The 72,089-nt window shown below is 48.2% G+C and overlaps 1 protein-coding gene and 1 pseudogene across 2 annotated transcripts; both read left to right on the forward strand.

The window, feature by feature from the left end:
• The first annotated feature begins 8,885 nt into the window (after nt 1-8,885).
• Nucleotides 8,886-11,842, forward strand: LOC125519174 (annotated as a pseudogene).
• A 12,096-nt stretch (nt 11,843-23,938) lies between these two features.
• On the forward strand, nt 23,939-25,321 carry LOC125520725 (probable xyloglucan endotransglucosylase/hydrolase protein 23). 2 transcript variants are annotated; one of them, XM_048685715.1, is made up of 3 exons: nt 23,939-24,300; nt 24,394-24,587; nt 24,698-25,321. In XM_048685715.1, exons 1-3 carry the CDS (start codon nt 24,040-24,042, stop codon nt 25,110-25,112), a joined length of 870 nt encoding a protein of 289 aa, XP_048541672.1. In that variant the 5' UTR covers nt 23,939-24,039; the 3' UTR covers nt 25,113-25,321. The 2 variants fall into 2 exon arrangements, with proteins under 2 accessions (XP_048541672.1, XP_048541673.1); XM_048685716.1 differs by having other exon boundaries at nt 24,725-25,321.
• The last annotated feature ends 46,768 nt before the right edge of the window (nt 25,322-72,089 follow it).

Genomic DNA, 72,089 nt, shown 5'->3' on the forward strand with positions numbered 1-72,089 from the left:
TAAGTCGATTCATCTCTCGTCTCGGTGAAAAGACATTGCCTCTTTACCGATTGATGAAGAAGTCCCACAAGTTCGAGTGGACTCCTGAAGCTGATGCAGCATTTGCAGAGCTCAAAACTCTGCTCTCCACCCAGCCGGTGCTTGCTGCCCCAATCAGCAAAGAGCCTTTGCTGCTTTACATCGCAGCCACGGGACAAGTCGTCAGTATGGTACTTACGGTCGAGCGGGAAGAAGAAGGAAAATCCTTCAAAGTTCAGTGCCTAGTATATTATATTTCTGAAGTTTTGACCCCGTCGAAGCAAAGATATCCTCATTATCAGAAGCTTGTATATGGGATTTATATGACCACAAAGAAGGTTGCTCACTACTTCTCTGATCATTCCATTACAGTCGTCAGCGACGCTCCATTGTCAGAGATCCTGCATAACAGAGATGCAACTGGTCGAGTGGCAAAATGGGCGATTGAACTCCTTCCTCTAGATATCAAGTTTGAGTCAAAGAAAGCTATCAAGTCCCAGGCAATAGCAGACTTCGTCGCCGAGTGGATTGAACAGCAACTGCCGACTTAGGTTCACTCGGAGCATTGAACCATGTTCTTCGATGGTTCCAAAATGCTGAATGGTTCCGGTGCTGGGATGGTATTGGTCTCCCCCCAAGGAGATAAGCTCAGATATGTTCTTCAAATCCACTTTGATTCCTCCAATAACGAGGCAGAATATGAAGCACTTTTATATGGGTTGCACATGGCCATTTCACTCGGCGTCCGTCGCCTCATGGTCTATGGCGACTTAGATTTGGTGGTTAATCAGGTGATGAAGGAGTGGGACGTCAGAAGTCCAGCCATGACTGGTTATTGCAATGCGGTGAGAAAGCTGGAGAAGAAATTCGAGGGATTAGAACTTCATCACATACCCCGACTGAAAAATCAAGCAGCTGATGATTTGGCAAAAATAGGTTCCAAAAGAGAAGCCATTCCCAGCAATGTGTTTTTGGAACACATCTACACACCATCAGTTCAGGAGGATCCCTTCACCGAAGAGGCCCCGCAGCCAAAAAGTGCCACGGATCCGACTGAAGTTGAAGTTCCAGCTATGGTCGACCTGATCATGGAAGTCTTGGTCATCACTCCCGACTGGACAATACCGTACATTGCGTACATCCTAAGGAAAGAACTCCCAGAGGACGAAGAAGAGGCTCGACAGATCGTCCGTCGATCCAAAGCCTTTACAGTCATAAAGGGACAGTTGTATAAAGAAAGCGCGACTGGAGTCAGTCAGAAGTGTATAACGCCAGAAGAAGGTCAGATGATCCTTGATGATATCCACTCGGGAACCTGTGGTCATCATGCGTCCTCTCGGACCATTGTGGCTAAAGCATACCGAGCGGGATTCTACAGGCCAAGAGCTAATGAAATGGCGAAAGAGATAGTCGACAAGTGTGAAAGATGTCAATTTTACTCCAATGTGTCGCACAAGCCTGCGTCAGCCCTAAAAACCATTCCACTCGTCTGGCCCTTCGCTGTTTGGGGGCTGGACATGGTTGGACCACTGAGAATGGGCAGGAGCGGCTTCACTCATGTGCTAGTAGCAGTCGACAAGTTCACCAAATGGATTGAAGCTAAGCCTATCAAGAATCTTGATGCTTGCACTGCTATCAGTTTCATCAGAGAGTTGATATTCAGATATGGAGTTCCGCACACCATCATCACTGACAATGGGTCAAACTTCGATTCCGACAAATTCAGGGCCTTTTGCGCCTCTCAGGGCACACGATTCGACTACGCTTCGGTCGCTCACCCCCAGTCAAATGGACAAGCAGAAAGAGCAAACGGCTTAATTCTCAAAGGACTGAAACCTCGATTGATGCGCGATCTCAAGCACGCAGCAGGTGCATGGGTCGACGAGCTTCCATCAGTTCTTTGGGGATTGAGGACAACCCCGAACCGATCGACCGGAAGAACCCCATTCTTTCTGGTCTACGGGGCCGAAGCAGTTTTGCTGAGTGACCTGCTTCACAACGCACCCCGAGTCGAGCTCTACTTTGAAGATGAAGCAGAACAAGCCCGGCAGGACGCAGTCGACCTCCTGGAAGAAGAAAGAGAAATGGCCATGATCCGATCGACCATCTATCAGCAAGACTTGCGTCGATTCCATGCCAGAAATGTGAAAAGTCGAGCCTTCCAAGAAGGAGACTTGGTCCTCCGAGTGGATCAACAGAAACCACACAAACTCGCTCCTACTTGGGAAGGTCCCTTCATAGTCACCAGAGTCCTCCACAATGGAGCGTACCATCTTTATAATGTCGATCGCCAGATTGATGAGCCACGAGCCTGGAATGCGGAGCTGCTCCGCCCCTTTTATACTTGAATTCTCACTCGGATGAAATGTAATAAGAAAAACTTCTGTAGTTTATTTATCAAAGACAAGAGCGTTATAATTTTCCCAGTGATTGTTATTGTTTTTGTTTACATGGGAAATCCCCCAGCGGGTGGCTTAGCTGCGAATCCGTTTCGCCTAAGTTTGTAAAAATAATCTCCTACCGAGTGGTGAGCCAGCCTTCCACTCGGGGGCTTAGGTGCGAACCCGTTTCGCCTAAGTATTCGAAAATCCTACCGAGTGGTGAGCCAGCCTCCCACTCGGGGGCTTAGCTGCAGTCCAGTACTCGCCTAAGTATTTGAAAAATCCTACCGAGTGGTGAGCGACCCTCCCACTCGGCGGCTTAGCTACAGTCCAGTACTCGCCTAAGTATTTGAAAATACTACCGAGTGGTGAGCGACCCTCCCACTCGGGGGCTTAGCTGCAGTCCAGTGCTCGCCTAAGTATTCGAAAATCCTACCGAGTGGTGAGCGACCCTCCCACTCGGGGGCTTAGCTGCAGTCCAGTACTCGCCTAAGTATTCGAAAATCCTACCGAGTGGTGAGCGACCCTCCCACTCGGGGGCTTAGCTGCAGTCCAGTACTCGCCTAAGTATTTGAAAATCCTACCGAGTGGTGAGCGACCCTCCCACTCGGGGGCTTAGCTGCAGTCCAGTACTCGCCTAAGTATTTGAAAATCCTACCGAGTGGTGAGCGACCCTCCCACTCGGGGGCTTAGTTGCAGTCCAGTACTCGCCTAAGTATTCGAAAATCCTACCGAGTGGTGAGCCAACCTCCCACTCGGGGGCTTAGCTGCAGTCCAGTACTCGCCTAAGTATTTGAAAAATCCTACCGAGTGGTGAGCGACCCTCCCACTCGGGGGCTTAGCTGCAGTCCAGTACTCGCCTAAGTATTTGAAAATCCTACCGAGTGGTGAGCGACCCTCCCACTCGGGGGCTTAGCTGCAGTCCAGTACTCGCCTAAGTATTCGAAAATCCTACCGAGTGGTGAGCGACCCTCCCACTCGGGGGCTTAGCTACAGTCCAATACTCGCCTAAGTATTTGAAAATCCTACCGAGTGGTGAGCGACCCTCCCACTCGGGGGCTTAGCTGCAGTACAGTACTCGCCTAAGTATTTGAAAATCCTACCAAGTGGTGAGCCAGCCTCCCACTCGGGGGCTTAGCTGCAGTCCAGTACTCGCCTAAGTACGAAACACATCTCAATCCACAAGGGCGACGAGGTGCAGGTCGACTGCCACCTTCTCCTTGGGAGCTTCGCCACAAATACAATGTGCGCTCTATCCCACTCCATAAGGACGACGAGGTGCAGGTCTACTGCCACCTTCTCCTTGGGAGCTTCGCCACAAATACAATGTGCGCTCCATCGCCGACCCGCAAGGACGACGAGGTGTAGGTCGACTGCTACCTTCTCCTTCGGAGCTGCGCCACAAAGACAAAAGTTGTCTCGAGTGAAGAACGAGTTCCACTCGACGGAGGATTCATGAAGATATTCAACGATAAACCAAGTTCAGATAAATCCTAAAGGTTCCGGACCACAGATCGAAGTGCTTGGGCATTCATCCCGAAAGAGTTTAACGATTACAAAAACTACTCGGCATTCCGAGGCAAATTTAAGGTGGGGCATAAAAGTTTGTTCACTCCGCAGGAGGAGGACTGGCAGGCTCGACGAACTCGTCCAGGTCGACGCCGTCGGCGATCCGAGTGGCTGTAGCGATGAAAGTCTCCATAAAAGTTCGGAAGTCATGCTTCTGGGTGTTGGCGACCTTGATTGCTGCCAACTTATCTTGTGGCACCTCCTTGCAGTGGACACGAACCAAAGACAGAGCCACATCAGCACACACCGGGCAGAAGATTTCTTCCACTCCTGCACTCGATCAGGGATCTCGTTGAGTCGAGTCATTAGGGACTCAAGATCATTCTGGAGCGTGGCCTCTGGCCAAAGTGCCATGTCGATCCGTGACATGGCGACCTTCAGTCGAGCCAAGTAGTCCACAACACCGTCGGTGCGGGATTCTAGTCGGAGCAGATTCATGGCCGTTTCATCTTTCACGGGAGAATTGATTGGGTCCAAACCTGGCTCAATCTGCCCAGTCTCCTCCTCGAAGTTCTGGCAAAACTCTGCATTCACGATCCAAGGATAAGTCAATTTTCGTACGCTGAGTCGACAAAAAACATCAGTCGGAACAAAATGTGTACCTTCAAGCTTGATGAACAACTTCTTGGCAAGGCTCCTCAGATAGCTCTCCAGATCGTCCCTCCTGCGAGCGATGCCTTCCATCTTCTCGTACAGGTTGAGATTGTCCTTCTTCAAGCGCGTGCACTCCTTGTTGGCTTCATTCAGAGCAGATTTCATCTTGGTGTTCTCTTCTTCCAACTGGCCGACCGAAGCCAGTTTCTGTTCAGCCAGAGCGGTTCTGTCGTCAGCTTCCTTTTGAGCATCAGCCAAATCCTGATCCTTCTTCGCCAGAGCTTCTCTCAGTTTTTCTGCAAAGAAATGGTGCTTGATTCAGAAAGAGTAGAAGGGTACTCAAGCCTAAGACAAACCAGTCGACAAGCTCGTCTTACCATTGGCGTCGTCCTTGGCCTTTTGCAGCTCTGTCTTGGCCAATTCCAAGTCAAGGTTCAGCTGGATCCGCTGTTTCTCCAAGTCAGCAAAGCGAGCTCCAAGATCACAAGATTTCTGCAATCAGGGAGGAGAAGTTATTTTACAGCGAAAAACGACAAAGACAACAAATACTAAGACTACGGTCGACTTCCCGCAGTCCACCATAGTCTCGGGGACTACACCCAGTGGGTGCACTTTGCGTGCCCCCACCGGTTATGATCCCACTCGACCGGCTCGCCGGAGTCGAGTGCAGGGAGTTAAAAAAAGGGAGAGAAAGAAGAACTCAGACCATAGAACTCAGACCACAGTCGACTGCCAGCAGACGACCGCGGTCTCGGGGACTACACCCAGTGGGTGCACTTGGCGTGCCCCCACCGGTTCTGATCCCACTCGCCCAGACCGAGCAGAAGAGACAAACTACCAGTTCGGTTTACACTCGACGCGGCAGACCACATCGAGCGAAAGAATCAAAATACAAAGACTACAGTCGACTGCCAGCAGTCCACCGTAGTCTCGGGGACTACACCCACTGGGTGCACTCAGCGTGCCCCCACTGGTTCAAAAATTCAATCGACGCACCCAGTGGGTGTACAGATGCAAAGATTTTCAGAAAGAGAGTCTTCAGATAGCATATCCTAACAGAACAAGCGGTGACCAACTAACCTGAACGTTGCTTTGGAGAGCCGAGCTGGCGTCGTAGGCGGCCTGACTGGCGTCCCACACCGTCTTCATCTTCTCCATCATAATGCCCGCCTGGCGTATGGCTTCCTTGGCTGCATTCACTTTGTCCTCTGGGACATGATGGGTCACAAAAACTGAAGGTGGGTTGACAGGGGCCTGAGCAGTTGACGAAGAAGGCAAGGCACTCGACAATGGCACGGCGAACGTAACAGAACCCCGATTGGCATCACCAGCGTCCTGAACGACTGGTTCCGCCCTCGGCATCGACTGTGGCACCTTGCTTGCAGGAGCTTGCCTATTTTTCCTCGTCAAAGGCCTCTCGGGCTCTTCATCATCATCATCGGGGAGGTCAATAATGTTAGGAGCTGTTCAAAGTTCAATCGCCAAAATCACATCACCCAATGGTACACATTGCAGTTGAGTCGACCAAATAAAGACAGAATGGCAGAAATCATACCCAGATTGGAAGTGACCGCATCCTCCATTACCTCATCATCGTCCCTGTAAGCTGAGGTCCCGGAAGTAGCAGCGCTGCCAGTTCCAAAGTTCGTCCGGTTAAAACAAGAAAAACAAACAGCACGGGGCGTCGAGTGAATACAAAGGGAGACACTCACGCAGAAGCGACGGGGATGTCAATCTTAATCTTCGGCAACGCCTTCCAAAGCTTCGGCTCTGCAACTTTGGGATGCTTTGACGCTTTTTCAGTCGGAGTTGGCGAAGAGGTCCGAGGACGCTTTGAAGGCTGACCAGCCTGAGCAATCGCCTTTTCACGGGCGCTCAGTCGTTCTTGGTCAAGCATGGACCGTCTCTCCCTGCGAGGAGGCGACTCGACTTCTTCTTCGTCACTTGGGTCATCGCTTTCTTCGTCCCCTTCACCGTCAGAATCCCATTCGCCACTGTCGCCGCCGCTCGCCTCTCCTTCCGGGTCCTGCTCTTGCTCTCCGTTGGGCATTGAATACATTTCGATAAGGGCCTGAAAGAAAGCAGGGAGAACAAAGTCAGTCGACGCAGTATAGGCAGCTGCGCGAGTGAATTCAGATTACAATCAAAAGCTCAGAATCGGACCTTCTCTGGTACATGGGACTGGTCGAATGGAGGAACTCTCCTGGCTCCCCTGGGGTTGTCCTTGTTGCCGGTCATGCCCGACAGCCACTTCTCTAGTGTGTCATCATCGACCTCCTCCGGGTGAATCCGAGTGGTGTCGTCAAGACCCGAATACATCCACATCGGATGGTCTCGAGCTTGAAGAGGCTGGATGTGCCGCTGAAGGAAAACCTCCAAGAGATCCATACCGGTGACCCCGTCACGGATAAGCTGGACCACTCGTTCGACCAGCACCCTAACCTGCGCCTTCTCCTCCGGGAGCACCTTCAAAGAGGAGGGTTTCCTCACTCGGTCCATGGTAAAAGGAGGGAGGCCAGTCGACTGGCCTGGCGTCGACTGGTCTTTGCAGTAAAACCAGGTCGTCTGCCATCCGCGAACCGAGTCGGGAAGAATCATGGCTGGAAAGGAACTTTTTCCTCTCATCTGAACACCAAGACCCCCACACATCTGAATCACTTGTGTTCTCTCGTCACTCGGATTGGCCTTTTTCACCGTCTAGGAACGACAGGTGAAAATGTGCTTGAAAAGACCCCAGTGAGGCCGACAACCCAAGAAATTCTCGCACAAAGACACGAAAGCAGCGAGATACACGATTGTGTTGGGAGTGAAGTGGTGGAGTTGTGCCCCAAAGAAATTCAGAAACCCCCGAAAGAAAGGGTGAGGAGGCAAGGAAAATCCACGGTCGACGTGGGTGGCAAGGAGAATGCGCTCACCCTCCCGAGGTTGCGGCTCGGACTCCTTCCCCGGAAGCCGCGCCGATCCATGGGGGATCAGCCCTCCTTCGGCTAGGTCATCGAGGTCTTCTTGGCGGATCGCCGAGCGGATCCAGTCGCCCTGGATTCAGCCCTTTGGCAGGCCAGCTCGCGAGGAAGATCCACCCCGACTGGTCGCCTTCCTCTTTGCCTTTGTCGTCGCCTTCTTCGCCCATCATCGCCGGCGAGACGCGTACGGAGCGGCGGTGCTGGGGCGAGAGCGAGCGCGACGAATAAGCTTGAAGAGGAGAAGAGGGAATGTGAACGCACTGTTCAAGAAACCCCCGTCCAACGCCTTATATGAGGTCGCTTCCGAGTGGCTGACTGGTAGGCCTGGGCGGTCCTGTCAAATCCCGTAACAATCGCGCGCGCGATACGTGGTGAAAAAGGTGGCATGGAGATCGAGGCGGCTCCGCCCTATCCCATCCGATTACTGCGGCCTCCCCCGTCCCGCGCGCTTCCCAAAATCCGAATCCCGCGAAATCTGCGGGCAGCAGAACAACTTGTCAGACGGAGGATCTCCTCCATGCCGTCACTCGGAGCCTTTCAAGTAAAGAAACTCACTCGACAAAAAACTAAGAATGGATCAAGGCGACTGAAAAGGAAGTTGCTGTCATCACTCAGGTTCGTTGATCCGAAACAAGATATGCTCATGGCATGGAAAATGAGTCGAAGAAATTCTCAACTCCTTCCCCACTCAAACCTCGATCCATTCCGGGGCTAATGATGAAGCTATGTACCTAGGGTAGGGTCATGGACCTATCCCAACTGCCCTACCCAAGGACATCTCTAGAATAAATCACCTTTCAATCGACTTGGAGGTGTTCCACTCGACAGACTCGAAGACACTCGACCAAGAAGCAATCACTCGACCATGACCCAACCACTCGACGGCCAGGAGACCTAAAGGCACTCCGCACGCTAATGGTCGGTTATTAAGTAGCTTTTATGGTCATCATAGCACTTTATTAGGGGCGTTACCAGTAACGCCCCACCTTAATGCATTTAAAACCCTACACAACTGAGGGCCGGAGGGGTCCGGCGAACTCTATATAAGCCACCCCTCCTCAGTGTAAAGGGTTCGCACCCCTGTAATTCATACACAGATAATCCAGTCGACCGCCTCCGGGCTCCGAGACGTAGGGCTATTACTTCCTCCGAGAAGGGCCTGAACTCGTAAACCTCGTGTGCTTACAACTACTCCATAGCTAAGATCTTGCCTCTTCATACCTACCCTCCTACATTACTGTCAGGCTTAGAACCACGACACCACCGACGGTGCAGATCCGAGCGGCTAGAGGAGGAGCCACTGCCTGCATGTGGCCTTGCGGCCCTGCTAGGGCCTTCCGGCGAGGTGCCCGGCCAGTCCATGGCGCGACCCGGCCTCCCACAGCCGGCCGAGCTCAAGACCGACCGGATCCGCCCCAAAACTGGTCGGCGGATGCGCAAACCAGGTGGCCGTGGTTGGGTAGCTCGGCGGCGCCGAGGGGAAGGGGTTGGGCGAGCTCGCGTCCGAACTGCACGGCTGCAATGGCAGCGGCGGCGGCGGCGACGACGAGGGGAAGAGTGGGGAAGAATGGAGGGGGTGCGGCCGGAGGGAGGGAGGGGGCAGATAGAAAAAGGCCCGCGTTGTGCCACCGACGGGCGGGCCAGGGGAGAACACGCGCAGACGACCCGCGCATCCGCGTGGTGTCTGTTTCACCCCAAAAGCGGCGCAAACTTGGGCTGCGGATGGGTCGAAAGCGGACAAAAGTCCATTTGCGGCCGCGCGCTGGTCCGTCTCGTTTGTGCCTTTTACCCCAAACGGACGGGGACGGACAGGATAGGATCGCGCGGTGGAGTTGGCCTCAGAGAGGAGAGAACGGATGGATGCAGCGACTCCGCACGGCAGGATGCTGCTGCCGACAGATTCTCGTGGAACATATATCTCTGTCGTGTGATTCTCTCGGTTTCAGCTTCGGGAGAAGGTCACTTTATGGCTCTACAGTTCAGGGCATCTTCATCAAGATGATAAGAAAATGACCTATGTTTTCTTAGATGCAGACGGCTTCTTTTTGTATTGTGTTGAACGAAAGACACTCACTATTGTCGATTCCTTGTGGAGGACATGGGATTGGATGATTTGCCCCACTTTATAATGGATTTGATGATTTGCCTCAGCGTTGTTTCAATGACCTGTGGCCCCGGCCCCATCCGGCAGCCTTTCAGGGGGCAAATTATCAAATGAAAAAGTAAAGTGGGGCAAAAGATTCAATTTTGATCAAATGTTTTTTATTGGCTTATTTTATTATGGCTTAAGTTTCAGTGATGTATTACGGTCCAGAACAAAAAGAGGAAGAAGCCGGTGGAATACGCGCAAGCTATGTTTTAGTTTTGAGCATCGCATGAGCTATGTTTAGCACGTACTATTTCCTATTAGGTGCTATTGAGCTCGTGAGCTACGTTTTTTTCTTCATTTTTTTGGGTTTTCCAATGTTTTACCATCGTTCTCTTTGGCTTTTCTCTGTTTTTTTTTTTTTCGACAGTTTTCCTTTTCATATTTATTTTTCTCCTTCAGTTTCCTTGTTTTCTTTTCCCTTTTCTCCTTTTTTCAACACACATCTAATATTTTCTTACACATTTTATATTTTCAATTACAGCAGAACATTTTCAAATACACGAGTAATATTTTCCAATATATCTTTTTGAGGTCTATTTTTCATACACACTGTACATTTTTCTACACATGTAAAACATTTCTATATGCGTTTAACATATTTAAAATACATGATTGAAAACTTTTACTAATAAAAGTTTCGAACATTTATCAAATATCTCTTAAATGTTTTCCAAATTCATTCTTTCCTCTGCTTCTCGGTCTGATCAAATGACACGGTTGCCTAACTCTGTTCGGTTTGGTGTGCATGAATGTGCAGCTGTCGTCGCAGGGGCCGATGCACGATGAGATCGGCTTTGAGTTCCTGGGAAACGTCACCGGCGAGCCCTACACTCTGCACACCAACGTGTTCACGCAGGGGCAGGGCCAGCGGGAGCAGCAGTTCCGCCTCTGGTTCGATCCCACCAACGACTTCCACACCTACTCCATCCTCTGGAACCCAAAGCACATCATGTAAGTTTGTTGATCGCCATTGCCAAACCTTCGTTTCTCATCGCCTTGCGCAGCGTTGACCAATCATGGTGTACTTAGGACGTGTTCTGAAACTCTCTAGCTTCTCAAAACTTCACAAATCCAGCTTCTTGAGCTAGCTTCTCACTTCACCTGGCTATTTCGATGTGTTCTGCTCTCTTGATGGCTTCTCCCAGCACATGTTACAGTAGCATCACCATGACTGCCAATCTGCCATAGGGATGGAGCAAAGGCAAACTCACCTTGGATTGGGGAGAGGGGGCGAGGGCGAGGAGGCTGGCTCAGAGGAGGACATGGTGACACTGGCATCAATGGCGTCAAGGTGGTCGTCTCCTGCCGGTGGGGTTGCTGCTCCTGGCTGGCGGCGGGGAAGTGATCCTTCGGGACGGGATCCGATAGGAACGGGGCTGGACTAGTCGAAACTACCAGCAGATAGGCTCGCCGGCCGGCGAGGGGTTGGAATCAGGCGCGGCGGCGGCCACTGGCGGTGCTGGTTAGGTTACGAGGGGATGAGATGTCGAGGGAAGAGGGAAGAGGCGTCAAATACAAGTGGTGCGAAACATTTTTTTTCGACTTGGCGGTGGCATCCTCTTGTAATTACGTCGAACTCCTCGCTTCTGCGTTTTCTGAAGCTGGGCTTGAGCTGCTCCACCTTTTTGCACTAGAGAAACGCAGTGCTTCGAGAAGCCCACTCCGCGGAGGTAATCCGTTCGGTCCAGCTCCGCGCGTGGACTTGGAGAAGCCCGGAGCAGGAGAAGTTCTGAACGGGCCCTTAAATGCAGCTTCATGGTGGACGACATGCCGATCAGGGACTTCAGGAACCTGGAGGGAAAGGGGATCGCGTTCCCCAAGAACCAACCGAGATGCGCCTCTACTCCAGCCTTTGGAACGCTGACGACTGGGCCATGCAGGACGGCCGCGTCAAGACAGACTGATCCCACGCGCCGTTCTCTGCCTCATACCGCGGTTTGAAGGCCGACACGTGCGTCGTGACCGCGGGCGGCCGGACGCGCTGCGGTGCCAGCGTGGACACGGAGGTCGCCCCCGGCACCGGTGCGGCCGGAGAGTGGTACAACCAGGAGTTGGACCCGAGTCGGCAGCAGCGGATGCGGTGGGTGCAGAGCAATTACATGATCTACAACTACTGCATCGACCCCAAGCGCTTCGCCCAGGGCGTCCCTGCCAAGTGCTCCATGTAGTCCATGTTTGTCGATCGCCGGTGGAAGACGGCCGGACATAGGGAAGATGGGGTGTCACTAGTAGAAAAAGGCCCATCTGTCCCGGTTCGTAAGGGCCTTCTGTCCCGATTTTGGAACCGAGACTAAAAGGTCGTTACTAATGTCCTTGGCCTTTAGTCTCGATTCTTACACAAACCGAGGCAGATGGGTCTCCACGTGGCCGCTGCGGCCAGCCCAGGCAGGGGGGCCTTTGGCCCCGGTTGGTGACACCAACCGGGACCAAAAGGCATCCACGCGTCAGCAGCTGGCTGGAGCTGAGGTTTTTGTTTTTTTAAGGGGCTGGTTTAGGGGTTTTGGGGGTTAATTTAGGTTGTTATTAGCTAGCTAATAGAGAGAAGTGTCCTCTCTTATATCTCCGTGCTTGGTTTACCAACGCTACTGCTATGCCTAAACATGGCTTAGATTGAAGTGAAGGCAACATGTGGTGCATGTCGAAAGTAATACTAATCCTAACTTTCAAGTTTGGATTGTACTACTTTCGACATGCACCTCATGCATGTTTCCTTCACTTCAATCCAATCTATATTCATTTCACCCGCTGATGTATAATAACTCTTCATGCTCGCATCATGCATCATCATATATAATAACAAGTCTACTAATCATCATCATACAACTTCTACTTGTTATTAATAACAAGTCATACGATCATCATCCTCATAGTCATCGAACTAACCCTACTTAATTGTTCTTAGCACATGATGATCAGTATTAGGTAGGACCTAAATACCCTCTTTAAGGTAAAATAGCATAAAACAATATAGACCCTGACTCTCCATTATGGAGAACGGAGATCATCCTGTCTCCAATTCTTGCGCTTCACTTCCTTTTTCTTCCAAGAACCTCCTTACGACTGTCCATACATTTTTTCCATCCTTTGATTTGCATGTCTCCATTCCTTTTAGAAATTTGATATGGACAGTTGAGATTCGTAGGATGACCTGGCTGTTTGTTCAAAACATTAAGGCTACCTTTCTAATACATCAAATGAGGCACACAATTCTCTGGGATTATCTGTTGAAAAACATAGTAATAACTTCATAGTTAGCAATGATGTACTAGTTTTAGAAGTATGCAAAAGATGCACGGATGTCGTAATAGTAAAAAATCTTACCAGGGTATCTCCATGGTAGTTACCGTAGTTGAACACGTGCACTAGTGGCACGTATTGGCCATAATGTTGAGGAATTTGATTGTAGATATTGTAATTCTCAATAACAGTACAAAATCCGACCAGATGATTTTTTCTCCTGATAAGTTAATTCGGAGCCATCGGTGTAGTGGGTTTTGTCTACGATCTCCTGCACATTCTTTGAAGAATGAAAATAAGCTGTCAATGGAAATAAGCTGTCAACTATTTTGAAATAAACAATATAAATTAGCTAATAACTATGTTTGAGAAACTCACATAGTGGTAGAATTGGAGGCGTATCAACAAGGACCCAAATGTCCATATTGTCTTGCTCGATTTCAGGATCACCAAGATCCATGGTGACAAGCATACCCTCATCAAAACCATACATCTTGCAAAGTGCTTCCCATTTTTTGCAACCAAAATGGGTTACGCTCTCAGAATTGTACAACTTTACTTCAAAATCCACATCATGATGAGTCCTTAGGTGATTTTTCTTTGTTTCAAAACTTTCATGGTCTTCAAAATCCTTCCTCTCCAAGACATAGCGTCTTGCATGGCATGGATAAGCTACTCGAATTGTAAAAGATGAAAATTACACGTTGAAATAGTTGTAGTCATGCTTAATTACGAAAAAACACTTATCGTCGTTGCGTACCGTTTCAACATCGAAGGTCTCCTCGAGCTTAATGCTGAAGCGCCGAATATCATCCAGGTGAGGTCTGTCGCACAGACCTCGATCGTCGTGGCACCAGTTGCACTCCCCCGGGAGACTTTCGTCGTCTGATGACGACATTTCCTATGTTCATAATTCAAAGATTAAACTTGTACAATTAAATATATGTACTACAAAAATTAAATTAGATCATTATTATTCATCTCGGGTTGACTATTGGTCTGTCGAGTCTTTTCTTGAAAACTCTCAGCTCACGTGGTGTATATATTCGACTCTCAGTGATGGTCGCTCCTCACTTCGTCCCCGAGTGCATTACACAAAAAATGTCCAACACACGGGAACAAAGGAGAAGTGACCCCCACGACAACAGTCAGGATTCTTCGTCCTCTCATATATATATGGTGGAACTCTCCCTCACTGATTCCTCTCTGACATTTGCGACCATCGGTGATGGTCGTTACTCCTTCTTCCCCTAGTGCATAACAAAGGTCTAGCACCCGGAGAAGAAGGAGAAACGACCCCCACGACAACAGTCGGGCTTCTTCGTCCTCTCATATATAGTGGAGACTCGACAGACTTAAAGTCAACCCGAAATATCATTTAATTATCTTTCTAAAAAGGATTTGGTTGGTCTCACCTCGAGGTCGGAGGGGTCGGTGACGGGGACGACGGCGGGGATGATGGAGGGGGGCTCCTAAATTTCTGCGAAAACAAAAACCCTATAAGCTATCAACTAATCATATGCATACATCTTGCATAGTGCTCTCCAATTTTAGCATTCAAAGTAGGAGTAGTTTTCCAATTTGAGCATTCAATAAGCAAAATCAAATCGCAAAATAAAGTAGTATTCAAATTAGGATGCATTCAATTATAAGCAAAACTACATCATCTCTTGCGTCCGTACATCGTCGAATATTATCACTAATACACCTCAAATACTATCATACATATAACATCGCTAGTACAGCTAGAACCGTAGCGCCCGACGGGTATCGGCACGGGCGGTGCACACCCAAAGAGAAGGAATCACCACAGGATCGCTCCAGTGAGATCCCTGAAGAACCTGCCAGGTATTGTCGAACGTGGCCTCCAACGCAACCATGTAGTGACGGACGTGCTCGTCCTCCTCGCTGACACGGTGACGTACCACCTACGCGGTGTCCGGAAGCCTCGGCACCGTCACTGGCCCATGCGACCGCCACCAAACAAGGATAGGGTCAACGACGGGCTGGCTCCTCACCAACCTACGCCCCCGGAAGGTAGCACCTCCCAAAACCAGCCCGGCGGAGCCCAGTCCCGGACATGGCCCTCTGATCAAGCCGGCCTCCTCCGCCGAGTCGACGACGAGGATGCGGGATAGGCATCGTCGATGTCGATGCGGGAATAATTGCTTTAACTAAAAAAATAAACTAGTTCTATTAATTTTCTTGCTAAAAATAAACTACTTCTATAGTAAAATAAACTAGTTTTATTAAATCAAGTAGTTCAACTACTAAGCACTTACTATAAATAGAATAAAGTAGTACTTACTAAAAATAAACTACTTCCATATATAGTAAAATAAAGTAGTTTTATTAAATCAACTAGTTCAACTACTAATTAATTAAGCACTTACTATAAATAAAATAGTTTTTTTAAATCAACTAGTTCAACTACTAATTAAGCATTTACTATAAATAAACTAGTCTAACTAGTTCAACTACTAATTAACCACCTCCACGGTGTCCGGAAGAAGAAGAAAAAGAGGAGAAGAAGAAAGGATTAACAGAGGAGAACATCGAAGAAAAAAAAGAAGAAAAAAAGAGAAGAAGAAGAAAGGAATAGAGGAGAAGAAGAAAAAAAATACTATTTTTCTTCTTCTCCTATTTCTTCCTCTTCTTCTCCTTCTTCTTCTCCTTCTTCCTCTCCTACTTCTTTTTCTTCTTCTTCTTCCTTCTTTCCTTCTTCATCTTTTCTTCCTTTTCCTTATTTTACTTTTTCCTCTACACTAACCTAAAATGCACTAAACTAAAATCGACATCTACTAACAATCTAAATAAAAAATTAATACATATATGAAAAAAAACGGGGGCTCACATCGGGGGCGGCCGGCGAGGGCGATGGCAGGGGCGGCGGAGGGCGACGACGACGGCGACGGGGGCGGAGGGCGACGGCGGGGGCAGCGGAGGGCGGCGGCGGGGGGCGGAGGGCGACGACGACGGCGACGGGGGCGGCTCGGGGGGCGGCGGAGGGCGACGGCGACGGGGGACGGCTCGGGGGCGGCGGAGGGCGGGGGGCAACTGACGATGAAATTGTGAAATTTTCACAAGTCCAGCTTATATACCCAAAGCATTGGTTCCGGTTCATGGCAAAAACCGGGACCAATGCCCCCCTTTAGTACCGGTTGGTGCCACAAACCGGGACCAAAGGTCAGTTTTCGGCAGACCAAAGGGCGGGAAACAACGACCTTTGGTTCTGGTTGGTGACACCAACCGGTACCAAAGGGGGGCATTCGTACCGGTTGGTGCCACGAAGCGGTTCCAATGCCCCCCTTTAGTCCCGGTTGGTGGCATCAACAGGGACCAAAGGCCTCGTGCTGCCCGTGCCCAAATGTTTTGTTCCACCTCGCTAGCTGAGAGGGGCGCGCATTGGTTTATAAGCCCCACTGCTGCACCCCTCTCGAGCTCCTCTCCATTGTAGGCTTTCGGGCCTAATTGTCACTGGTATGCCTGATGGGCCTACTGGGCCTTCTGTGAGCTTGAATCCTGGCCCATGAATGAGTTTCTAGTCGTATTCAGGTCGTGGAGGCCTAGTAGGTGGCATATTTTTTATTTTTCCCTGTTTTTTTCTTTTTTGCTTTATTTATTTTGTTTTGTTTCTACTTACAATAAAAAACTTATTTATTTTATTTTATTTTGTTTCTAATTACTTACTTATTTTACTTCATGATAATTCTTTTTGCTATTAAAGTTTCTAACAAAAAAAGTTCTTTATGAAAATTATTTTTACTTTTAATGATTTTGAACAGAAAATACTTTGATAATTTTAGTTGCATCAATTTTATATGTAATTTTAGTTTCAATAATACTAGAGGTTGCTTATAATGTTTTGAACAGAAAATACTCTGATAATTTTAGTTTCATAAATTTTATTTATGTTATTAAAGTTTATTTTATTTTATTTTGTTTCTACATATATATTTTATTAAAGTTTATATTATTTTGTTTCTAATTACTTATTTAATTTATTTTATGATAATTCTTTTTGCTATTAAAGTTTGTAACAAAAAAGTTCTTTATGAAAATTTTGTGAACTCCCGACTTTTTGTGTGTTCAAAATGCACCATTCAAAGCCACATTATCAATTTTCAACCCTTTCTGACTTCATTTGTTATCTTTCATGTTTACTGATTATTTTGAGCTATAAGACCCTAAAATTGAAAAGCATTTCAAATGAACACTGAAAAGGTGGAAATTTGGCATGGTATCATCATTTCATCCACATAGCATGTGCAAGAAAGTTGAGAGGGTTACGGCAAAAACTGGATGCACTTCGTGTACAAAACGGACAATCTCTTTCGAAGTATCAGGATTTCATACGGAAACTTGTCTGTTACAACAGACATTTTAAATGAACTACGAAAATGTTGAAAGTTGACATGGTATCATCATAATAGTTGTGGAGAGAAAGTCTTCACTTTTTCTTCGCTTGTCCGCCGGGACCCTTTCCAAAGATTACGTGTAAATCATTGACCATAGCAAGTACGTGATCACCGGTATGCATGGCGGGCTTCTTCCGGTGATCTGCCTCGCCTTTGAAATGCTTGCCTTTCTTTCGACATTGATGGTTGGTCGGAAGAAATCGACGATGTCCCAGGTACACATTCTTCCTACATTTGTCCAGGTATATACTTTCGGTGTCAGCTAAACAGTGCGTGCATGCGTGATATCCCTTGTTTGTCTGTCCTGAAAGGTTACTGAGAGCGGGCCAATCGTTGATGGTTACAAACAACAACGCGTGCAGGCTAAATTCCTGTTGTTTGTGCTCATCCCACGCACGTACACCGTTTTCATTCCACAGCTGTAGAAGTTCTTCAACTAATGGCCTTAGGTACACATCAATGTCGTTGCCGGGTTGCTTAGGGCCTTGGATGAGAACTGGCATCATAATGAACTTCCGCTTCATGCACATCCAAGGAGGAAGGTTATACATACATAGAGTCACGGGTCAGGTGTTGTGCTTGCTGCTCTGCTCCCCGAAAGGATTAATGCCATCCGCGCTTAAAGCAAACCATACGTTCCTTGGGTCACCTGCAAACTCAGCCCGGTATTTTCTCTCGATTTTTCTCCACTATGACCCGTCAGCGGGTGCTCTCAACTTCCCGTCGTTCTTACGGTCCTCACTGTGCCATCGCATCAACTTGGCATGCTCTTTGTTTCTGAACAGTCGTTTCAACCGTGGTATTATAGGAGCATACCACATCACCATCGTAGGAACCCTCTTCCTGCGGGGCTCACCGTCAACATCACCATTGTCATTTCGTCTGATCTTATACCGCAATGCACCGCATATCGGGCATGCGTTCAAATCCTTGTACGCACCACGGTAGAGGATGCAGTCATTAGGGCATGCATGTATCTTCTGCACCTCCAATCCTAGAGGGCATACGACCTTCTTTGCTACGTACATACTATTGGGCAATTCATTATCCTTTGGAAACTTCTTCAATATTTTCAGTAGCTTCTCAAATTCTTTGTCAGGCACAGCATTCTCTGCCTTCCACTCCAGCAATTCCAGTATGGTACCGAGCTTTGTATTGCCATCTTCGCAATTCGGGTATAACCCTTTTTTGTGATCCTCTAACATGCGATCGAACTTCAGTTTATCCTTTTGACTTTCGCATTGCGTCTTTGCATCGACAATGATCCAGGGGAGATCATCATCATCGGACACATCGTCTGGTTCCTCTTAATCTTCAGCAGCTTCCCCCGTTGCAGCATCATCGGGCACATCGTCTGGTTCATCTTGATTTTCAGCAGTTCCCCCCGTTGCAGCATCACCGTATTCAGGGGCACATAGTTGTCATCGCCCTCTTCTACTTCGACGTCTTCTGTCATAACCCCTATTTCTTCGTGCCTCGTCCAAACATTATAATGTGGCATGAAACCGTTGTAAAGCAGGTGGGTGTGCAGGATTTTCCGGTTAGAGTAAGACATCGTATTCCCACATTTAGGTCATGGACAACACATAAAATCATTCTGCTTGTTTGCCTCAGCCACTTCGAGAAATTAATGCACGCTCATAATGTACTCGGAGGTGTGTCTGTCACAGTACATCCATTGTCGGTTCATCCACGTGCATTATATATAATTATGTGTGTCAAAAGTAAGAAAATCAGACACGTATCTATCTAAAGTAAGATTATTTTTTCTTTCAGAAAGAAGATAAGAACAAGAGGCTCACCATGGTGGTGCCGGCGACGAGATCGGCATGGGCGATCGACGGCGGTGAAGACGGGGACGGGGCGTGACGGACCGCTAAACCTAGACAAATCTCGGGAATATGGAGTTCGGATGTCGAGCTTCGAGAGGACAAAACTTAACTAGCGTGGCTCGGGCATTTGATCGAACACCTCATGTGCATAGGAGGTGAGCTAAAGCACCCAAATGCGCTCCCCTCGCCGGCCAAAAAAACAGAGCAGTGTGGACTGCTCTGCTCGCCGGCGAGAGGGTATATATAGGCAACTCATTTGTCCCGGTTTGTGGCAGAAACCGGGACTAAAGGCCCCCCTTTTGTACCGGTTCTAGGCACGAATCGGGACCAATGGTTGTGGGCCAGGAGCGATACTTATTGGTCCCGGTTCGTGCCTAGAACCGAGATAAATGGGTCCGCATAAACCGGAATGAATGCCTCCCGAGGCCCGGCCGGGCCCCTGGACGCACGAACCGGGATGTATGCCCCCATGGGTCCCGGGTCGTGACTGAACCAAGACTAATGGATTTGGCAGGCTCGAATCAAAGCCCTATTTTCTACTAGTGTGTCTGTATAAACCGATATCAGTAATGATTGGTAATGAGGAGATGTGTAAAGTAGTCGGTGGTAGATTCTTCTATGTCATTTACGCCCAGTTCTTCTAGTCGTGATCACGATCATTTCGTGTGTAATCTATTGCCTCCTCGTACGTACGTTCATCACCTGTATGCTGCTCTCTGCTCTAATTTGGAACAACGTCATATGAATCTGTGCTTCCTTTACATCTTGACATAAGCTGCCTGTAATGGAAGTATCATAAGTAATATTATACATACTAAATAAGCAATTTGATGAGATGGCATAGAATTAAATGAAGCAAAAGATGGTTGAATATCATATCATGATACCGTATCATATTAAATGATGTGTTACTCCGTGTCATGTATGGTATTCCCTCCGTTCCAAAATATAAGTCTTTTTAGATATTTTAACAAATGACTACATACGAAGCAAAATAAGTGAATTTATACTCTAAAATATGTCTACATATATTCGTGTGTTGTAGTCCATTTAAAATTCTAAAAAGACTTATATTTAAAAATGGATGGAGTAATAAATATAATCATTTATGATATCAATATATAAAACTAAGCATTACGGATGTAGTATCATACACTAATATCATATATATAATATCAGTACATGATACTCTCTATTACAACCAGCCTAATACGTGTGAAATAATACAGATCTAGTTTCGCTCACCATCGGGGTGATTGTCCGATGAAAAAAGACCTATCCATGAATGAATGGAGTACGGTGCATGCATAGCCACACCTATACGGCACGTGTAAGATGAAGGGAGGTCGGTCAGTGCAGGGCATGGGCGCACGGCCACTGACCGCAAGGCGACACGAAGCGCGACAGAGGAAAGGACAATGGCCTCCCTTCGTAATGATTCGTCAGGCCAACTTCATCGCACGACCCTAAACAAACGTTCATTTTGTCCAAATTCTGTCCATTTAGATACGATTTGGGGTTGTATCCGGACGTGTCCTGAGATACGGTGGCCGTGCGTCCAACATGTGACCGCATCCATTTGCCCCATCCTGTCCGCGTCTATTTAAAAAACCAGTAGCAACGTTTCAAATGCCAAACCCTAGTTCGGGCCAATGGCCCCGGTTCATCACGCCGGCAACAGAGCCAGCGGTCTACATGTCCATCGCCGGCATCAGCCAGCGGCCGGCAACACAGCCAGCCTCCAAAATGATTAGTTGTCCTCGCCGGCAACACAGCCAGCGGCCGGCAACACAGCCGGCCACCAAAATGAATGTTTTCTCGTCGGCACCAGCCAGCGGCCCAGCGGGCGGGCGGCACCCATGCCAGCCTCAAAAAAGAACGGCCACGGCCGATCGGACGACCTAGTTCAGGCCTTCGGCTTTGAGCATCTCCTTCTGCTTGGCCTCGAACCAGGCCCTCGTCTTGTCGCTCATATTCGACAAGTCCACGCTCATGATCGCAAGGGCCACCTCCTTCGCTTTGGTGGCGGCGTTCGTGGCCTCGATGTCGAGCTGCCTGTGCCTGGCCTTGACGTTGTCGGCCTCGATGTCGAGCTGCCTTTGCCGCGCGGCCTCCAGCTCCTTGCGTTGGGCAGCGAACTTGGCCGCGGCGGCATTGACCTTGACGGCCGCTCTCCGTTCCCTCCTCTTCGCCGATTCCACGTCCAACTTGGCGATCTCCTCCGGCGTGCACTCCGACCACGGCTTCCTTAGCGCCTTCTTCTTCACCTTTGTGGGCGGGTCGACGGCCAGGCTGCCGGAACTCGGCGGGGCGTCGGCCATTGCCGGGGGAGAGAGGGGCGGCGGGAGGGACGTGGAAGGGTTTGGGGAAAATGGCGGCAAATGGGCGTGGGTGGGTTTTGGTTTCTTCCACCGACAGGCGGCCAGGGAAGGACAAGCGCGCGCGTCCTGCCCGTCCGCGCGCTGTCCGTTTCACCCCAAAACCGGCGCAAACTTGGACCGGGGATGGGTCGAAAGCGGACACAAAGCAGACAAAAGGCGCACTGAGCCGTCTCGTTTGTCCGTTTTACCTCAAACAGACGGAGGCGAACAGGATAGGGTCGCGCGGTGGAGTTGGCCTCAGGTCCCAGCTGAACCCTACGTACAAAACAAATACCAAAACTCTACTTGCAGAAGCTCCTGTGTTTTCTTCTCCTGTTCTAACCGGACGCCATTCATCCGCCTCCGGCGTAGGTAGTGGATCGACCCTTGCCGGGCGGTACTTTTGGCACCGAGGAAATCACCGTATACAAAGCTAGCCAAGCTACCTTCCTTTGTTGATTGATCATGCCCAGATGCACCAGTACGAGTACGTGATCGGCCGATCGTTTTCGTGGATCAAACCGGCAGCTGCAGCCGCTGCACAAAAGCAGGGCAGGGACGCCGATCAAATTTCGGCCGAACACGTCAGATGATCCCGTTGTCACAACCGTTGAGCTCTCAGTGATGCTTAGTTGCCGATACAGGAAGCAGAACTCCTTGCAAACGTGAACTATCGTCTCACGATATACTTGCCTAGGCGGAAGACCTGACGTACAACGTACCCCGGCAAAGAAGCGGAATGTAGGTGCTGCAGTGTCGTCTTCGTCGCCGGTAGCGGCGACAATGGTGTCCAGAATGACTGCAGCTCCAGCGTCAACGCCATTAGGGCCAACGGATGGCGTGAGCTCTGAAGTGTGATTGATTGTTGGACAGTCGCCGCAGATGACCGACGACGGCAACGATGAGGCCTGAGTGCCTCACGAGGGTGGTCCCAGACGAGAGATTTTACATATAATGAAACAAACAAATGACCAAACTACCCAGCTAATCAGTGGTCAAGATAGTTCAAGACTACCTGGTCCCAACAGTAGTACGATGTACTATAAAAATCCTTTTTTTTACTTGCATGCAGTTTCCTCTGAAAAATCTATGTCATGCGATTAGGTTTGGAACCGACTAATAAGGAATCCCCTGAAGTTCCAATTGGGCCAGTCACTGTTTTTGCCGTGTCCAACAGAATCTCAGCTGCACGGAGCACGGTGAGAAACAAAGGCAGAAAGGACGCATTTGTGGAGGTGCAGCTCGATTGGATGTGCACAGACGGTGAATTGGTTCACGTACCTTGCTTGTGCGTGGTGACCGGTGAATGTGTGTGTTTCTCTAGACTAATGATTCTTCGCATTAGTGGAGCAAAATGTTTTGTAAGGCAAAATGAATCATGAGAGTGGATTAACGCTAAATGAAGAAAACACAAATTTGGAAAGGGAAATAATATTACCCAACTATGTGTAACATAACATAACATAAAATCTTGTATAGTAATATACTAAAATAAAAATAAAAAATGAAGCTTTTTAAGGAATAATGAATTGGTGGCATTGGTATTACCAAAAAAAAGAAAAATAGAAAATAAGACAAAATTTGCACACAATTTACCCATAAACAACAACTTTTATAACAGAGATAGAGAAGAAAAGGATGATGCACCTTGGTGGGCTAGAGAGAGGAGGGCACATGAATAAATGGGTAATGAGGATCAGCCCGTTTAAGGAATCGACTGACCCAAAAAAGCGACCAGTGAAAAAACACAAAATTTGAAGAAAAAAAGGAGCACGAATCTTGAAGCAGCAATCAATAGACACAAAACTCAACTAACCCAAATTTAAAAAATACAAGCACTTATATATATTTAAAGTGAATTAAGTTTCTACACTTGATAGTTTCTCATGAAAGAGGCACTTGCCAATAAATGCAAAAAATGTGGAAGCGCATGAGGAATGAAACCACCATGTGTTGGTACCTAGAAAATAACAAAATACCGCCAGACTGAAAAATAGTCACGGTTTGTGAAGCCGGCACACAGAGTGACAGAACCAACACGTCCTCCACGGTTCTAGAAACTTCACATACCGGAGGGAAGAAGAAAAGGCTGATCATCCACCCCCTGCTTAAGTGCTTGGAAGTGCCATGCAATTTGCCTGCAAAACACAGGGCCAGCTCAAACGCCGTTGCATCCAGAAATCTGCTGCACGTCTCGATCGATTTTAATGTGTTACTGTACGTACGCGAGGCTGTCTGCCTGTGGCATCTCCGCGCCAACCTTCTCATTGTCCATCACGCGCTACGTACAGGGCCGTCCTGCCCGCCCTATCTCCTCTCCTCTGGCGCCAACTCACCGGGCTGGCAAAGTTCGGAGAACCATCCAGCAGGCACGCCACGCTCGTCTCCTGGCCACTATATAAACCCCTCATGCCCTGCTCGTTCCACTCACACAAACACAAGCTTCCATCCAGCTCTCCTCCTCGTTAACCTTCTTCTAGTAACTGGGAGTGAGCTTAGTTTTGGGAGCACGAAACGCATGGCTCGCATGGCGGTTTCGGTGCTGGCCATCCTGCTCGCCTCGTGTGCCCTGGCGGCGGCGAGCTTCGACGACGAGTTCGACATCACCTGGGGCGACGGGCGAGGGAAGATCACGAACAATGGCCAGCTCCTCACGCTGGGGCTGGACAAGGTCTCCGGCTCCGGGTTCCAATCCAAGCACGAGTACCTCTTCGGCAAGATCGATATGCAGCTCAAGCTCGTCCCCGGCAACTCCGCCGGCACCGTCACCGCCTACTACGTAAGCGGCCCAACATCCATTCATTCCTCTGCTTCTTCTCGATCGGATGACACGCTTGCCTAACTGGGTTTGGTTTGGCGTATGAATGTGCAGCTGTCGTCGCAGGGGCCGACGCACGACGAGATCGACTTCGAGTTCCTGGGCAACGTCACCGGCGAGCCCTACACGCTGCACACCAACGTGTTCACGCAGGGGCAGGGCCAACGGGAGCAGCAGTTCCGCCTTTGGTTCGATCCCACCAATGACTTCCACACCTACTCCATCCTCTGGAACCCAAAGCACATCATGTAAGTTGGTCCATCGCCATTGCTCAACCTTCTTTTTTGCTTCAAGAACGCCGGCCATCTAGGTACTGCAGCACATGGACTGACCGATCAAATTGGTGTGAATAATGCAGCTTCATGGTGGATGATATGCCGATCAGGGACTTCAAGAACCTTGAGGGAAAGGGGATCGCCTTCCCCAAGAACCAGCCTATGCGCCTCTACTCCAGCCTCTGGAACGCCGACGACTGGGCCACGCAGGGCGGCCGCATCAAGACGGACTGGTCCCACGCGCCATTCTCCGCTTCCTACCGCGGCTTCAAGGCCGACGCGTGCGTGGTGACCGTGGGCGGCCGGCCGCGCTGCGGCGCCAGCGTGGGCACGGAGGTCGCCCCCGGCACCGGCGCGGCCGGCGAGTGGTACAACCAGGAGCTGGACCTGACTCGGCAGCAGCGGATGCGGTGGGTGCAGAGCAACTACATGATCTACAACTATTGCACCGACCCCAAACGCGTCGCCAAGGGCGTCCCCGCCGAGTGCTCCATGTAGTCCACATGTCCATCCAGCAAGCTAGCATTGGACCGTCGTCCGTGTATACGTCGATCGCCAGCGTAAGATGACCGGAGATAGGGAAGATGGGGGCGTCTGGAATGTATGATAAATAAGGACCGGTGTGGTAGATTATTTCTTGGGTTTGCTCCTTGTCACGTTCAATTCGTGTGTAATATATATGCCTCGTCTTGTGGATTGTCCTCTTATTCATGTGTTTATTGCTCCCTCTTCTACTTCGCCACGGATTATTCGTTGGTGGTACGTTTACTGTGTGGTCAACTCATCTTGAGCCCTTGACCAGCAGCTTCTTGGATAATTCACCCAGGTCACTCGAAACGTATGTCGGATCTGATAGAGCGTGTCTGGTTGTCTGCGTGAGGCCCAACCAGACATATGCGGGAAGAAAACAGATTGTTTGATTGGCTGCATACAGGTATGCATGGCACGTTGTTTAAAGCATTCCTGGGCCTAGCTCTCTGGGAACGCTCGAATCGGCAGCTTCTCCAGAGCCAGGCCCGAGCGGTGCACGTGGGCAGCGGCGGCTGCACGCGCGCGGCCACGCTCGAGAAGCCGCGTTGCTTCCCGAAGCGTCGACAGTTATTAGCCTCACCGCTCCCTCTCCCCACTCTCCCAACTCACACCGGCGGCGGCGGATCAAAGGAGAGCAAGAAGACCACCGGACTCCATCACTGGCGAGCGGATCATCACCTGGCCCGCGGCAATGGCGGTAAGCACTTTTCTGTTCGTCATGCACTACTTTTTCGTGTTCGATCCGGCGGTAGATTCGATCCACGGCGGAGAGGGGAATGGGGAATAGAGGTAGATAAGCATGGCAGTTCATACTAGTTCATACGAGTTCATACTAGTTCATGCAAGATCGGAATAGAGATAGATGCGGATGGAGTTGAAGGGGAATTGGGGGATTGGGGGTACACAACATACACTGGCTAACCGCGATGGCCGTTGAGATATGCGGAGCGGCGGCCGTTGAGGCGTGCGGAGCGGCGGGTCGAGTGGCTGGCCTTCATCTTCTTGTCCATCGCCGTGCAGGGCGGCGGGTCATCGTCGTTCTCAGCGGAGTTGAGGTCGATCTGCCAGGTACGACGACCTGGCTCCGGCGCCGTCACTGGCATCTGCGCCGGTTCTTCCTCCTCCTTAGGCTCCCCACCGATGACCGTCGGCGGCACGATTGCCGCCTCCCAGCTGTACATTGGAGCACGGCGGTCATTAGGAGCCCAGTAGTTCTTGTACTTGGATCACTTCTTCCTCTGTTTAACGTCGTCGGAGACGGCCTAATTCTTGGCCCAGCGAATGATGTCGACTGCCATCGCACCTTTCGCTGGCTTAGGAATCAGCGTCTTCAACTCTTGTGAAGTGGCCCTCATGAGCACTGCATCAGATTTCTTCTGCATGTCAAGCATGGAGCCGAAGTTCGAGCACACCTCCATGGTTTTCTCGAACTTGGTGCGGTCACCAGCCGACCACCCGAGGAAGAAGGCCCTCCAGCCAATACCCCAAGGGAAGGGGTTGGCGTTGGAGCTGGAGCTGGAGCTCATGGCGATGGAGAAGAGGAAGGTTGATAGTGAGAGAAGAGGGGGGTGGGTAAGTAGTGGTGGTCAGGGTGAGTACATATAGGCGCGATGGAGAGGACGAAGAGTGACAATCATGTCGTTTAACTACGTGCTCTTCAATAAGCCATGAGCTCCGTGTTGTGCCTGACTCCATGAATTGGGTGCATTTCGAGGAGAGCAATGAGATGGGCCCGGAGGTGCTCCCGGCCGTTGACAAGAAGGGCAAGGAGGTGGTTCATCTAATGCCCGAGGTGGTGCTGCCGCCCACCGCCGAGGAAGAACCGAAGACGCCAATGGTTGGCGACGACGAGCGCATGGAGGAGCCCCCCAGCAGCAAGCACCGCAACTACGACCACTACCACGAGGAGGGTGGCCCAACTCACTTCTGCAAGGTCATCCTGACACCGAAGCTTGAGTGCATCCTCATGCCCCTAGACTTCACCAAGCACTTCGCCGCGGTGCCGACGGAGTTCAAGCTGAGGGACAAAATCGGCTGCTCCTAGAGGATGACGGTGAAGATGTTGGACGGCAGGATGATCCTGGATCAAGGTTGGGCCACCTTCGCCGCCGTTCATTAGATCAAGATCGGCTACATGGTGACGTTCAAGCTCCTGACTGTCGACACGCTCAAAGTCATCGTCTTCGACGACGATGACATTGAGGTGGTCAACAAGTGCGAGAAGCACGACGAAGCTTTCGCCACCAGGGACTAGGGCCGGGGCACGTCCTTCCTAAGTACTATTGAGTCTGCTTTATGGTTTACGCGTTGAATTGTTTGATCTATCGTTATGATGTGTGGTACTATGTTATCTAAACTATGTTGTTAAGTAGTTGATACTTTGTTATGCTCTGCTCTGCTTATGATGTGTGGTACATGGTTGTGCCGAAGTATGTTGGTAACCTCACCAACTAGCCAAAGAGGTTACCACACACCAGACGTTGCATACAACCAAACACCATGCCTTGGATTTGTCCACCAACATGCAGGCAACCAAACACCAGACAGTGTGGTTCAGCCTTGCAGACAACCAAACACCAAGCAGTGTGGTTCAGCCATGCAAACAAAGAGAACATGCAGACAACCAAACAAGTTGCAGATAATGCATTTGAGACTGCATTTGCATAGCGAAGCTGAGTTGAAAAGGCTATTGAGTGCAGCTACTATAGACTATGGCAACCAAATACGCCCATAGTGATACTGCCGACAATAAGCAGCTGGACGTGCATACATGCAAGGACAAGAAGCTCGGTCATAGGACACGGCCACTGCCTACAAGATCACTAGGAGTGAATGTTGGGGAACGTAGTAATTTCAAAAAATTTCCTACGCACACGCAAGATCATGGTGATGCATAGCAACGAGAGGGGAGAGTGTTGTCTATGTACCCTCGTAGACCAGAAGCGGAAGCGTTAGCACAACGCGGTTGATGTAGTCGTACGTCTTCACGGCCCGACCGATCAAGCACCGAAACTACGGCACCTCCGAGTTCTAGCACACGTTCAGCTCGATGACGATCCCCGGACTCCGATCCAGCAAAGTGTCGGGGAAGAGTTCCGTCAGCACGACGGCGTGGTGACGATCTTGATGTTCTACCGTCGCAGGGCTTCGCCTAAGCACCGCTACAATATTATCGAGGATTATGGTGGAGGGGGGCACCGCACACGGCTAAGAGAACGATCACGAAGATCAACTTGTGTGTCTAGAGGTGCCCCCTGCCCCTGTATATAAAGGAGCAAGGGGGGGGAGGCCGGCCGGCCCTTGAGGCGCGCCAAGGAGGGGGGAGTCCTCCTCCTAGCAGGAGTAGGACTCCCCTTTCCTAGTCCAACTAGGAAGAGGGAAGGGGGAAGGAAAGAGAGGGAGAGGGAGAGGGAAAGAGGGGCCGCGCCCCCCTCCCCTAGTCCAATTCAGACTCCCCATGGGAGGGGGCGTGCCACCTCCTGGGCTGCTGCCCTCTCTCTCCCCTCAGGCCCACTAAGGCCCAATACTTCCCCGGGGGGTTCCGGTAACCCTTCCGGCACTCCGGTTTTCTCCGAAATCACCCGAAACACTTTCGGTGTCCGAATATAGCCGTCCAATATATCGATCTTTATGTCTCGACCATTTCGAGACTCCTCGTCATGTCCGTGATCATATCCGGGACTCCGAACAACCTTCGGTACATAAAAATATATAAACTTATAATGAAACTGTCATCGTAACGTTAAGCGTGCGGACCCTACGGGTTCAAGAACAATGTAGACATGACCAAGACACGTCTCCGGTCAATAACCAATAGCGGAACCTGGATGCTCATATTGGTTCCCACATATTCTACGAAGATCTTTTATCGGTCAGACCGCATAACAACATACGTTGTTCCCTTTGTTATCGGTATGTTACTTGCCCGAGATTTGATCGTCGGTATCTCAATACCTAGTTCAATCTCGTTACCGGCAAGTCTCTTTACTCGTTCCGTAATACATCATCCCGCAACTAACTTATTAGTTGCAGTGCTTGCAAGGCTTATGTGATGTGCATTACCGAGAGGGCCCAGAGATACCTCTCCGACAATTGGAGTGACAAATCCTAATCTCGAAATACGCCAACCCAACAAGTACCTTCGGAGACACCTGTAGAGCACCTTTATAATCACCCAGTTACGTTGTGACGTTTGGTGGCACACAAAGTGTTCCTCCGGTAAACGGGAGTTGCATAATCTCATAGTCATAGGAACATGTATAAGTCATGAAGAAAGCAATAGCAACAAACTAAACGATCAAGTGCTATGCTAACGGAATGGGTCAAGTCAATCACATCATTCTCCTAATGATGTGATCCCATTAATCAAACGACAACTCATGTCTATGGTTAGGAAACATAACCATCTTTGATCAACGAGCTAGTCAAGTAGAGGCATACTAGTGACACTATGTTTGTCTATGTATTCACACATGTATTATGTTTCCGGTTAACATGAATAATAAACATTTACCATGATATAAGGAAATAAATAATAACTTTATTATTGCCTCAAGGGCATATTTCCTTCAGTCTCCCACTTGCACTAGAGTCAATAATCTAGATTACACAGTAATGATTCTGACACCCATGGAGCCTTGGTGCTGATCATGTTTTGCTCGTGGTAGAGGCTTAGTCAGCGGGTCTGCAACATTCAGATCCGCATGTATCTTGCAAATTTCTATTTCTCCCACTTGGACTAAATCCCGAATGGAATTGAAGCGTCTCTTGATGTGCTTGGTTCTCTTGTGAAATCTGGATTCCTTTGCCAAGGCAATTGCAACAGTATTGTCACAAAATATTTTTATTGGACCCCATGCACTAGGTATGACACCTAGATCGGATATGAACTCCTTCATCCAGACTCCTTCATTTGCTGCTTCCGAAGCAGCTATGTACTCGGCTTCACATGTAGATCCCGCCACGACGCTTTGTTTAGAACTGCACCAACTGACAGCTCCACCGTTTAGTAAAAACACGTATCTGGTTTGCGATTTAGAATCGTCCGGATCAGTGTCAAAACTTGCATCAACGTAACCATTTACGATGAGCTCTTTGTCACCTCCATATATGAGAAACATATCCTTAGTCCTTTTCAGGTATTTCAGGATGTTCTTGACCGCTGTCCAGTGATCCACTCCTGGATTACTTTGGTACCTCCCTGCTAGACTTATAGCAAGGCACACATCAGGTCTGGTACACAACATTGCATACATGATAGAGCCTATGGCTGAAGCATAGGGAACATCTTTCATTTTCTCTCTATCTTCTGCGGTGGTCGAACATTGAGTCTTACTCAATTTCACACCTTGTAACACAGGCAAGAACCCTTTATTTGCTTGATCCATTTTGAACTTCTTCAAAACTTTGTCAAGGTATGTGCTTTGTGAAAGTCCAATTAAGCGTCTTGATCTATCTCTACAGATCTTAATGCCCAATATGTAAGCAGCTTCACCGAGGTCTTTCATTGAAAAACTCTTATTCAAGTATCCCTTTATGCTATTCAGAAATTCTATATCATTTCCAATCAATAATATGTCATCCACATATAATATCAGAAATGCTACAAAGCTCCCACTCACTTTCTTGTAAATACAGACTTCTCCAAAAGTCTGTACAAAACCAAATGCTTTGATCACACTATGAAAGCGTTTATTCCAACTCCGAGAGGCTTGCACCAGTCCATAAATGGATCGCTGGAGCTTGCACACTTTGTTAGCTCCCTTTGGAACGACAAAACCTTCTGGTTGCATCATATACAACTCTTCTTCCATAAATCCATTCAGGAATGCAGTTTTGACATCCATTTGCCTAATTTCATAATCATAAAATGCGGCAATTGCTAACATGATTCGGACAGACTTAAGCATCGCTACGGGTGAGAAGGTCTCATCGTAGTCAATCCCTTGAACTTGTCAAAAACCTTTTGCAACAAGTCGAGCTTTATAGACAGTAACATTACTGTCAACGTCAGTCTTCTTCTTGAAGATCCATTTATTCTCAATTGCTTGCCGATCAACGGGCAAGTCAACCAAAGTCCACACTTTGTTCTCATACATGGATCCCATCTCAGATTTCATGGCTTCTAGCCATTTTGCGGAATCTGGGCTCACCATCGCTTCTTCATAGTTCGTAGGTTCATCATGATCTAGTAGCATGACTTCTAGAACAGGATTACCGTACCACTCTGGTGCGGATCTTACTCTGGTTGATCTACGAGGTTCGGTAGTAACTTGATCTGAAGTTTCATGATCATTATCATTAGCTTCCTCACTAATTGGTGTAGGTGTCACAGAAACCGGTTTCTGTGATGTACTGCTTTCCAATAAGGGATTAGGTACAGTTACCTCATCAAATTCTACTTTTCTCCCACTCACTTCTTTCGAGAGAAACTCCTTCTCTAGAAAAACACCGTCTCTAGAAAAACTCCGAATTTAGCAACAAAAGTCTTGCCTTCGAATCTGTGATAGAAGGTGTACCCAACAGTCTCCTTTGGGTATCCTATGAAGACACATTTCTCCGATTTGGGTTCGAGCTTATCAGGTTGAAGCTTTTTCACATAAGCATCGCAGTCCCAAACTTTCAGAAACGACAACTTTGGTTTCTTGCCAAACCACAGTTCATAAGGCGTCATCTCAACAGATTTCGATGGTGTCCTATTTAACGTGAATGCAGCCGTCTCTAAAGCATAACCCCAAAATGATAATGGTAAATCAGTAAGAGACATCATAGATCGCACCATATCTAATAAGGTACGATTACGACGTTCGGTCACACCATTACGCTGTGGTGTTCCGGGTGGCGTGAGTTGCGAAACTATTCCGCATTGTTTCAAATGTAGACCAAACTCGTAACTCAAATATTCTCCTCCACGATCAGATCGTAGAAACTTTATTTTCTTGTTACGATGATTTTCAACTTCACTCTGAAATTCTTTGAACCTTTCAAATGTTTCAGACTTATGTTTCATTAAGTAGATATACCCATATCTTCTTAAATCATCTGTGAAGGTGAGAAAATAACGATATCCGCCATGAGCCTCAACATTCATTGGACCACATACATCTGTATGCATGATTTCCAACAAATCTGTTGCTCTCTCCATAGTACCGGAGAACGACGTTTTAGTCATCTTACCCATGAGGCACGGTTTGCAAGTACCAAGTGATTCATAATCAAGTGGTTCTAAAAGTCCATCAGTGTGGAGTTTCTTCATGCGCTTTATACCGATATGACCTAAACGACAGTGCCACAAATAAGTTGCACTATCATTATCAACTCCGCATCTTTTGATTTCAACATTATGAATATGTGTATCACTGAAGGAAATATGCCCTAGAGGCAATAATAAAGTTATTATTTATTTCCTTATAATCATGATAAATGTTTATTATTCATGCTAGAATTGTATTAACCGGAAACATAATACATGTGTGAATACATAGACAAACAAAGTGTCACTAGTATGCCTCTACTTGACTAGCTCGTTAGTCAAAGATGGTTATGTTTCCTGACCATGAACAATGAGTTGTTATTTGATTAACGAGGTCACATCATTAGTTGAATGATCTGATTGACATGACCCATTCCATTAGCTTAGCACCCGATCGTTTAGTATGTTGCTATTGCTTTCTTCATGACTTATACATGTTCCTATGACTATGAGATTATGCAACTCCCGTTTGCCGGAGGAACACTTTGGGTGCTACCAAACGTCACAACGTAACTGGGTGATTATAAAGGAGCATTACAGGTGTCTCCAAAGGTAGATGTTGGGTTGGCGTATTTCGAGATTAGGATTTGTCACTCCGATTGTCGGAGAGGTATCTCTGGGCCCTCTCGGTAATACACATCACATAAGCCTTGCAAGCATTACAACTAATATGTTAGTTGTGAGATGATGTATTACGGAACGAGTAAAGAGACTTGACCGGTAACGAGATTGAACTAGGTATTGGATATCGACGATCGAATCTCAGGCAAGTAACATACCGATGACAAAGGGAACAACGTATGTTGTTATGCGGTCTGACCGATAAAGATCTTCGTAGAATATGTAGGAGCCAATATGGGCATCCAGGTCCCGCTATTGGTTATTGACCGGAGACGTGTCTCGGTCATGTCTACATTGTTCTCGAACCCGTAGGGTCCGCACGCTTAAGGTTACGATGACAGTTATATTACGAGTTTATGCATTTTGATGTACCGAAGGTTGTTCGGAGTCCCGGATGTGATCACGGACATGACGAGGAGTCTCTAAATGGTCGAGACGTAAAGATTGATATATTGGAAGCCTATGTTTGGATATTGGAAGTGTTCCGGGTGAAATCGGGATTTTACCGGAGTACTGGGAGGTTACCGGAACCCCCCGGGAGACATATGGGCCTTAATGGGCCTTAGTGGAAAGGTGAAAGGGCTGCCCATAAGGGCTGCGCGCCTCCCCCCTCCCCTAGTCCTATTAGGACTAGGAGAGGTGGCCGGCCACCCCTCTCCCTCTTTCCCCCTTGGGAATCCTAGTTGGAATAGGATTGGGGGGGAGTCCTACTCCTGGAAGGAGTAGGACTCCTCCTGCGCCCTCCTCCTAGGCCGGCGCCCCCCTCCCCCTTGGCTCCTTTATATACTGAGGCAGAGGCACCCCAGAAACACACAAGTTGATCCACGTGATCTATTCCTTAGCCGTGTGCGGTGCCCCCTGCCACCATATTCCTCGATAATATTGTAGCGGAGTTTAGGCGAAGCCCTGCTGCTGTAGTTCATCAAAATCGTCACCACGCCGTCGTGCTGACGGAACTCTTCCCCGACACTTTGCTGGATCGGAGTCCGGGGATCGTCATCGGGCTGAACGTGTGCTCGAACTCGGAGGTGCCGTAGTTTCGGTGCTTGATCGGTTGGATCGTGAAGACGTACGACTACTTCCTCTACGTCGTGTCAGCGCTGCCGCAGTCGGTCTGCGTTGGGTACGTAGACAACATTACTATGCATCACATGATCTTGCGTGTGCGTAGGAAATTTTTTGAAATTACTACGAAACCCAACAATCATTAATATCGAGATTCATTAAAAATAGACCACTCTTCAAGGGTGCATGACCATAAAAAATATTACTCATATAAATAGAACAACCATTATTCTCTGATTTAAATAAATAACCGTCTCACATCAAACAAGATCCAGATATAATGTTCATGCTCAACGCTGGCACCAAATAACAATTATTTAGGTCTAATACTAATCCCGAAGGTAGATGTAGAGGTAGCGTGCCGACCGCGATCACATCGACTTTGGAACCATTTCCCACGCGCATCGTCACCTCGTCCTTAGTCAATCTTCGCTTGATCCGTAGCCCCTATTTCGAGTTAAAAATGTTAGCAATAGAACCAGTATCAAATACCCAGGTGCTACTGCGAGCTCTGGTAAGGTACACATCAATAACATGTATATCACATACGTTTGTTCACCTTGCCATCCTTCTTATCCACCAAATACTTGGGGCAGTTCCGTTTCCAGTGACCAGTCTGTTTGCAGTAGAAGCACTCAGTCTCAGGCTTTGGTCCGAACTTGGGTTTCTTCGCCTGAGCAGCAACTTGTTTGTCGTTCTTCTTGAAGTTCCCCTTCTTCTTCCCTTTACCCTTTTTCTTAAAACTGGTGGTTTTGTTAACCATCAACACTTGATGCTCCTTTTGATTTCTACCTCCGCAGCCTTTAGCATCGCGAAGAGCTCGGGAATTGTCTTATTCTTCCCTTGCATATTATAGTTCATCACGAAGCTTTTGTAGCTTGGTGGCAGTGATTGAAGAACTCTATCAATGACACTATCAACAGGAAGATTAACTCCCGGTTGAGTCAAGTGATTATGAGACCCAGGCATTTTGAGTATATGCTCACTAACAGAACTATTCTCCTCCATCTTGCAGCTATAGAATTTATTGGAGACTTCATATCTCTCAATCCGGGAATTTGCTTGAAATATTAACTTCAACTCCTGGAACATCTCATATGCTCCATGACGTTCAAAACGTCGTTGAAGACCCGGTTCTAAGCCGTAAAGCATGGCACACTGAACTATCGAGTAGTCATCAGCTTTGCTCTGCCAGACGTTCATAGCATCTGGTGTTGCTCCTGTAGCAGGCTTGGCACTTAGCGGTGCTTCCAGGACGTAATTCTTCTGTGCAGCAATGAGGATAATCCTCAAGTTACGGACCCAGTCCGTGTAATTGCTACCATCATCTTTCAACTTTGATTTCTCAAGGAACGCATTAAAATTCAACGGAACAACAGCACGAGCCATCTATCTACAATCAAACATAGACAAGCAAGATACTATCAGGTACTAAGTTCATGATAAATTTAAGTTCAGTTAATCATATTACTTAAGAACTCCCACTTAGAAAGATATCCCTCTAATCTTCTAAGTGATCACGTGATCCAAATCAACTAAACCATGTCTGATCATCACGTGAGATGGAGTAGTATCAATGGTGAACATCAATATGTTGATCATATCTACTATATGAATCACGCTCGACCTTTCGGTCTCCGTGTACGGAGGCCATATCTGTTATATGCTAGGCTCGTCAAGTTAAACCTGAGTATTCCGCGTGTGCAACTGTTTTGCACCCGTTGTATTTGAACGTAGATCCTATCACACCCGATCATCACGTGGTGTCTCGGCACGAAGAACTTTCGCAACGGTGCATACTCAGGGAGAACACTTATACTTTGATAATTTAGTGAGGGATCATCTTATAATGCTACCGTCAATCAAAGCAAGATAAGATGCATAAAAGATAAACATCACATGCAATCAATATAAGTGATATGATATGGCCATCATCATCTTGTGCTTGTGATCTCCATCTTCAAAACACCGTCATGATCACCATCGTCACCGGCGCAACACCTTGATCACCATCGTAGCATCGTTGTCGTCTCGCCAATCTTATGCTTCCACGACTATCGCTACCGCTTAGTGATAAAGTAAAGCATTACAGCGCAATTGCATTGCATACAATAAAGCGACAACCATATGGCTCCTGCCAGTTGCCGATAACTCGGTTACAAAACATGATCATCTCATACAATAAAATTTAGCATCATTTCTTGACCATATCACATCAAAACATGCCCTGCAAAAACAAGTTAGACGTCCTCTACTTTGTTGTTGCAAGTTTTACGTGGCTGCTACGGGCTTAGCAAGAACCGTTCTTACCTACGCATCAAAACCACAACGATAGTTTGTCAAGTTGGTGCTTTTTTAACCTTCGCAAGGACCGGGCGTAGCCACACTTGGTTCAACTAAAGTTGGAGAAACTGACACCCGCCAGCCACCTGTGTGCAAAGCACGTCGGTAGAACCAGTCTCGCGTAAGCGTACGTGTAATGTCGGTCCGGGCCGCTTCATCCAACAATACCGCCAAACCAAAGTATGACATGCCGGTAAGCAGTATGACTTATATCGCCCACAACTCACTTGTGTTCTACTCGTGCACAACATCAACGCATAAAACTTAGGCTCGGATGCCACTGTTGGGGAACGTAGTAATTTCAAAAAAATTCCTATGCACATGCAACAAGAGGGGAGAGTGTTGTCTACGTACCCTCGTAGACCGGAAGTGGAAGCGTTAGCACAACGCGGTTGATATAGTCGTACGTCTTCACGGCCCGACCGATCAAGCACCGAAACTACGACACCTCCGAGTTCTAGCACACGTTCAGCTCGATGACGATCCCCGGACTCCGATCCAGCAAAGTGTCGGGGAAGAGTTCCGTCAGCACGACGGCGTGGTGACGATCTTGATGTTCTACCGTCGCAGGGCTTCGCCTAAGCACCGCTACAATATTATCGAGGATTATGGTGGAGGGGGGCACCGCACACGGCTAAGAGAACGATCATGAAGATCAACTTGTGTGTCTAGAGGTGCCCCCCTGCCCCTGTATATAAAGGAGCAAGGGGGGAGGCTGGCCGGCCCTTGAGGCGCGCCAAGGAGGGGGAGTCCTCCTCCTAGTAGGAGTAGGACTCCCCTTTCCTAGTCTAACTAGGAAGAGGGAAGGGGGAAGGAAAGAGAGGGAGAGGGAAAGAGGGGCCGTGCCCCCCTCCCCTAGTCCAATTCGGACTCCCCATGGGAGGGGGCGCGCCACCTCCTGGGCTGCTGCCCTCTCTCTCCCCTCAGGCCCACTAAGGCCCAATACTTTCCCGGGGGGTTCCGGTAACCCTTCCGGCACTCCGGTTTTCTCCGAAATCACCCGAAACACTTCCGGTGTCCGAATATAGCCGTCCAATATATCGATCTTTATGTCTCGACCACTTCGAGACTCCTCGTCATGTCCGTGATCATATCCGAGACTCCGAACAACCTTCGGTACATCAAAATATATAAACTCATAATGAAACTGTTATCGTAACGTTAAGCGTGCGGACCCTACGGGTTCGAGAACAATGTAGACATGACCGAGACACGTCTCCGGTCAATAACCAATAGCGGAACCTAGATGCTCATATTGGCTCCCACATATTCTACGAAGATCTTTTATCGTTCAGACCGCATAACAACATACGTTGTTCCTTTTGTCATCGGTATGTTACTTGCCTGAGATTTGATCGTCGGTATCTCAATACCTAATTCAATCTCGTTACCGGCAAGTCTCTTTACTCGTTCCGTAATACATCATCCCGCAACTAACTTATTAGTTGCAGTGCTTGCAAGGCTTATGTGATGTGCATTACCGAGAGGGCCCAGAGATACCTCTCCGACAATCGGAGTGACAAATCCTAATCTTGAAATACGCCAACCCAACAAGTACCTTCGGAGACACCTGTAGAGCACCTTTATAATCACCCAGTTACGTTGCGACGTTTGGTGGCACACAAAGTGTTCCTCCGATAAACGGGAGTTGCATAATCTCATAGTCATAGGAACATGTATAAGTCATGAAGAAAGCAATAGCAACAAACTAAACGATCAAGTGCTATGCTAACGGAATGGGTCAAGTCAATCACATCATTCTCCTAATGATGTGATCCCATTAATCAAACGACAACTCATGTCTATGGTTAGGAAACATAACCATCTTTGATCAACGAGCTAGTCAAGTAGAGGCATACTAGTGACACTATGTTTGTCTATGTATTCACACATGTATTATGTTTCCGGTTAATACAATTCTAGCATTAATAATAAACATTTATCATGATATAAGAAAATAAATAATAACTTTATTATTGCCTCTAGGATATATTTCTTTCAGTGAAGGCGCGACAAAGGATAGGGGCTCGTAACGATTCATCAGGTACTCGGGTCCCAAGCTCCCAGGATGCCCTCGTCCCCTTCACTGCTGCAGTGCTGCCCTGGCCAAAGGTGAAAGGCGTGTTCAATCCGGGTTCGGGCAGGTGGTCTGGCCGTGCCGACGAATCATCCACGGCCGGCGTTCGGATCAGCACAAGACCGATCAAGTTGCAGACCGCCCTCCTGTTTGGCTCGTGTTGCACTGGACGCTACGCTGATGGCCGGCACTTGACAGGCCTTCTCTTTCCGATCTTCCAGTAGCAGTGTCATTACGATGCGTTCTAAATTTTGTTCTGTACACCATGTTGATACCAACCGGAAATGAGATGTAGGCAACAGTTGCCATGACGCTCTTCTGTACAGATCCAAAGTGCATTTTTTACACTATAGCCCCCCCCCCCCCTCCCCCCATCCTCCCATGTGTGTACTTTCTCAGTTTCTTTTTAGTCTGCATATAAGATTTGATCAAAGTCAAATTTTGTAAAGTTTGACCAATTTTATAAAAAAAATATCAACATCTACAATACTAAATCTATATGGTATGGAAATTAATTTCATGATGCATCTAACAATATTGATTTCATATTTTGAATCTTAATATATTTTTCTATAAACTTAGTCAAAGTTAACAAACTTTGACTTTAACCAAATTTTATATGTAGACTAAAAAAATGAAAGGAGTGTCATTGTATGGTTCTTCTGGGCAAAATGATAATGTCTGACTCTGCCTACCCTGTCGCCGATCTACCAATCCATGACGGAGCTTAATTGGTGTACGTGGCGCAATGATAGACTCAGGAAGAGGAGACCTACAATCTTGTCAGATGCATGAACTCGGACGAGGGAGACGAATAATTGGGTGTACCCGGCGTTTAGTTAGGTGGGGTATATGTGTACGCAGTATGCTCCATCACGCTGTCTGCTTGCTCACTACCTTCGTCCTACCCTGTAGTATTTCAGACCTGCAAACCAGAGGAAAACCAATTCGTCTGTTGATGGAGCATCGTTGATAGGGCATCTTCAAAACTGACACACAAATGGCTCTTGTATATGTCTGTTTTTATGTCTGGACATGGCCCATGGACATGATATGAGAAAGAGTCGTCCAATCCTTTTCACAAGTTAATCTTTATTTGTCTTGTTGAGAGGAGAGAGAGGAGAGAAGACTTTGCATGTGTGGAGAGAGAAAAAAACCACATGATGACTTGTTGTTGGTCAAGTAGATATCCGGACACTCGTGTAGTTCCCACATGTTTGTCTTCGATTTACCAGACATCCAGACCATCTTGCTGATCAATGGATGTCTCCATTGAATGACAAAAGTTGATACATATTATTCAAATGCTACAATCTAGACATATACCGAAGCTTTGAGGGTCTCCTTAGATGCCCTTACAACTACGTTTTAACATGGAAACCGTATTACAGAATGTTCTCGAATAAGATCGATGGATATAAAGGAGCCCCTTTATTATTGTTTCCAACGCTGGCACACTTGCATGGCATGGCATAATTGTTGGCCAGCCTCCTGGCCCCAAGAGGTCCAAAGATCGCTGGTCCTCTACTTCGTGCAACACAAGTTTTTTTGCGCAAACCATGAAGAGAAAAAACACCATGATTGATGTTACAATGCGATCGATCCAAGATCTTTTCTTAGATGTAGGCAACTTGCAAGTGGTACTACATTCACTCAGACGAAACTAATTCTAGAACTGGGCCTAACTTTGCCTCTTGTCAATAGAAAACAAAGCTAAATTAGCTTGAGGAAGAAGCGAAAATATACCATGTGAATTAAAGACATCTTCGATTCAAAAAGAAATAATAAGGAAATCTTCAACGGAACCAGTAAAACAGCACAGTATATTTGCCTGTGGACGCATCCAGGCGTGTCCGCGGACAATGATGTGGCACCCGACCATTCAATGATGTCCGCATATATTTCAAAGTAAGTTTAAATGTACCAAATAGATTTCATGCAAACATGACGGAATTCATTAAAGTTCAGAAATAGTTGACATAAAGCGAACGATATTTAATCCGTTCAACTAAAACCTAAAAAAATACACCGTCTTGTAGCAGACGGTGACCTCATACGCGTGGTCGGCCTGGCCAGTGGGACCTCCATCGCCGTTCGTGCATTGTCGTCGTCGCCGGAGTGGTTCTTCTAGCGGCTGAAGGGCGCGGGCCCGTGGCACCCCTGCTTGGCCACTGGCTGGCACTCGCGAAGAAGCCGCTCTGCTTCCTCCTGCGCCGTGTGGAGGCCCGCTGCGGCCAACGCCGATGATGGTCGGACAACCTTGTCCTTGCCCTTACCAGCAGCGTTGGTGGCGGCGACGACGACGGCAACGTTAGTCTCACCGAGAGTCCACTTTTCACCGATCTTGGCAAGCTTCCCTTTGAGGCGGCGCAGCCGCTGCGCCGCCGTCTCTGTGGTGGCCACTGACGACTACATGTACCTAAGATGGGGTCATAGGCCTGACCTAGACACCCTCCCCAAGGACATTGACCTAAAGTCAGAAGCATTCGAGGGATATCATCATTCACTCGACCATAAACATTCCACTCGAAAGATTCAAGTTCACTCGACCAGGGAGTACTAACTCGACGGATAGACGATCTAAAGTCACTCTGTATGGCAACGATCAGGCGTTACCCTATAGACTTAATAGTCATTTATGTATCTTTATTGCTGGCGTTATCAGTAACGCCCATCTTTATGTACCTTAAACCCTGTGTAACTGAGGGCTGAAGGGGTCCGGCGCACTCTATATAAGCCACCCTCCTGCTCTGGCACAAGGGTTCGCACCCCCTATAACTTCACGCATATTCCAGTCGACCGAGCCTCCGGGCACCGAAACGTAGGGCTGTTACTTCCTCCGCGAAGGGCCTGAACTCGTACATCTTGCGTGCACAATCTCACCGAAGCTAGGATCTTGCCTCTACATTCCCATCCCCCTACTTTACTGTCAGATTTAGAACTACGACAGTTGGCGCCCACCATGGGGCAGGTGTCTTAGCGAATTTCCGGTGAGGTTGCAATTTTCTCCGACTCTTTTATCATGGTTTCCAGCGGAGGTTTGGCTGAGGGCCGTGAGATCCGTCTCGGCGCGCTCGTCTTCATCGCCGACGACTCCGCTTGGCTTCAGGAAGCTCCTCTCGACGTCGAGGTGCTCTCTGTCCGTGGAGCGATGCACTTTTGTGCGTGCGTTCGCGGTGTCCTACTGCGGCAGCCGTCGACCCAGTATCGGTCGGCTCACACAATACCTTCGCTCCCCGCTGCTCGCCGTTGCAAGCGATCCGGTCAGTCGCGGCTTCAACGGTGGGTGAAGCACGCAGTGGCACGTCAGTCGGGCACCCCTCAAGTCGCGGCAATTGAGCCTGACGAATCTATCTATGGCCTGTTCGACCCGTCGACTGGCTCCATCGAGACCTTGTCCTAGTGCGACAGCAGCGACCCCGCGACAGAAGTCCTGATGATCGACACGCCCCACAGCCCGCCTGGCATGCGTCGCAACGGCAGCAATGATGGCGGCGGCGAGCCGTCGTGTATTCATGAAGAGTATCGTCCCGAAACTCTCTCTTCTCAGTAGAGGGAGGAACTTCACCACCGCAATATGGAGGCCCTACACACGCCCGTTGTTGGAGAGACCTCCGAGGCTCGGGCCTTGGAGGCAGTGCGTTTAGCCACTTTGGCTGAGCGCACTCGACTGGAGAATCTTCAGCGTTCACTCAATGAACGTGCTCAGCGGCAGATCCCCGAGTCCAGTCGACGATAGCGGCAATTATTTCCACCGGAACCATAGGTATACCGCACTCCGATTCAGAATCTCACTGCTGCGGCCTGTATAGCAGAATCTATTCAGCCGTCCCAGTCAGAAGCTGGTAGAGGTTTAATGCAGATCAGAGCGCTACTCTGAGCAGCAGGAGAGCGAAATACGGCAGTTTCTCAGTCGCGCAACAGGATCCATAGCAGATCTATGGTGGCTGATACCGTCCAGTCGGCTCACAGCCCAAGATCGCCTCCGCGGCGTGAGGGATGTGGGCATCGTCAAGGGCAGTATTTGGGTCAGAATCATGAGCAACAAGATCGTCGGCTCGACCGCGATGGCCGCTGTCGAGTGCCTACACCCCCTTCGAGGGGCGAATCATACGTGCCCCGGCATTATGATGATAGGCGCCCGTACAGCGAAGAGCGGATAAGGCCGGTCGACCCAAGAGAGCCAGGGTTTGACGCAAGGTCAATTTTGATGCAAGGTCTAGTGGACATGAATCGAGCACAAAGGGAAGGGCAAGATAGAGATCGCCCGACTGGAAACAGGGTTCATGTTTCTGGTCCCGAGTGTTTTAGCAGAGCCATCAGAGCTGCAGAGATCCCTCCCAACTTCAGGTTGGCGACTAGGGTCAGTAAGTTTACTGGTGAATCAAAGCCTGACACCTGGCTTGAAGATTATCGAGTGGATGTGCAGATCAATGGAGGAAATGATGAAGTTGCCATGAAGCATCTTCCCCTGATGCTTGAAGGATCAGCTAGAGCTTGGTTGAATCAGTTGGCTACAGGCAGTATTTTCAGCTGGGAAGAGTTGGCCCGAGTGTTTGTCAGAATGTTTGAGGGCACGTGCAAACGGCCGGCAGGATTGACAGAATTGCAGCACTGCGTGCAAAAGCCGAATGAAACTTTGAGGGATTACACCCAGAGATGGACCACTTTACACCACACTGTAGAGAATGTGTCTCATCATCAAGCAGTTTGCGCCTTTAAGGAGGGTGTTCGGTATCGGGAGCTTAACCTGAAATTCGGTCGGACAGGAGACATGTCTTTGACTCGAATGATGGAGATAGCCACTCGGTGCGCCAATGGCGAAGAAGAAGACCGACTCCGCAGTGGCAAGAGTAAACCGGTCGGCCAGGACACCGGAGGAGGAAATTCCAATCGGAAGCAGAAGCGCAAAGCAGAGCCTGCAGCACCTAGAGAGGTTGCAGTCGCAACCCAAGGAAAAGCTAAAGGAAAATCCAAAGGGCCCTGGACCCCTAAGAAGGTGAAAGATGCAGCCGGTAACGATGTGTTGGATTTACCATGTCACATTCACATCAAGAAGGATGAAGAGGGAAATCTCATCTATCCTAAGCATACCACTCGGCATTGCCGAGTCCTTATACAACAGTTCAGAGAAAAGCAACCAGTGAGAAGGAAAAAGAGTTTGATAAAGATGAGGACAATGAAGAGGATGATGACGGTTTTCCCAATATCAATTCCACTTTGGTGGTTTTTGCTGATGTTGAAAGCAAAAGTCGACTGAAAGTCATCAACAGGGAAGTGAACATGGTTGCTCCGGCAACTCCGATGTATCTGAAATGGTCAAAGACTCCTATTACATTCGACCAGTCAGATCACCCACCGCATGTTGCCACCCCTGGGAGGCAAGCGTTGGTAGTCGACCCGGTCGTTGGAGGCACCCGACTGACCAAAGTTTTGATGGATGGTGGCAGCGGATTGAACATCTTGTATGCTGAGACCCTCCGTGGGATGGGCATTCCGATGTCGAAGCTCAGTGAGAGTAACATCCGGTTTCACGGAGTTATACCAGGGAAGAAGGCAGATTCACTCGGCCAGATCACCCTTGACATGGCTTTCGGTGATTCAAAGAATTACCGGAAGGAAAAGTTGACATTTGAAGTCGTGGATTTTCACAGTGCCTATCATGCTATCCTGGGCAGAACTGCGTATGCCCATTTCATGGCTCGACCATGTTATGTGTATCTCAAGATCAAGATGCCTGGCCCTAGGGGCGTGATTACAGTCACTGGTAATCGGCAGCGAGCAGAAGAGTGCTTTCAGAACGGCTCAAAGATTGCCGATGAACAGATGGCAGCAATTGAAATGGAAGAATATAAGAAGACAGCAGATCCGAGTGATTTGTTGAGAGCTAAGAAGCCTGCTTCAGAGACTGCATTTAAGTCGACTGGTGAAACAAAGTCAGTTCATATTCACCCGACTGATCCCAATGCTGCTCCGACTCATATATCAACAACACTCGACAGCAAATAGGAAGAAGCGCTCATCCAGTTCCTCCGTGAGAACTGGGACATCTTTGCATGGAAACCTTCTGACAGGCCAGGTGTACCCAGAGAGCTGGCTGAGCACCGTTTGCGAGTCGACCCAAAAGTTAAACCTGTGAAAGAGTATCTCCGATGGTCCGTCGTGGAGAAGCGAAAGGCGATTGGCGAAGAAGTGGCTCGACTTCTGGCAGCCGAGTTCAGCCAAGAGATCTACCACTCCGAGTGGCTCGCCAATGTCGTCATGGTTCCCAAAAAGGATGATTCACTCCGTATGTGTATTGACTTCAAGCATATCAATCAGGCCTGCCCGAAGGATCATTTTCCTCTACCCCGCATCGATCAAATAGTCGACTCGACTACGGGATGTGAGCGACTGTCCTTTCTGGACGCATATTTCGGGTATCATCAGATCCGACTGTATGGGCCCGATGAAGTAAAGACAACCTTTGTCACCCCATTCGGGTGCTTTTGCTATGTTACCATGCCCTTTGGTCTCAAGAATGCTGGCGCCACATTCATGCGCATGATACAGAAATGCCTGCTCACTCAAATTAGTCGAAATGTGGAGGCGTACATGGATGACATCATGGTTAAGTCACGTAAAGGTTCCGACCTACTGACTGACCTCGCTGAAACATTTGCCAATCTGAGAAGATATGTTATCAAGCTTAATCCGTCGAAGTGTATATTTGGAGTTCCAGGTGGCAAGTTACTCGGTTTCCTTGTTTTCGAACGAGGTATCGACGCGAACCCAGAGAAAGTCGGTGCAATACTCCGAATGAAGCTCCCTGTTGGGGATATTACTACTGGAGGTAAACCGGCCTTATGTAGCCGGGTTGGCTCTTTGAAGATTAGAAGCTCATGAAGATGTAAAGATGCTAGCGCTTTACGGAGGGCCCAAAGGCGAGTTACAGTATGTAAATGTAAACCGGCCTAGTCATGTAACTTGTATAGTAAGATAGAAAGAGAGAGGCCGAACCGGATACATTTATAAACCGGCTTCGGGACTCTGTAGCCCGGCGGGCGTCAACCTATGTATATAAAGGGACGACCCGGCCGCGGTTTAGGAACAGACAACAACAACTCGAAAGCCAGACAAAGCGGATTCGCTCCCTGGCCTTCGAAACCCTAGCAATACCAATAACAACTAGACGTAGGCTTTTACCTTCATCGAAGGGGCCGAACTAGTATAAACTCCCGTGTCCCCTTGTCCGGTTTAACCCCTTTAAGCTAACCCGTTGCGATGGCTCCACAACTAAGTCCTTTCACGAGGACATTTGCCATGACAAACCCACGACAGTTGGCGCCCACCGTGGGGCAGTCGCACGATGGTTTCGAGTTCTTGAAGGGCAGCTTCGATGGACTTAAGGGATACGCTGTGGGCCGGATGACGAAGAGTCGCCGCGGCAAGCTCTACATCGACAACGCAGGATGGGGTCCCGAGGCCGATTCAATCGAATACGGGTACCGAGTCCCCTTTGGTGGGATTCACGTCTTCATCGGCAAGATCGGCGAACCGACCCCCGAGCCGGACATCTGCACCGACATCAGCGAAACGGCTCGGCGTGCAAGTCCTTCGCCGGTTCAGCCCGAGGCAAGGCATGTTTTCGTAGGTGTCATCCATGGATCAGGGCACGAGGACGGACCGGTGTCCGAAGGAGAAACCGTAGTCTTCTCTGATGACGAGTCTTCTGGAGAAACGGAATCGCTTTACCAGTTGCAGGACGGCCGGATTGAGGGAGGATCCGAGGGCAACAGTATTCCGGATTCCCCCAGTCTGCCAAACCGGGCCGCCATCTTCATGGCCGGCACACAATCGGCTCCTCATTCATCTACCGCCGCAGCAATGCTCTCCGGTTCAACAACGGCCACACCAGCAGGGGCAGGAAGCTCGGCGCCACCTCCGGCCCAAGTCTTATCTGATTTGTTCGACGCTCTGGCAACATTGATGTCCGCGGAGGTAGACGCAGCAGCCACGGATCAGCACGATGCGAAGATTGCAAAGGTGAAAGATCAGATAGCCCAGGCCAAGGCGGACCTGGCAGCAGAGAACGCCAGGATGGCTACGGAGCGGGCCGAGTTGGAAGCACAGGCTTACCGGATTAGACTGGATCAGAATGCTTCAGAGGAAGTCATGAGAAGAAGGTACCGATCACGTCTCCCATTGATTTATGAGCCGCAGAATCTTTTCAACACGCCAGGTGCAGGAGCTGGTAACCAACCCACACTAAACCAGGCGGGGGCGCCGGGAGCAGGAGCGCCGGTTCAGCCACGCACGACGGACCTGCCTCGCCGGAACAATGTTGTACCATCAACGCCGCCCGGGCATTATTCCAACCTGTTGGACAACATTGTGGCTGCTGCGTCACGCCTGGTGGCCCTCCCAACCGACGGCGAGTCACCAGTTGCAGCGGAAACACGTCAGGCCAGGGATCTCCTTCAGACAGCACTAAATCAACAGCAAGCATATTCACACAGCCATGAGAGGATTCACTCCACTCCCCGCCCAAGCCGGAATTATAGCAGACACGTGGAAGACGAACCGGCCGTGTCCAGTAGTGCACGCCGCCGAAATTCGCCACGAGGGAACAACCCGGCTGGGGGAGGTGCTAATGCGCAAGATGTTGTGGATCATGGCCGCGCACGTCGAGAGGCCGAGTTGACAGCTCGACACGAGGCACGACAGCATACTCCGGTTCACCCCACCGCCTCCGTGGAGCCAGGGGCGATGTTCAGTTCCTTAGGGGTACCGTGTTTATCTCCTGCTTTGCGTAATGTGCGACTACCCAAGGATTTCAAGGGACCTCGTAAGGTACCAAATTATACCGCCGATTTGCAGCCAGAGGCGTGGGTGGAGAGCTATAAGATGGCAATGGAGATGTTAGATGTGGACGAGGCGGTGTGTGCTAAATATTTCACCATGATGTTGGAAGGAACAACTCGCACTTGGTTGAAGAGCTTGCCGACCAACTCTATTGGATCATGGGACGAATTGAAGCACCGGTTTATCCAGAACTTCAAGGATACGTGTAAGCAGCCGATGTCAATTGTAGATCTGGCCGCTTGTGTCCAAGAGGAAGGGGAGTCCACGACCCATTGGGTCAAACGGGTCTCGGCGATTTTGCATTCGTTAGATCGTATCAACGCAGACACCGCAGTGTTAATGTTAGAGGGTAATTGCCGGTTCAAACCATTGAAACAGAAGTTGGGAAGGCTCAAATGTCACTACAACGAAATGCCAACACTCATGGCTGCTTTGGTTAAATACGCCGATTCAGATAATACCAAGGATCTAGATTCAGAGGAGGACAAACCGGAGAAGGGTAAGAAGACCGGCAATGCCAAAGGCCAGCAACACAATCCGGCAGGCCATGGAAACGCTGGTAAGCGCAAGGCCGATAGTGGTTTGGACTTTGTCGCAAATACCAACGCGCAGGAGAATGGCCAGCGTCGTAAAGGCAAGCAGCCCCAGAGGGGTGGAGGTCCAGGCAACAATTTGGAGCGTTTGTTAAATCAGCCATGTCCAAAGCATGGATCAAAGGAGAAACCGGCATCACATCTCTGGAAAGATTGTTATATCATGCGGGATTTCAAGAATTCCAATATGTTCCAATATGACAACGGCCTGCCCAACGGTTCAGGAGGTTTCCACGGGCCGGGTTACGGAGATGGTGGTTCCGGTTCAGGGTTTCCAGGCAATCAAACCGGACACGTCAATCAAGGACACCAAGGCAAGCAGGGAGGTTATAACCATCAGGGGAGTCAGCAGCAGCATCAGCAGTCGGGTTATCAGAGCAATCCCAAACAGCTGAACAGCAGGCAATATCATGTCTTCACTACTAGTTTGTGCAAACGTGATCAGAAGCTTCACAAAAGGGTAGTCAACTCTGTTGAGCCGGCAGTACCTCAGTATTTACGCTGGTCGGAGCAACCTATTTTGTGGAGCAGAGAGGATCACCCGCCCCGGGTTGATAATCCAGGTCATTTGGCCTTGGTGGTAGCCCCTCAAGTTGGGGGATACAAGTTCACTAAAGTGCTCATGGATGGGGGAAGTAGTAACAATATTTTGTATTATGATACATTCTGCCGTATGGGGTTGACAGATAAGGATCTTAAACCGTCGAATACGGTATTTCATGGTGTGGTGCCTGGTAAGTTTGCATATCCTGTTGGTAAGATAGCTTTGGAGGTAGCTTTTGGAGATGACTATGATTCAAGGTCAGAAACGGTGACATTTGAGGTGGTGAAGATCAAAAGTCCGTACCACGCTCTGTTTGGGCGGCCGGTTTATGCTAAGTTTATGGCAAGGCCATGTTATGTTTACCTGCAGCTTAAAATGCCAGGTCATAAGGGGACTATCACAGTACATGGAAGTAGAAAGATTGCTTTGGAGTGTGAAGAAGGCGATGCGGCTTATGCTGAGTCGGTTTGTGCCACGGAGGAGTTAACATTCTATAAGGAGCAAGTTGATCCGGCAGACATGACCTCCTTAAAAAAGCCAACCACGGAACATGATCCAGCATTGAAGTTCAAATCAGCTACAGACACTAAGATGGTTGACTTTTGTCCCTGGCGATTCATCCAAACAGTTCAGCATCAGCGCTAACCTGGATCCCAAATAGGAAAGCGCACTCATCGAGTTCATCCGTGAGAATCGGGACATCTTTGCATGGAAACCTTCTGACATGCTAGGTGTACCGAGAGAACTCGCTGAGCACACACTCAACATTGATCCGAAATTCAAACCAGTCCGACAGTTCCTCCGCCGCTTCAACGAGGAAAGGCGCAAGGCTATAGGTGAAGAGGTCACCCGTTTGTTGGCTGCTGGGTTTATTGTTGAAGTTTTTCATCCAGAGTGGTTAGCCAATCTGGTGCTGGTTCTTAAGAAAAACGGCACTTGGCGCATGTGTGTGGACAACACAGATTTAAACAAGGCTTGCCCTGCAGACCCCTTTGCTCTCCCTCGCATTGATCTGATAATTGATGCTACGGCGGGTTGTGACCGTTTGTGTTTTTTGGATGCTTACTCTGGTTATCATCAGATCAAAATGGCAGTTAAGGACTAGGAGAAGACATCCTTTATAACTCCCTTTGGAGCCTTATGCTATGTTTCCATGCCCTTTGGACTCAAGAGTGCCCAGGCAACTTACCAGCGATGTGTTCAGAATTGCCTTCATAAGCAAATTGGGCGCAATGTCCACGCGTTTGTAGATGATATTGTGGTCAAATCCAGAAAGAAGGAGACTTTGATAGATGATCTACGGGAAACTTTTGACAATCTCCGGGTCTACAAGATGATGCTCAATCCGGAGAAGTGTGTTTTCGGTGTCCCAGCAGGCAAGCTCTTAGGCTTTCTGGTTTCAAACAGAGGCATTGAGGCTAATCCGGAAAAGATTGCAGCGATTACGTCCTTGGCTAAACCGGCGTGTATTAACGATGTGCAACGTCTGGCCGGCCGAATTACAGCCTTGAGCCGGTTTATCAGCTGCCTTGGAGAGAAGGCCATTCCCTTATATCAGATGCTCAAGAAAACAGATAACTTTATCTGGAGTGAAGCACCTGATAAGGCGTTTGAAGATCTGAAGAAACAGCTCGTGGAACCGCCCGTGCTGGCAGCACCGATCGATAAAGAGCCCTTATTATTATATGTGGCTGCTAATGCTTGGGCTGTCAGCGTAGCCATTGTGGTAGAGAGCAAAGAGCCTGGCAAAGAGTATCCGGTTCAACGGCCGGTTTATTATATCAGTGAGATGCTCATTGAGTCAAAGCAGAGGTATCCGCATTGGCAGAAACTGGTGTATGGGGTGTTTATGGCAAGACGGAAGCTCAAACACTATTTTCAGGGCCATCCTATCACAGTAGTCAGTTCAGCTCCTCTGGGTGACATCATTCAAAACAGAGAGGCAACTGGCCGGATTGCCAAGTGGGCCATTGAGCTTGGACCCCACGGGCTCAGATATATACCCCGCACGACGATCAAGTCCCAGGCACTCGTAGATTTCATCAACGATTGGACGGAGTTACAGGCACCTGAGGAGAAACCAGATAATACATATTGGACTATTCATTTTGATGGGTCCAGACAGCTAGAGGGTTCGGGGGCTGGAGTCGTATTAACTTCCCCACGAGGTGATAAATTTTGTTATGTCCTCTGTTTAATGTTCCCTTGTACTAACAATGCAGCTGAATATGAGGCTTTACTCCACGGTCTTCGGATGGCTAAAGAGATGAATTCGAGCCGGGTTAAGTGCTTCGGCGATTCAGATCTAGTGGCTCAGCAAGTGTCTGGCACTTGGGATTCAAAGGACCCACTCATGGCTGCATATCGGCGAGAGGTGGACACAGTGGCTGGTCACTTTAAAGGTTATCAGGTGGACCATATAGACCGGCGGAAGAATGAAGCGGCGGACTCTTTAAGTCGTCTTGGTTCCCAATGTAAACCGGTTCCGCCCAATGTCTTTCTTGATGTGTTGCACAATCCGTCAGTCAAAATACCAACCGAAGAAGATTTGGTTGTTCCTGATCCGGAGGCTCAATTGGTGGCAGCTTTGCATGCCATACCGGATTGGACGATCCCATATCTGGATTACATGAACCGGGGCGAGTTACCAGCTGAGGAAACGTTGGCTCGACAGATAATCCGGCGTTCCAAGTCCATGACCATACTCAACGGGGAGTTACATCGTTACAGTGTTTCAGGAGCGATTCAACGATGCGTTTCTCCTCAAGAAGGTTGTGAGATTTTGCGAGAAATTCATGAAGGGGATTGCAGTCATCACGCCGGTTCAAAGTAGTTGGTTGCTAAAGCTTTTCGCCACGGTTTTTACTGGTTGACGGCGCATGCTGATGCGGAGGATTTAGTCAAAAGATGTGATGGATGTCAAAAGTTTGCCCGCCGTGCGCACGTTCCGGCTCAAGAGTTGCGGATGATTCCAATTATGTGGCCGTTTGCCACTTGGTGGCTGGATATGGTTGGACCCTTCAAGCGCTCCAAAGACGAGAAGACCCATCTGTTAGTAGCAGTTGATAAATTCACTAAATGGGTAGAGGCAGAGCCAGTCAGCAAGTGTAATGCAGCCACAGCGGTTCAATTCATCAAAAAGGTGATATTCCGGTTTGGCTTTCCACATAGCATTATAACAGATAATGGCACTAACTTGTCAAAAGGAGAGATGGAAGAATTCTGTCAACGTGAGCACATCCGGCTTGATCTAGCATCAGTGGCTCACCCCCAACCTAATGGTTAAGCGGAAAGGGCAAATCAAGAAATTCTGCGGGGTATCAAACCAAGGCTTATGGTTCCCTTAAAGAGGACGCCGGGTTGTTGGGTTGAGGAGCTACCTTCTGTGTTATGGAGCATCAACACCACACCCAATAGGTCTACGGGTTACACGCCTTTCTTCATGGTTTATGGAGCAGAGGCGGTTCTTCCTAGTGACATCCGTCACGATTCGCCCCGTGTGGCAGCTTATGTTGAAGCTGATAATGAGAAGGCACGTCAGGATTCTCTGGACCTGTTGGATGAAGAGCGGGATCTTGCAGCAGCACGTTCGGCGATTTATCAACAAGATCTTCGACGTTATCATAGCCGCCGGGTTAAAACTAGAACCTTTCAAGAAGGTGATTTGGTGCTCCGGCTCATCCAGGATCAGACTGATATGCATAAGTTATCCCCCCCTTAGGAAGGACCCTCTGTGGTCAGCAAAAATCTGCACAACGGATCCTACTACCTCATTGATGTTCGAGAGCATGAAGACTCACGTCAACCGGAGGAGGAGACAAAGCGGCCATGGAACATAGCTCTCCTTCGGCCTTACTATACTTGAAGCCATAGGCTTTTTCACCTGTACATATTTATGACAGTGTATATACCATATAAAAAACCAGAGCCTCCGTTATAAGCAGGGTATCTGTTCTTTCTTATATCATATGTGTGCTTTTACAAGTTAACAGGCAAAGCGGAGTCTTTGTTAAACCGGATTTAGCAACTGCATAAAGATAAAGAAAATCACTAGGGGGCTTGGTCATGTTTGAACCACAGCTACACCTCTTGATAGGCATTTCAGCCACACAAGGAAAAATTTGTGGAGCCAAAGAGAGTATTGTACACTGTACAAACTCAAACATAGGCACACGCTGAGCATCGCTCACAAAGTTACTTGGGGGCTCTTTTTTGCAAAGCAACAAAGAGTTTGAAAGGACCCTCGTAATTGGCTATCAAGCCACGGCCTGGAAGCCTGGTGTATTCACCTAAAACCCCGGGTTAACCTACCTTCATCAAGTAAGTCACTCCTATCCAGGTAATCCTGGCATGACCCATCGAACGTTTGACAAGTCAATCTTTTACAGACCCTGGACTTGTCATAGTTAAAACGGTGATTGGTTAATTGGAGGCCCATCTTAAAAGGCTTTGTTAAATGGTTTAACTCAGAGGCCTGACAGCCCATGAAAAGCCTCGATTTGGCGCCTGGCAGCTCATAAAAAGCCTCGCATATTTTCCTATTTGAATTTTGTTTGTTGACAATCATAAGTATTTTTTGATAAACCGGCATCCTTGATCCAGCGTGCTTTCCAACCACCAGCTGTTGGCTCATGATCAGTTATAAACTGGTGGTCACTAACCCAGTATGGTTTGACTAAATCACCAGTGTTATGAAGAAAATCCGGTAGGTATACCGGTCCGGTTTAATAGATAGACCAGCATTATGAAGAAACGTATCGGGTTGGTGTTAAACACCTTTGCTGTATACACGTTTGCTCACTCAATGAGGTATGTTCTGTACATTATTTTTTGTACAAACACTTGATTATTCAGCTCAAGTACTATATACTTCTTGGATATTATGACATGTTTAGCGGTAAACCGCTAGACACTTTTAAGTTCTTTGTACCCAGGAAGGCAAGTCATCATAGACTATGCATAAAATATATCCTGAAGGGCGGCACAGATTGTCACAAAGGGCTATGAAGCATGCTCGATGGCATGACAGATAAACAAAGTTTCAGCTATCCTATTACATGAAGCTTTAAAGCGGCTCAACAGTGCCATTGTTTTTCACAGTAGCCATATAAACCGGCGACCGGATCAGGACTCTTCATCACGGCGTTTGACGGTTGCGGATCAGTTGGTGTACGCACTTCTTCATCCCGCCCCAGCCCCTGGAAATCAGCCGTTGACCAGTCGATTCCGGTTAAAGCTTGGAATACTGCTTCTTCATGGATAAGATCAGAAGGGTTAATATCAGGGGCATAAGTGTGCTTACGAATCGGAGGCACAAGTTCTTCGACTTCATGGATCTCGGCCGGCTGTCTTTTCCCTTCTGCATCATAAAATGGTTGAAAATGGGACATATCGGTGTCTTCAGCTAATTTGCTGGCCGCTGGCCGCATTTGTTTGGTCAACCGCCGAAGATCATCATTGTCAAAGTTTGAACCGTCTTCTTTCACGCCTGGATACCCTTTAATGATATCCTTTGCTTCAAGATCTGGAATCCAGGCCTTGGCTTGAATAAGGGCAGTTAATGCTCCGGCTCTTGCGGCAGCTCTTTTCAACTCGGCAATACGCACCGGTAACATGCCCAGCTTCTCAAGGGTTTCCTTAATCAACGTTGGCGCCGGTTTGTTATAAGCTACTGTACTAATGGCTCGCTGAGATCCAGAGTATAGCTGCTCAACCAATGTGTATGCCGCTTTGAGCTTCATCCGCATATCTGCACCAAGATGAGTGATCCGAGTTCCTGCCAAAGATTTTTTTCAACATCGTGGTCACTTTTAAGTTTCATTGACTGATGCAACATACATAAGCAGATACTTACCAAAGATAGCAGAGGTCATAGCATTGATTTGGCGCTTCAAACCGGCTAGTTCTTCAGCCACCGATTTCAGGGCTTCCTCGCAATCTACGGCTCTTTTGGTCAAACCGGCTTTTTCGGTTTCCCATGTAGCACGATCTTGATTGAAGGATTCTTTCAATTTTTCTGTTCCGGCCAGGTCTTGGGTCAGCTCCTCTTTGGCTTTTGCAGCTTCGGCTTGTTGCGACTTCACATTTTTTTGCAAGTCAGAGTTTTTGGCATCTTTGCTTCTCAGTTCAGCCTGCAACATTGAAGGTATCTTCAACAAAACAACATATATAGGCACTAAGTATAAAGCATATAATAAGTTATCCACTTAATACTTGGGGGCTAATGCTTATTTGCTCTCAAATACTACCTTCTATGCAAGTCTCCAGAACAATGCAAGCATTATCCTTGACACTTGGGGGCTAACGTACGTTTGTTCTAAACTGACGGTGTGGAATAAAAACCGGATTAACTTGCCAAGTTAAACCGGCCTTTGGGGGCTATGCTACAGAATGTTATCTAATTTTTCAAACATGAGTTTTATCTATGATTGAAGACACGCCTTGGCAAGGATTAATGATGGGATGCTTAAAGTGTTACAAAGACCCGGTTTATGATTGACAATCATAAAACGGCTCTTGGGGGCTACTTGGAATAGTATTTCAGCTATAAATCAATGTGCAAGGGAGAAGAATTTACCTCATATCGTTCTTTCATCAAATTCACCAAACCGGCTTCATACTCCCGGTTTGAGTGCAGATGGTTCAAGAAGCCGGAAGCTCATCAGCGTTAAGATGAGCATAGTTTGATAAGTCGCTGCTCCATTTACCTTTATCCCTGGAAATTTGCTCTTCTTTGGCACTATGCTGAGCCAAAATGATGGGATGACCAGGAGAACTGTGGCCTGCTCGAGTAATAATAACGTCATCGCCTTGGCCTTCAGGATTTTGGGCGGATGATGATGGAATTTCAGTGTCTTCCATTGGATTAGCCTGGTTTGGTTCTGCCGGTTCAGCATTAGGGGCGGCAGGCTCAACATCTGTGGGTTCGTCAGTATGTTGGCCGTCAAGGGGCGGATCATCAAAAGTTGTTTCAGGATGGAGGCCTTCCGGTTCACCTGTTTGCTCCGGTTCAACTCTTGGTTCTTCTTCTTCAGCAACAGGGTCTTCTGGCGGATTGGTGACCCGAGCTTTCTTGCTGGGTCTGGATTTGGCCCTGCAAACAGAATAAAAAGGGTTAACATCCTGTTCAAAAGATGTAGGGCGCATTGAAAGGAAAGGTTTTTCGTAACTCACCCGGCCACGGTTTTCAAAGGGGGGAGTTGAGTTGCTGTCGATTCACCAGAAGAGGAAGGAGGTGTCACCTGATAATTTGAATCGGACAGATTAAGAGGCTGTCTGAAATAACCTGCCTTGGGGTAAGAATGGTCATAAGTAGGAGAGACCTCAGACCGGCGCTTCCGAACCGGAGTATCAGGTAAACCGGTAGAGGTGACCTGTTGGCCACTGTGCCGAGTTATCCGGCGAGCCTCATGCTGTTGAGTCTTCAAAATAAATGTTGGATCCAAGTGAGCAAGAGGATGAGAAAAGCTTACTTTCTGGATTGTTTGGCGAGTTTTTTGTGTTGGCATAGAGTCTGAACCGGAGGGAAGGGTAATTACCTCTACGTCCTCAGCCTGACTAGCTTCGGCCTCCTCCTGAGGAAGATCATTGTTAACAAGATGCATAAAAAGAGAGCCAAGTGAGTCAAGTTCTACCTCAGCTTCTGGGTCATCAGTATCATCATCAAGTTCCATAGCAATCCGGTCAGCCGTTTTCCGCTTTGATGTCCGTTTTACGGCTTTGGTCTTCGGGCGGGTTGGTTTGGCCACTTTATCTCCAGTTGTCTTTGCCGCTTTCTCTATGGATTTTCGTTTCCAGAAAGGGTCATCACCCTATACATATAAAGAAGAAGGGTTACAGCTTGTATAAGTCAAAGATATTAGAGATGAAGAGGAAGTGTAATGCTTACAGCAGGCGGTTTGTTCTTGGTGTAGAAGGGATTCAGACCGGTTTGACTACAGACCAGTTCTGATTCATTCAGAATTTTCTTTACCCCTTCAGTAACTTCTTCCTTAGATAATTGGATGTTGCAGTGGCGTTGAGGATCGTCAACCTCACCGGTATATTAGCACATTAAACCGGGACGCCGTCTTAGCGGCAAGATACTCCAGGATATCCAATAGCGTACCAAATCCACACCTGTTAAACCGTTTGCCATAAATGCCCGGAGCTTGGCGATTTGAGGAGCGTATTTTGCCCTTTCTGAGGAGCTCAGGCATTGTGGCATTGGGTGAGTATTGGATAATCTATGATCTCGGAAGCCGGGAAGGGGATTCTCATCTTCACGCGAAGTGTCTCTGCAATAGAACCATGTTTGGTTCCATTCCTTTGGGTGGCTATGGTGTTTGGCATGAGGAAATTCCACTTCTTTCCGCTTTTGAATGGAGACACCACCAAGCTCTATATTCGGGCCATTCACAAATTCTGTGCGCCGGTTTAAGTGAAAGAAATCCCGGAACAATTCTGCAGTTGGTTCTTCCTGTAAATAGGCTTCACAGAAGACTTGAAAATTGCATAAGTTGGAGACTGAATTGGGACCAATATCTTGTGGATGCAGTTGGAAGCTGGCAAGCACATCTTGATAAAATTTTGACCCTGGCGGTTTGAAACCACAGCCTATATGGTCAACGAAGATTACCACTTCGCCTTGTCTTGGGGTTGGAGGATTCTCAGTTCCTGGGGCTCGCCATTTGATCTCAGTTTTCTTAGGCAGAGAGCCGATGCTAACCATCTCATCTAGTTGAGCCTTAGTAACCTGGGAACAAGCCCAATTGTAGGCAGTGAATTGTTTGGCCATTGCAAAGCGAACAAACTGAAAATGAAAGGCCGGTTTATAAATTATGCATGATCATACACAAGAGACAAGGGAGTAAGAAACGTACTAATATAATAAATGGTACAACCCGGAGACTAGTATAATGAGAAAGAAGGTAATGCTAGCGCAGGATTGATCAGACACTGTTAAACCAGAGCGTAATTATGAAGGTAACATGCTCTTCCGGTTTATCAGAGGGCTAATGGCATAGACTATTTATCCAATGTCAAATCGCTTATATTGGTGTGAGGAGAAATAGATCTCACAGTGATGTATAAAACTTTCGGATCTAGAGATAAGACAGAAAAGCAAAAATAATTGGATCTTGAAGGGGTGCAGAACTGAAGCAATTTTTGACAGACAGATCAGTTCTTTGCGCATAAAGATTTGTGATGATCATGGTAGGTAAGCTACGGTAAGAGATGTATCAAGCATGAAGTGTCCATCTATTAAAAGAAGAAAATGGAAGAATAGCACTGATGAACTTTGGAAGAACTGCGAGGAATATCAAAACCCTAGAACAGATCTATGGTGAAAAAAGCAGAGAACTTACCGGAGCTAGTGAGGAAGCGGAAGGGCGCCCCAATTCTCTGGTGCGTTCAGGACGATGCAGCGGCCGAGGTCGGAGCAGAAACGACGGTCGACAGTGGCGGCGGAGTTCCAGAGGTTAAGCGGCGCGAGGAAGACGATGCGAAGAGGCACGGGGGGAAACAGTGAAAATGACCCCTCGGTCCTATTTATAAGGCGAAGTGAAAAATGGCAAGTGCGGGAATTGAGGAGTCCAAAAAATGGATAAGTTAAAAAAGGTGTCGCCTCGATAACTGGATATATATTAAATGAAGGAAATCTCCGATATCAATGGATGGATGACGTCAGGACGGTTTATCGTAATTTTGAAGTATGACGTCACGGCGGTTTACAAGATCAAAAATGAAGACAAGAGAGAAGATTTTTTCTAAAGTGTGGAAGATTGACATGAACAAGTTCAAACCAATCTGGGGCCTAATGTTGGGGATATTACTACTGGAGGTAAACCGGCCTTATGCAGCCGGGTTGGCTCTTTGAAGATTAGAAGCTCATGAAGATGTAAAGATGCTAGCGCTTTACGGAGGGCCCAAAGGCGAGTTATAGTATGTAAATGTAAACCGGCCTAGTCATGTAACTTGTATAGTAAGATAGAAAGAGAGAGGCCAAACCGGATACGTTTATAAACCGGCTTCGGGACTCTGTAGCCCAACGGGTGTCAACCTATGTATATAAAGGGACGACCCGGTCGCGGTTTAGGGACAGACAACAACAACTCGAAAGCCAGACAAAGCGGATTCGCTCCCTGGCCTTCGAAACCCTAGCAATACCAATCACAACTAGACGTAGGCTTTTACCTTCATCGAAGGGGCCGGACTAGTATAAACTCCCGTGTCCCCTTGTCCGGTTTAACCCCTTTAAGCTAACCCGTTGCGATGGCTCCACAACTAAGTCCTTTCACGAGGACATTTGCCGTGACAAACCCACGACACTCCCTGTGCGCATACACGATGTTCAGAAGCTTACTGGTTGTTTGGCCTCCTTGAGTCGGTTCATCTCTCGTCTCGGTGAAAAGGCATTACCTCTTTACCGATTGATGAAGAAATCTGATAAGTTTGAGTGGACTCCTGAAGCTGATGCAGCGTTTGCAGAGCTCAAAACCCTGCTTTCCACCCAGCCGGTGCTCGCTGCTCCAGTTAGCAAGGAGCCTTTTCTGCTTTATATTGCAGCCACTGGACAAGTTGTCAGTACAGTACTCACGGTCGAGCGGGAAGAAGAAGGTAAAACCTATAAAGTTCAGCGCCTGGTGTACTATATTTCTGAAGTCTTAACTCCATCCAAGCAGAGGTATCTGCATTACCAAAAGTTGGTCTATGGAATTTACTTGACTGCAAAGAAGGTGGCACATTATTTCTCAGATCACTCCATGACTGTCGTCAGCGACGCTCCATTGTCAGAAATTCTGAACAACAGAGATGCAACTGGTCGAGTGTCAAAGTGGGCGATTGAACTCTTTCCATTGGATATAAAGTTTGAGGCAAAGAAAGCAATCAAATCCCAAGCAATAGCAGATTTCCTCATCGAGTGGATTGAACAACAACAACCGACTCAAGTCCAGTCGGAACATTGGACTATGTTCTTTGATGGGTCCAAAATGTTGAGCGGTTCTGGTGCTGGAGTTGTTCTGGTATCCCCGCGAGGCGACAAACTTAGCTATGTCTTTCAGATTCACTTTGATTACTCCAATAATGAGGCTGAGTACGAAGCTCTTTTGTATGGGTTGAGAATGGCCATTTCACTCGGCGTCCGTCGCCTAATGGTCTTCGGCAACTCGGATTTGGTGGTTAATCAAGTGATGAAAGAGTGGGATGTCAAAAGCCCGGCTATGACTGGCTATTGCAATGCAGTTAGAAAGTTAGAAAAGAAGTTTGAAGGTCTAGAGCTCCACCATATTCCCCGACTGAAGAACCAGGAAGCAGATGACCTGGCTAAGATAGGTTCTAAGCGAGATCCCATTCCCAGCAATGTGTTCTTAGAGCATCTTCACACACCATCAGTCCAGGAAGGTCCCTTCACGAGAGCCCCCGCAACCTAAGAGTTCCACTGATCCGACTGAAGTTGAAGTCCCAGCTGTGGTCGACCTAGTCATGAAAGTTTTGGCCGTCATTCCTAATTGGACTGTATCGTACATCGCATATATTCTCAGGAAAGAGCTGCCAGAAGACGAAGATGAAGCGCGACAGATCATCCGTCGATCCAAAGCCTTCACCGTGATAAGCGGTTGACTATACAGAGAAAGTGTGACTGGAGTTGCTCAGCGATGCATTACCCCAGAAGAAGGTCGAATGATTCTCAATGATATCCACTCGGGGACTTGTGGTCACCATGTGTCCTCACGGAAAATAGTGGCCAAAGCATACCGAGCAAGTTTTTACTGGCCGCGAGCAAATGAAATGGCAAAGGAAATAGTCGACAAGTGTGAGGGTTGCTAGTTCTACTCCAACATGTGTCACAAGCCCGCTTCAGCCCTGAAGACCATTCCACTCGTCTGGCCATTTGCCGTGTGGGGGATGGATATGGTTGGACCCTTGAGGACTGGCAGAAGTGGTTTCACTCACCTACTTGTTGCAGTCGACAAGTTCACTAAATGGATTGAAGCCAAGCCCATCAAAAGCCTCTATTCGAGCACTACCGTCAGCTTCGTCAGGGGGTTAACATTTAGGTTTGGAGTCCCGCATAGCATCAGCATAGACAATGGTTCAAACTTTGATTCAGATGAGTTCAGAGATTTCTGTGCTTCCCAAGGCACTCGGGTCGATTATGCTTCAGTCGCTCACCCGCAGTCGAACGAACAAGAGCAAATGGTCTAATCCTCCAAGGGTTGAAGCCTGGGTTAATGCAAGATCTCAAGCATGTGGCCGATGCCTGGGTAGATGAGTTACCATCACTACTGTGGGGCCTGAGGACAACGCCAAATCGGTCGAGTGGCCGGACCCCCTTCTTCCTGGTTTATGGAGCCGAGGCCATGCTACCGTCTGATTTGCTTCATAATGCCCCGCGAGTGGAACTCTTCTCAGAAGCCGAAGCAGACCAAGCCCATCAAGATGCTGTAGACCTTCTGGAAGAGCAAAGAGAGATGGCGTTGATCCGGTCGACCATCTATCAACAAGATCTGTGGCGTTTTCACGCCAGAAACGTCAGGGGTCGAGCATTTCAGGAAGGAGACCTGGTTCTCCGAGTGGACCAGCAACGTCCACGCAAGCTCGCTCCTGCCTGGGAAGGCCCCTTCATCATCACCAAAGTGCTCCACGTGCATATCACATGTACGATGTGGAACACAAGAAAGACGAGCCACGTGCCTGGAATGCGGAGCTTCTCCGCCACTTTAACACTTAATCATTCAGACTGTCGAGATGTAATAAGAAGTACCTTTCAGTTTGTTTATCAAATACAAGGTTTTGCAGTCTCCTAAATGATTGTTATTTCTTATACATGTGTCCAAAATCCCCCAGTGGATGGCTTAGTCGCGAATCCGATTCGCCTAAGTTCCAACAATTAAAATCCCACCGAGTGGAGAGCATGCCTCCCATTCGGGGGTTTAGCTGCGAACCTGATTTGCCTAAGTTTAAAAATCCTACCGAGTGGTGAGAAACCCTCCCACTCGGGGGCTTAGCTGCAGTCCAGTACTCGCCTAAGTTTAAAAAAATCCTACCGAGTGGTGAGCAACCCTCCCACTCGGGGGCTTAGCTGCAGTCCAGTACTCGCCTAAGTTTAAAAAATCCTACCAAGTGGTGAGCAACCCTCCCACTCGGGGGCTTAGCTGCAGTACAGTACTCGCCTAAGTTTAAAAAATCATATCGAGTGGTGAGCAACCCTCCCACTCGGGGGCTTAGCTACAGTCCAGTACTCGCCTAATTTAAAAAATCCTACTGAGTGGTGAGCAACCCTCCCACTTGGGGACTTGGCTGCAGTCCAGTACTCGCCTAAGTTTAAAAAATCCTACTGAGTGGTGAGCAACCCTCTCACTTAGGGGCTTAGCTGCAGTCTCGTACTCGCCTAAGTTTTAAAACACGCTCCATCCTTATCCGCAAGGACGATGAGGTGCAGGTTGACCACGATCTGTCCTTGGAGCTTCGACACAAATACAACGTTCACTCCATCCTTATCTGCAAGGACGGCGAGGTGCAGGTCGACCACGACCTCATCCTCGGAGCTACGACACAAATACAACGTTCGCTCCATCCCGATCCGCAAGGACAATGAGGTGCAGGCCGTGGGAAACACTAAGTACCTTTATCCATGGTTCACTCGACTGAGCTGCATCACAAAGTCAGTAGAAACTCAAACTAAAGAAACAAATTCTACTCAAAGAGTCAAAAGATCCAAAAGCAACCAAGTTTAGATAAATCCTACGAGGTTCCAGATCGTAGTTTAAGGTGATCGGGCATCAGACCCGAAGGAGTTTAAACAGTTACAAAAACCACTCGGCATACCGAGGCAAATTTAATCGGATCATAAAAAGTTTGTTCACTCCGCGGGAGGAGGACAGGCAGGCTCGATGAATTCGTCCAGGTCGATCCCATCTGCAATTCGAGTGGCAGCGGCTATAAAGGTTTCCATGAAGGACTGGAAGTCGTGTTTTCTGGTATTGGCAACCTTGATCGCTACTAGCTTTTCCTCCTTGGCTTCCTTGTAGTGGACTCAAACTAGCGACAGAGCTACGCCAGCACCGCAACGAGCAGATGACTTCTTCCACTCCTGCACTCGGCCAGGGACCTCTTTGAGTCGAGTCATCAAAGACTCGAGGTCATTCTGGAGCGTCTCCCATGGCCAAAGCGTTGAGTTAATCCGCCTCACCGCAACCTTCAGGCGAGCAAGGTAGTCCGTAACACTGGCAACACGGGATTCCAGTCGGAGCATGTTCATGGCAGCCTCGTCACCAACAGGGGAAATGACAGGGTCCAGGCCTGTCTCGATCCATCCGGTTTCTTCCTCAAAGTTTTGGCAGAATTCTACAAACGCAAAGAAATAATGAGTCGATGGTTGCATGGTGAATTGACGATAGCTAAACAGTCGGACAAGGAAGAATACCTTCGAGCATAAGGAATAGCTTCTTGGCAAGTGCCCCCGGATAAGCTTCCAGGTCATTTCTCTTACGAGAAATGCCTTCAATCTTCTCGTTCAAAGCCACTTTGTCTTTCTTCAGCGGGTCACTTCTTGGTTGGATTCGTTAAGAGATGCCTTCAACTTGGTGTTTTCTTCCTCTAGCGCCCCGACTGAGGCCAGCTTCTTGTCAGCAAGCGCAGTCCTCTCCTGGTCCTCCTTTTGCACAACAGCAAGATCGAGGTCCTTTTTCGCCAGAGCCTGCTTCATTTTCTCTGAAAGATATGCACTCGGGTTAGACAGAAGAATGAGGAGATGACTTCTGAGTCGACCAAGTTAAACAATTGACCGGTTGTTATCTTCGATACCGGTTGTCTCATCTTTGGCCTTCTGCATGTTCTGCTTAGCCAGCTTCAAGTCAAGATTGAGCTGTCTCTGCTTCTCCTCAAATTCGGAAAATTTGGAGATGAGCTCACAGGATTTCTAAAGTCAACAATTGTTACATCAGTGGACAGAATCAAAAGTTATTCACTCCCGAGTGAAAAGAATTCTCAGACTATTGTCGAATCAAACATTCAACAGTAGTCTCGAGGACTACACCCAGTGGGTGCACTTAGCGTGCCCCCACTGGTTCAAGTTACACTCGACATGATCCATTCAGACCAAGTGAGAAAGTTCTGATTCTCAGACCATAGCCGACTGCCCGCAGTCAACTATGGTCTCGGGGACTACACCCAGTGGGTGCACTCAGCGTGCCCCCACTGGTTCAAAGACTCAATCGACACAATCTAGTCGACTCAAGAAGCAAAACTATTCAGCAGTGCTATTCATCAATAAATTAAACATCCAGTGGGTGTACAAATGCAAAATGCAGACTGACGAAAAGATGTAGAAGGAAAATTTTCGGGTAGCATATCCTAACAGAACAAGCAACAAGCTAAGGGATCAGTCGATAATCAACCAACCTGGACGTTGCTCTGGAGAGCTGACCTGGCATCATAAGCAGCTTGACTGGCCCCCCGAACCACCTTCATCTGCTCCATCATGATGCCTGCCTGGCGTATAGCTTCCTTGGCAGCACCCACTTAGTCCTCCGGGACATGATGCGCAGTGAAGAGTGAAGATGGTCTATCGGATGGAATCTGTGCAGTCGACACCAAAGGCTGAGCACTCGACAATGGTACGGCAAAAGTCACAGAAGCCCGGTTGGCATCGCCGGTCTCCTGGATCATCAGCTCCATCACTAGCGTCGTCTGGGGCACCTTGCCAGTTGATGTATTCTTACTCCTCCCTCCCATGGGCCTCAGCGGCACATCCTCGTCGTCGTCTGGAAGATCAATGACATTGGGAGGAGCGGCAAAAATAATTAACCGCCAGAATTCAGTCGACCAACAAAATGGCTGAGAAAGCAAAGACAAGTTTGCAAAAGTCATACCCAGGTTAGAAGTGACCGCGTCTTCCACATCCTCGTCATCATTGATGAAGCCATGTACCTAGGGTAGGGTCATAGGCCTGACCTAGACACCCTCCCCTAGGACACCATCTTAAAACCAGAAGAATTCATGGGATAGCATCATCCACTCGACTACAAGGCATTCCACTCAGAAGGTTCAAGGTCACTCGACCACAACAATTATCACTCGACAGACAGAAGACCTAAAGTCACTCTGCATGACAACGGTCGGACATTTACTTCATAGACTTAATAGGCATTTATGTCACTTAATTACTAGCGTTACCAGTAACGCCCCCCCTCTTTATGTACCTTAAACCCCTTGTAACGTGGGCTGGCTGGGGTCCTGGCGCACTCTATATAAGCCACCCCCTCCACTGGCACAAGGGTTCGCACCCCGTGTAAACACACACATACATAATCCAGTCGACCGCCTCCGGGCACCGAGACGTAGGGCTGTTACTTCCTCCGCGAAGGGCCTGAACTCGTAAAACTTGTGTGTACAACTTCGCCATAGTTAGGATCTTGCCTCCTCATACCTACCCCCATTCTACTGTCAGTCTTAGATCCACAAAGTTGGCGCCCACCGTGGGGCAGGTGTCTTAGCGACTTTTTGGTGGAGTTGCGATTTCTCTGATTCTCATCATCATGGTTTCCGCCGACGGACCGGTTGAGGGCCGCGAGATCTGTCTCGGCGCGCTCGTGTTCATCGCTGACGATTCTGCCTGGCTCCAGGAAGCACCAGTCGACGTTGATGCGCTCCCTGTCCGTGGGGCGACGCACTTTCGCGTGTGCGTCCGCGGCGTCCTTCTCCGGCAACCGTCGACCCAATATCGGTCGGTTCCTATGGTGTCCTCATCCCCGCCGCCCGCCGGCACAAGCGTTCCGGTCGGTCGCGGCTCTGGCGGTGGGTGAGGCACGCGGTGGCCTGCCAGTCGGCCACCTCTCAAGTCGTGGCAATCGAGCCTGACGAAACACTCTACGGCCTGTTCAACTGGCTCCGTCGAGACCACATCCGAGTGCGACAGCAGCGATCTCGCGGCAGAAGTCTTGATGGTCGACGGACCACCCAGTCCTCCTGGCTTCCCCCGCAATGACGGTGGTGATGGCGGCGGCGATCCGTCGCGTGTTCACGAGGAGTACCACCCCGAGCCCCTTTCTTCGCAACGGAGGGAAGAGCTTCGCCGCCGCAACATAGATGCACTTCACACTGCTATCGTTGGAGAGACCCCTGAGGCTCGGGCCTTGGAGGAAGCGTGCCTGACCAACTTGTCTGAGCGCACTCGACTGGAGAACCTGCAGCATGCACTCGAGGAGCGTACTCAGCAGCGAATGCCTGAATCTAGTCGACGATAGCTTTTTCCGCCTCAAACTCAGGTATACCGCACTCCGATTCAAAATCTCATAGCTGCGGCCCGAATAGCATAGTCAATCCAGCCCTCTTAGTCGAAGGCGGGCAGAGGTTTGATGCAGATCCGGGCCTTGCTCCGGGCAGTTGGAGAGCAGAATACCGCAGTGTCTCAGTCGCAGAATAGGATTCATAGCAGATCTGTGGTAGCAGATATAGTATAGTCGGCCCACAGCCCGAGATCGCCCCGCGGCGTGAAGGACGTGGGCACAGGCAAGATCAGTACAGAACCATGAGCAATATGATCACCGCCTCGGCCATGACGACCGACGTCGAGTGCCCACGCCTCTTCCGAGGAGTGGGTCATATGTGCCTCGTCAGCATGATGACAGACGCCCTCACAGCGGCGAGCGAAGAATACCAGTCGACCTAAGGGAGCCAGGCTTTGATGCGAGATCTATTCTCGTTCAAGGTCTGGTTGACAAGAATAGAGCACACAGAGAAGGCCATGACAGAGATTATCCGACTGGCAGTAGAGTGCATGTTTCAGGCCCCGAGTGTTTCAGTAGAGCCATCAGGGCTGCGGTGATTCCTCCCAATTTCAGGTTGGCGACTGGAGTCAGCAAGTTTACGGGTGAGTCTAAGCCTGACACTTGGCTTGAAGACTACCGAGTAGCTATACAGATTGGTGGCGGCAATGATGAAGTAGCCATGAAGCACCTTCCTCTAATGTTGGAAGGCTCGGCCAGGGCGTGGCTGAACCAGTTGGCACCCGGCAGTATATTCAGTTGGGAGGAACTCGCCCGACTGTTTGTTAGGACTTTTGAAGGTACTTGCAAGCGACCAGCGGGGTTGACTGAATTGCAGAGTTGTGTACAAAAACCGAATGAAACCCTGAGAGACTATATTCAGAGATAGATCACGTTACACCATACAGTGGAGAATGTGTCATATCACCAAGCAGTCTGTGCCTTCAAGGAAGGCGTCAAGTATCGGGAGTTGAATCTGAAATTCGGTCGGACAGGAGATATGTCCCAGACTCGGATGATGGAGATTGCCACCAAATACGCTAAGGGCAAAGAAGAAGGCAGACTCCGGAGTGGCAAGCACAAAACAGTCGCCCAGGACACTGGTGGAGGTACTTCCAATCAGAAACAGAAGCGTAAGGCCCAGCCAGTTGCTCCTGGTGAGGCTTTAGTTGTGGCTCAAGGAAAGTTCAAGGGGAAGCCCAAAGGGCCCTAGAATCCCAAGAAAGTGAAAGATCAAGAGGAAAATGATGTGTTGGATTTGCCATGTCACATTCACACCAAGAAAGATGAAGAGGGTAATCTGATTTATCCCAAGCACACCACTCGGCGGTGTCGACTCCTGATTCAGTAGTTTCGAGAGAAACAACCCAAGGAGAAGGAAAAGGATTCGGACAAGGACGAGGATGATGATGGTTTTCCCAACGTCAACTCCACTCGACTGACTGATGTTGAAAGCAAAAGTCGATTGAAAGTTATCAACAGAGAAGTGAACATGGTTGCTCCAGCGACACCAAGTTATTTGAAGTGGTCCCAAACTGCCATCACATTCAACCAGTCTGACCATCCAGCACGTATAGCCACCCCTGGGAGGCAAGCGTTGGTGGTTGACCCAGTTGTTGAAGGCACTCGACTGACTAAAGTGCTGATGGATGGTGGTAGCGGCCTGAATATCCTTTATGCTGAAACTTTGAAGGGAATGGGGATTTCGATATCTAAGCTCAGCGAAAGTAATATGAGTTTCCGTGGCGTTATACTTGGCAAGAAGGCTGAATCACTCGGCCAAATCGCCCTTGATGTGGTTTTCGGTGATTCCAAGAATTACCGCAAAGAGAAGTTGACATTCGAAGTAGTGGATTTCAAAAGTGCTTATCATGCCATTCTGGGTAGGCCTGCCTATGCACGTTTCATGGCTCGACCGTGTTACGTGTACCTCAAATTGAAAATGCCTGGTCCCAGAGGAGTGATCACTATCACTGGCAATCGACAGAAAGTAGAAGAGTGCTTCCAGGAGGTCTCAAAAATCACCGATGCACAAATGGCAGCAGTTGAAATGCAAGAATACCAGAAAAATGCAGATCCGAGTGATTTGCTGCGCTCCAAGAAGCCTGCCACTGATTCTGCATTTCAGTCATCCAGTGAAACCAAGTCGATTCATATTCACCCAACCGATGCTAATGCTGCTCCTACTCATATCTCAACTTCACTCGACAGCAAATAGAAAGAAGCGCTCATCCAGTTCCTCCGTGAGAACTGGGACATCTTTGCATGGAAGCCTTCTAACATGCCGGCTGTACCCAGGGGACTGGCTGAGCATCATTTGCGAGTCGACCCGAAAGTAAAACCAGTCAAGGAACATCTCTGACGGTTCGCCGTACAAAAGAGAAAGGCAATTGGTGAGGAAGTGGCTCGGCTCCTGGCAGCTAAGTTCATCTGAGAGATTTACCACTCCGAGTGACTCGCCAATGTTGTTATGGTGCCCAAGAAGGACGATTCACTTCGCATGTGCATTGGCTTCAAGCATATCAATAGGGCCTGCCCAAAAGATCATTTTCCTATCCCCCGCATTGACCAAATTGTCGATTCGATTGCGGGGTGTGAGCGTTTGTCTTTCCTAGACGCCTATTTTGGGTACCATCAGATCCGACTATATGGACCCGACGAGATAAAAACAGCTTTCATCACTCCATTCGGGTGCTTTTGTTATGTCACCATGCCTTTCGGTCTTAAGAACGCTAGGGCCACATTCATGAGGATGATTCAGAAGTGTGTGCTCACTCAAATCAGTCAAAATGTGGAATCATACTGGATGACATTGTGGTCAAGTCGCGTAAAGGTTCCGACCTGCTGACTGGCCTTGCTGAAACCTTTGCCAACCTGAGAAGATATGATATCAAGCTTAACCCATCAAAGTGCACTTTCAGAGTTCCTGGTGGAAAGTTACTCGGCTTCCTCGTTTTCGAACGAGGGATCGACGCGAACCCAGAGAAAGTTGGTGCCATACTCCGGATGAAGCGCCATGTGCGCGTGCATGATGTCTAGAAGCTTACTGGTTGTTTGGCCGCCTTGAGTCGATTCATTTCTTGCCTCAGTGAAAAGGCATTGCCTCTTTACCGACTGATGAAGAAATCTTACAAGTTCGAGTGGATTCCTGAAGCTGATGCAGCGTTTGCAGATCTCAAAACCCTGCTTTCCACCCAGCCGGTGCTCGCTGCCCCAATCAGCAAAGAGCCTTTACTGCTTTACATTGCAGCCACTGGACAAGTTGTCAGTACAATACTCACGGTCGAGCGGGAAGAAGAAGGAAAAGCCTATAAAGTTCAGCGCCCAGTATACTATGTTTCTGAAGTTTTAACTCCGTCCAAGCAAAGATATCCACATTATCAGAAGCTTGTTTATGGGATTTACATGACCACGAAGAAGGTTGCACATTATTTCTCTCATCACTCCATTACAATCGTTAGTGACGCATCATTGTCAGAAATTCTGAACAACAGAGATGCAACTGGTCGAGTGGCAAAATGGGCGATTGAACTCCTTCCCTTAGATATCAAGTTTGAGGCAAAGAAAGCTATCAAGTCCCAGGCAATAGCGGATTTCCTCGTCGAGTGGATCGAACAGCAACTGCCGACTCAGATTCACTCGGACCATTGGACCATGTTCTTTGATGGATCTAAGATGCTGAATGGTTCTGGTGCTGGGGTAGTATTGGTATCCCCCCGAGGTGACAAGCTCCGCTATGTTCTCCAAATTCATTTTGATTCCTCCAACAACGAAGCTGAGTATGAGGCACTTTTGTACGGGTTGCGTATGGCCATTTCACTCGGCGTCCGTCGCTTCATGGTATACGGCGACTCAGATTTGGTGGTGAATCAAGTGATGAAGGAGTGGGACGTCAGAAGCCCGGCTATGACTGGCTACTGCAATGCAGTGAGAAATTTAGAAAAGAAGTTTGAGGGTTTAGAACACCATCACATACCCCGACTGAAAAATCAAGCAGCGGATGATTTGGCGAAGATAGGTTCCAAGAGGGAAGCCATTCCCAGTAATGTGTTTTTGGAACCTATTCATACACCTTCAGTCCAGGAAGATCCTTTCACTGAAGACCCCCGCAACCAAAGAGCGCCGCTGATCCCACTGAAGTCGAAGTCCCGGCCGTGGTTGACTTGATCATGGAGGTTTTGGTCATCACTCCCGACTGGACAGTGCCATACATCTCGTACATCCTTAGGAAGGAACTCCTAGAGGACAAAGAAGAGTCCCGACAGATCGTCCGCTGATCCAAAGCTTTTACTTTGATAAGAGGGGAGCTGTTCAGAAAAAGTGTAACTGGAGTCAGCCAGAAATGCATAACACCAGAGGAAGGTCGAGTGATCCTCAACGACGTTGCTATGTCTTGAGCACAGCGTTGGTTTTCCCTTGAAGAGGAAAGGGTGATGCAGCAAAGTAGCATAAGTATTTCCCTCAGTTTTTGAGAACCAAGGTATCAATCCAGTAGGAGGCTACGCGCGAGTCCCTCGCACCTACACAAAACAAATAAATCCTCGCAACCAACGCGATAAGGCGTTGTCAATCCCTACACGGTCACTTACGAGAGTGAGATCTGATAGATATGATAATATAATATTTTTGGTATTTTTATGATAAAGATGCAAAGTAAAATAAAAGCAAAGGAAATAACTAAGTGTTGGAAGATTAATATGATGGAAGATAGACCCGGGGGCCATAGGTTTCACTAGTGGCTTCTCTCAAGAGCATAAGTATTTTACGGTGGATGAACAAATTACTGTTGAGCAATTGACAGAATTGAGCATAGTTATGAGAATATCTAGGTATGATCATGTATATAGGCATCACGTCCGAGACAACTAGACCGACTCCTGCATGCATCTACTACTATTACTCCACACATCGACCGCTATCCAGCATGCATCTAGAGTATTAAGTTCATAAGAACAGAGTAACGCTTTAAGAAAGATGACATGATGTAGAGGGATAAATTCATGCAATATGATAAAAAACATCTTGTTATCCTTGATGGCAACAATACAATACGTGCCTTGCTGCCCCTACTGTCACTGGGAAAGGACACCGCAAGATTGAACCCAAAGCTAAGCACTTCTCCCATTGCAAGAAAGATCAATCTAGTAGGCCAAACCAAACTGATAATTCAAAGAGACTTGCAAAGATAACCAATCATACATAAAAGAATTTAGAGAAGATTCAAATATTGTTCATAGATAAACTTGATCATAAACCCACAATTCATTGGCCTCAACAAACACACCGCAAAAGAAGATTACATCGAATAGATCTCCACAAGAGAGGGGGAGAATATTGTATTGAGATCCAAAAAGAGAGAAGCAGCCATCTAGCTAATAACTATGGACCCGAAGGTCTGAGGTAGACTACTCACACTTCATCGGAGAGGCTATGGTGTTGATGTAGAAGCCCTCCATGATCGATGCCCCCTCCGGCGGAGCTCCGGAACAGGCCCCAAGATGGGATCTCGTGGATACAGAAAGTTACGGCGGTGGAATTAGGGTTTTGGCTCCGTATTTGATCGTTTGGGGGTATGTAGGTATATATATAGGAGGAAGGAGTACGTCGGTGGAGCAATAGGGGGCCCACGAGGGTGATTTATATCTGCCTATCAGTATGACGAACTTGAGAGATCCAAAAACCAAGATTTATCCCTCAACTGCGAGGGGAGGTAAGGAACTGCCATCTAGTTCTACACTTGATTCACCTTCTGTTTTGAGTAAGCTTGCGACACCTAAACCTACTTCTGCTATTCGTTCTGATATGTCGCATGTTATTGATGATGCCACTTCTGCTATGCACGGTACTTATGATGAAACTATTTCTATGCTTGATACTACTGTGCCACTTGGTGAATTTCTTGATGAACAACTTGCTAGGGTTAGAGAGAATGAAAATATTGAAACTGATAATATTGATGAAAGTGATGATGAAGACTCTCCCCCTAATAAAAATGAATTGCCTGTTATTCCTGAGGGTTATGTTTTTGAAAAAGAAGTTGCTCTAGCTATTTTAACTTGCAAAGATAGATACGAGGTCAAGAGGTTATTAGCTAAATAGAAGCAGCAATCTCTTAATGCTAGAATGAAACCTGACCCAGCTTTTGCTACTTCACCTATCTGTGTTACTGATAAGGATTATGAATTCTCTGTTGATCCTGATATAATTACTTTGGTTGAATCTGGTCCTTTTCATGGCTATGAATCTGAAACTGTTGTGGCACATCTTACTAAATTAAATGATATAGCCACCCTGTTCACTAATGATGAGAGAACTCGTTACTTTTATATCCTTAAAATATTTCCGTTCTCATT

The sequence above is a fragment of the Triticum urartu genome, chromosome 7 (genome assembly GCF_003073215.2).
Source record: "Triticum urartu cultivar G1812 chromosome 7, Tu2.1, whole genome shotgun sequence".
NCBI classification, from domain to species: domain Eukaryota; kingdom Viridiplantae; phylum Streptophyta; class Magnoliopsida; order Poales; family Poaceae; genus Triticum; species Triticum urartu.

Coding starts and splice junctions, on each gene's coding strand:
- LOC125520725 (XM_048685715.1), top strand. CDS start 24,040: ATGGCTCGCATGGCGGTTTCGGTGCTGGCCATCCTGCTCGCCTCGTGT. Junction 24,301..24,393: donor GCACCGTCACCGCCTACTAC/GTAAGCGGCCCA, acceptor ATGAATGTGCAG/CTGTCGTCGCAGGGGCCGAC. Junction 24,588..24,697: donor TGGAACCCAAAGCACATCAT/GTAAGTTGGTCC, acceptor TGAATAATGCAG/CTTCATGGTGGATGATATGC.